At 34.7% G+C, this 72,089-nt stretch overlaps 2 protein-coding genes and 2 long non-coding RNA genes across 4 annotated transcripts in view; 1 reads left to right on the top strand and 3 right to left on the bottom strand.

The window, feature by feature from the left end:
• The window catches only part of LOC140179652 (uncharacterized), a 671-nt gene extending 83 nt beyond the window's left edge, over nucleotides 1-588 (top strand). The window contains exons 1-3 of the long non-coding RNA XR_011873393.1: nucleotides 1-46; nucleotides 392-468; nucleotides 552-588. The exon at nucleotides 1-46 is cut by the window's left edge and continues 83 nt beyond it. This is a non-coding gene — a long non-coding RNA (uncharacterized lncRNA). The remainder of the gene's footprint in view (nucleotides 47-391; nucleotides 469-551) is intronic.
• Nucleotides 589-34,035: 33,447 nt separating this feature from the next.
• On the bottom strand, nucleotides 34,036-36,895 carry LOC140179651 (uncharacterized). The gene is made up of 2 exons (XR_011873391.1): nucleotides 36,228-36,895; nucleotides 34,036-34,272 (listed from the first exon to the last, which is right to left on the bottom strand). It is a non-coding gene; the product is annotated as an uncharacterized lncRNA (long non-coding RNA).
• A 7,634-nt stretch (nucleotides 36,896-44,529) lies between these two features.
• Nucleotides 44,530-45,506, bottom strand: LOC140179197 (uncharacterized). Its single transcript, XM_072217862.1, has 2 exons — nucleotides 45,162-45,506; nucleotides 44,530-44,805 (listed from the first exon to the last, which is right to left on the bottom strand). Exons 1-2 carry the CDS (start codon nucleotides 45,504-45,506, stop codon nucleotides 44,530-44,532), a joined length of 621 nt encoding a protein of 206 aa, XP_072073963.1.
• Nucleotides 45,507-47,927: 2,421 nt separating this feature from the next.
• Nucleotides 47,928-57,280, bottom strand: LOC112750200 (uncharacterized). The gene is made up of 14 exons (XM_025798800.2): nucleotides 56,823-57,280; nucleotides 54,684-54,871; nucleotides 54,490-54,551; nucleotides 53,888-53,965; nucleotides 53,719-53,797; nucleotides 53,520-53,590; nucleotides 53,201-53,302; nucleotides 52,425-52,514; nucleotides 51,479-51,553; nucleotides 51,245-51,277; nucleotides 50,934-51,011; nucleotides 50,587-50,652; nucleotides 50,031-50,143; nucleotides 47,928-48,304 (listed from the first exon to the last, which is right to left on the bottom strand). Exons 2-14 carry the CDS (start codon nucleotides 54,742-54,744, stop codon nucleotides 48,286-48,288), a joined length of 927 nt encoding a protein of 308 aa, XP_025654585.1. The 5' UTR covers nucleotides 54,745-54,871; nucleotides 56,823-57,280; the 3' UTR covers nucleotides 47,928-48,285.
• Between the last annotated feature and the right edge of the window lie 14,809 nt (nucleotides 57,281-72,089).

Here is a 72,089-nt window from a genome sequence, read left to right as displayed (position 1 = left end):
ATTAGAAATTGAACCATTTGATCACACTGCAAGATTTCTCTAAAAGGTAAAAACTATGTACCGAATATTTTTTCAACATGTCTCTCATGTCTGATTGAGTTATTGTGTCTTTTGCTTCTTGTAAATACATTTTTTTTTTTAGTGTATACTCTTCTGGAACTGCTTTCTTTACATCACATGGATGTAGTCAGATTATGAAATCATAATTTACCATAACCCCAAGACTGACCCTTGAGGCTGAAATTTATTTATAAACAAAAAATTTACCATCACATGGATGTAGTTTGATTGAGTTATTGTGCATTTGATCCTTTTTTGAAATAAATAAATAAATTGAAAAATCCTAAACTACAGTTTGGTAAATTTATTAACTTGATATAGGGATATGTAGGTATCACTTTGAAGTGTGTTGGAGTATCCATGGGTGAGAAGCAACCGTTGACAAAGAAGCTGCCAGTAACAACTACAGTTAAAAATCTATTCTTTTATTAATGTAATGTTCACCCTGTTTAGACCTAACACAGTTTTTCTAATTAACTTGTTTTTCTCAGGTTGGTAAGTTGAAATTTATGTGAGGGCTTTTTTAAACTGAAGTCATTGGAGATATAGTTATTTCTTCAAGAAGAGGTTTGTTTTCATTGAAAAAAAAAGAAATAGCACGTGTGTTCAAATCACGAATGCCTGATTCAGTTATCGGCGACTTAATCTTGAAAAATCATTTCATTTTCCCTTGATAGAAAGATCAGATATTGAAGAGGTTCTTTTGTGCTGAAATTTCTACCCCATTCTGATTAGCTGCAACTAATTTTAAAAGTTGGCTTGCAAATGAATGTATTTTGAAGTGGTAGACTGATTGAGTGTGGTTATAGGCCAACATTAGATGTGTCATGTGTGTTTGAGGCCCTGCTGAATTGGATTTTCTTTACCCTTTCATGCCACAAATATTTTCTGATTCCATTGCAAACAGATTTGGATCTTGCACGCCAAAAAAGAATAATGGCATTATTTGGAAAATGAGCTCAAATCTATTATAAATATGTTGTTTATGGAACATTTATTTTTACAATGCAGCTTCGGATTAGTCCCTCAAAAAGTATTGTTGTTTCTGTTTAGTTCTTGGATTAGTTGGCATGGAATATAGGATAAATAGAAGGGTTAAATGGAAAATTTGTGATATCTTAAGGGACTCTGCTTTATGCTTGCAGATCCCACCGAAATTTGGATTTAACCACATATGCTGCTAAAGAGCTTCTAAAGTTAGATAGAGAGCGATGAACAAGAAGAGATGAAGTTTACAAAAATTTGGGGTTTTAGGGTTAGATATAAAGGGAGGGACCAACGTGGGTACAAATTGGAAATTGGCCAGCTCAGATAGCCGTTGGACCCCTCCAACGTGGCAAACAGAGGCCACGTCAGTGCTCCGGTGATGACTCATCACCAGAAATATATCCAGGGACCACTTTGAGTGCTCGGAGCTCTATCTGGACGACTACAATGGGAAATCGGGATCTTGAGGATTACATTGAGTATTTGCGCGACTCTCAGGGACGACTATGGGTATTTACTCGTGAGGAGTTATACCAAGAATGAAATTTTTAATATCCAAGGAAAGAGGAGTGGCCAACGAATCCAAGTGCCAAACAAAATTAAAACAAATATCTTCTAGGTTCTGAAATGTGGACATAAAAGAGAAATTTTCCAATATACCTAAGAAGACTCCAAGTATGATGCCAAACTGATTGATGAAGGGAGTCTATACACCAAGAAAAATCATCCTTCAAAAATTAAGCGCCAAAGCAATACCATGTCAACAGTTAGAAGCGTTTGTGGAAATCTTAAAATCCAAGCTATAACAACGCTCTATGTATTTTTTTGACATGTGTTTAACCCATAATTTATCCTTATAAGAAAGAATTTGCCAGACCAGCTTACCTAACAAAGCCAAATTCACACAGTGAGCATCTCTAAAACCAAGGCCACCATATTTCTTGGGAGCAATAAGAGTTTTCCATTTAACTAAAGGAAGTCTCTTACCATTGCTCTGACCCTTTTACAAGAATTGTCGGAATTAATTTTCTCGCAAGCATAAGAAGGGAAGAGGGATACTTGCATCTGGGAAGTGGGAATAAAAGCACTAACTGATTTAATTAAACAAATCCTACCAGCTTTATTTAAAAGTCGACCCTTCTAACTAGAAAGTCTACTTCGAATTTTTTAATAACATCATGTGCCCCTCTTTTAGAGACACGAGAATGATTAAGATCTACTCCAAGATACTTTTTCAAATTCTGAGTAAATTTGATGCTAGAGATATCAGTAAATATGCTTCTAAACAGATGAGACATTCTTTGAACATAGAACCTTTGATTTGTGAAAATTAACCTTCATATTGAAAGCCTTGCAGAAAGTGTTAAGAACATCCATAATCAATGCAACTTGGGACTTTGTGGCCTTGCAAAAAAAGAGGTCATCAGCAAACATAAGGTGAGAAATAGTCTGGCTCCCTCGAGAAACAATTATCGGAGACCAAATTCTATTTGAAACTTTATGAGCAATCAAGTAAGCTAACCGCTCTATGCAAAGCAGAAAGAGGTAAGGGGACATGGGATCTCATTGCCTTAAACCACGCTTAGGGCAAAAACTAGGAAGTCTACTGCCATTCTAAAGAAGAGAGAGAAATGACAAGCAAACACAGTTCATAATAAGTCTGGCAGTGCTTTGAGGGAAACCAAAACTGCTTAGAGAATGCTCAAGAAACCGCCAATCTATTATGTCATAAGCTTTTTCTAAATCAATCTTAAAAGCCAAAGCACCTTTCTTGGATTTGGTTCTCTTCATAAAATGCAAAATTTTTTGTGCAATGATGATATTGTCTGTAGTTCCTCTCCCAAGTATAAAGTCCCCTTGTAAAAGGCCTATCATCTCCTCAAGATACCGACGAAATCTATTAACAATCACCTTTATGATAATCTTATAGACCAGATTACACAAACTGATAGGCTGAAAGTCCCTCGTGGTTAGCATTCTCAGTCTTGGGAATAAGAAAAATCAGTGTCTTAAACACATATCGATCAATAAATTCTCCGGAGAAGGCTCTCTGGACAATATACCAAATATAGTGAGCAATAAAATCCCAATATTCTTTAAAAAGGAAAGCTTGGAATCCATTAGGTTCAGGAGCTTTATAAGAATTCATTCCCATCACAACATTCTTCACATCGACAAGGGAAACGGGCTCAGTTAGCCGATTGCAAGCATTAGAGCTCAACTGAGGGAGAGGAATGTCCCCCAGAGCATCAATATCAACTTGTTCTTAAGAATAAAAAAGACCTTGAAAGAACTTAATTGCTTTGGCTTTGACTATATCATTCTCAATGATCCAAGTTCCATCATCCAAAAAAATACATTGATCCTATTCTGTTTCTCCTTATAAGTGTTTGCAAATAGAAAAATTTGTGTTTTTATCATCGAATTTTATCCACTGCACCCTAGATTTCTGGTACCAAAGAATCTCTTCTTGAAGAAGAACTCTATTATATTCCTCATTCAAACTTATTTCCTCTTTCTAGAATACTGAAGAGGATGAATTCTTTAACAGAGACTAAACATGCTTAATCTTCTCTTCCAATTTCTTCTTTCTGACGAAAATATTGCCAAAAATCTCCTTATTGAACTTGGTCGCCCCTGCTGAACCTTCCAAAGGCTAGAGGTCACCAACAGAGAGCCTTTCTGTAACAACCAACCATACAGAGTCTTACGCTTAAGTCATAAAACTGAGGTGGCAAGGTATTACAACCTCTAAAAATAAAATTTAGTATACGTAGTAGTGTGAAAAATGTTTATAACTAGGAGCCTTTGAAGAAAAAGGTGTAAAACAAAATCGAAAATTGCCACACTCCAATTGATAACATAACGTAATAGATAAAGGATAAGCTAACGCGAGAATATATACATGAGAATACCAAAAACACGAATATCAAAACTTAAGATCCGGTTGCAAAGATAACCGGTTCGAGCATATAAGTATATACATATATGTAAAGTAAGGAACCCAAAAGAAACCCGTAAGACGAATTACAAAACTTGTTCTCCAAGATATCCTCTAAGAGGAGTCAACACAGTATGTATTATTTAGTGGAGATAATAAGTATCTAAGCAAAAACAGAAAACCAAAAATAAAGTCCCGAGAACCAAGGATCTTCGCTAATCCAGAAGTCTCCAGCATACCTCAGCGAGAAGCCTCACGACTTGCATCTGAAAACCACAAAAATCCGCATGGGTGAGAATCGGAGGTTCTTAGTATGGTAACAGTGCCCATATATATCTAACATGTAATATCCTGGAAAAACCGAAGGTAATCCTAGAACTTCCAACAGATAAATCAAAGCTTATAAACAGACTAAACCATAAATGGCAACTGACTAAAGATCTTCAGTCTAACTAATACTTCCCTTTCCAAGTCCCTCAGACCTCCCAACCGCCAATAGTAATATAATATCGCAAGCACAATTATATCAGACAAAGAAATATACAAATAGGAAACAGATACGACATTTAGACAATTAGCAAGTAATATGCAATCAATTAGGCAATTCCAAACAATTCACATAATATGCACATGTATGCTTGTCCTAATGGTTGATGAATCTCATTTGTCGGTTATAAAGCCAACCCAACAAGTCCTAGTAGCTAACCTTTGGACTGTCCCTCTGTCGTGCATCCCCAACTTGAGTTATACTCAACATAAATCATAATTCATATCCAACACCCTCACTGGTGTATATTCACGGGGGCGAGCTCATCCGGAACTTTCACAGTGTCCAGCCACACTTACGACATAGGGTCAGCAGAGTATCGAGTCTCCACTTGGAGCACGTGGTGGCTAGCCACTGCTTTCTCCCAGAAAAACTCGTATCTCAGATAGTGGAAGTGCAACATTCACATTTCATTCAATAAGCATATATGCAATCATACTTAGCCATAATTCAATAATGGCTCAGCCATAATTCGGCAATAACTCAATCATCCGGCTCATAATTCAATTCATAACCAGCCAATTCATTAACAATTACAGCCCTTCGCCTCATGGCATATAAAGCACTTCCACCACCATCCTCCGTATCTCATGCAATCATCGTTGATCATCATTGATCATTAATTCTCCCCCTTCTTCATTCACAAGTTATCACATTTTCTAGCTCCTTCCAATTGCTAGGCATATCATAAGGGTTTAAGACATAAGGGGTGAGATCGGAGGCTTAGAAGTATGAAATTTGACTTTGAAAACTCAAAAATCAACCTTGGGGTGAAAACAGGGCCACGCGTGCGCGTCACCCATGCGAACGCGTGAAAAGCCAAATGTTATTGTGACGCGTATGTGTCGCCCACGCGCACGCGTGGATGGGTGAAAATCCAAAGGATGCTTGCGCGTCAGCCACGCGTACGCGTGGGTGCGTTTTGTGTCCCACACACAAAACCAGCGTAATTCCCGCACAACTCTCGGGAAATTTGGCTGGGCAATTGAATTAGCACATCGACGCGTATGCGTCGGCCAGGCGCACGCATGGGAATGAATATTTGAAAATGATGCGTGCGCGTCGGCCACGCTTATGCGTGGGAGTGCGTTCTGCAAAAAATTTTACTAAGTTAAAAAGCTATAGGATTCACAGTTTCAAACCCCAATCTCCCGACGGGCATAACTTCTCCGTTTCAAATCATTTTTCACCCGTTCTTTGAACGGCATAAACACCTCGAATCCAATTTTATTTCTAAATAAGTTTGGTATAAATCGGAGATCTGGAGCCCAAGTTATGCTCCGTCAAAGTGTGCCCAAAAACCACATTTTCATACAAAACCACAAAGTTCCATTTTCAAAACAAACCAATTTCAACCATTTTCAAAACCAACCAAAATATACCAAAAATTAACCTCAAGCCTCCTCAACTTATACAATGACATTTTTATCAAAATCACAAACTACCGTCCCACCATTTTAACTCATCTCAATCAAATAACTCAATTTCAAACACATTTTCATGTCATATATCCTTCCTCATCCCAATTCCCAACAACACCATTTCTAATCAACCATCAACACATACAGTTAATATTATCCTCACCATCAACATGGTTTCACCCATAATTTAAACTCAACCAATCATTAAACATATATTAAAACATGCATATCTCCCATGCATCATACCATCAAAACATCAATATTCATAATCACATATACAACCACACAATTTATCTCAACCATTCAACAACACCAACAATTCAAATCCTATCTTAGAGCCTCTAGCCTAAGTTTTCACACCACATTATATTTTTAGATACAGGAAATCGAGACTATACCTTAGCCGATTTCCCCGCTCAACCAGAGCACTTCCAAATCACTTTTTCACAAGTTCTCAAAGCTTCAACACCTCCAAGAACAGATTTTTAGCACACCAAAGCCATTTTCCAAGATTTCCAAAACCTCAATCAAGTTTCAATACTCACATACACACTACCTAAGCCACAATTATCATAACCAAACACAACAACTCAATACCCAACATCATGAACCAACAAATTCCACTAGGGTTGAGAATCCTACCACACCCAAGGATCAAGGAGACAAGGTTAATCCTCTCCTTCAAGCTAGTTAGGTCCTATAACATCAAAGAGCCAAAAATCTCAACACTTTTTTTTCCATAAAATTCAAATTTAAGGCTGAGAAAACTGGACTAAAATCGTGGCTTACCTCAAGAATAAAATAGTGGGTTTTGTAGAGCTTGTCGTGGTGAATGCGTGGCTGCAAACGGTGCGACAATCGGAGCTCCAGATCAAAAGTTATGGTGGTTTGAAGATCAAATGAGAGATAGAACTTTGGAAGAGTGTTCTTCCCCCATTCTTTGTAATTTCCAGAGTGTTTGAGGTTTAAGGGAGGAGAGAGAGTGCTGTTTTAGGATTTTAGGTTTAGCTTAGTTGGGCCAAGGGCCCAATATGGGTCTGATTGGCCCGGTTTGGCCCGTTCGGTCCAATCTTGGGCCAATTTCTATAAAATTAGTATCGAAATTCTCGTTTCAATCTCCTCTATCATATTAAGCCATAAAAATCACATTTTTGGCTTTCTATAATAAATTCTCATTTATGGGTTAATTAGTCATTAATTAATCATATTTTACATTTGTTGAGTTAAGAAATTAACTAAATTAATTAGTGATGACAAACATTATTTTTGAGCAAAATAAATAATTAGTATTGATTAATTATATTTACTTATTAACTAATTGTTTATTGTTGCAGGCCAAATGTTAATAGCCCAAATGGAATAAAAGGCATTCAGCAAAGAATATTGGGCTGAAAGCAAAATAAAGAGCCCAAGCAAAAGCAAAGAAAGAAACCAAAGAAATTAAATCGGGCCAAGCATACCAATACCCAATCCAAGCCCGATCTGGTTTCAGAAATGCAAATCCCTCTCTTTTGCTTAACCAAAAGCAACGTCCTTTTCCTCTCTAATCAAGTCACATCAAAACTTCAGTAAAGTAAGAAAGAGAAAGAGAAGAAAAGCTTTCTCCATAAGCCAGTAACCAAAGAAGCAAGAAAGAGAAAATTGAAGCTTGAGGCACAGAAGCAAAGAACAGAAAATCCAAACTAAATCAAGCTTAAGAAAGGTAATCCATCTCATCTTGCATGAATCAGATCTTCATCCCTTCTTCCCAACTCTCTGCTATATCCGAAAATGGTATTCAAGGGAAAGTGGTTCTCTGCCCTATTCTACTCCACATTTACGGTCACAAGTGATTCTTGGGGACCAAGTTGCATCTCTATGGTTCAGATTTGGTTGACCATTGGAAGACAATATCGGTTACTCCTACATGGCTTTCGGTCAAGTTGGAGAAGTCAGAAGCAAAGATCCTACTTTGATGTTTGAGAAGAAAAAGTGAGCTTGTGGGTTGGTGAAGCTCAAGGCTCAAGGTGTTGACCTTGGAGGAAGAACCAAGCCACATGCAAGGAGATAAAAGAAGCTTGCTGTTTATTCAGAAGAAAAAGGAGAGAAAACCAGTGAATAGAGGTTATTGTTCTGAGAGAGCTCTTTGAAGAAGTTCAACTAACTGGACAGTGTAACCTAATAAAAGGTGCATTCCGCCAGTATGAAGAACTGAATCAGAGGCTTGCTAATCTGGTTTTTCGCATAGCACAGAGGCTGTTGATGAAGTCAATCTCCTTCATGTTTTACTGATTGTAATGTTCTTTTCAATGTTTATCATTCTGTAATTTCTAGTGAGAAAATGCATTGTGAGAAAACTCAAGTAAAAGCCATGAGTGGAAAAAGGCTGAGTGAAACACTTGAGAGAAAAGCCTAGAGTTATTTTCAGATTTCTTTAGGTGTGTTTATGTCTTGTATCTTGTACCTGTGAGGTATCCCTTTCTTAGTTAGGTTAGCACTAAGAGTGAATAGTTAGGTATTAGCATAGCCAATGTCAAGTTAGGTTAGAACTTGAGTGTGAAAGGATTGGGTCAATCCTGAGTTATTGGTGTATGTAATACTGTTAACTATAGTGAAATTCTTCCATAGTTGTGGAGGAGACTGGATGTAGGTTGCATAGCACAAGGCAATCGAACCAGGATATATGCTGGTGTTAGCTTTTCTCTTCTCTGCTGTGTTCTGTTTTCTGATATTCATGAGACAAAAATAAATTGTCTCATAATTTTCCGCTGCTAAGTTAAAATAGAATCAGAATTGCAAATCTGTTTTAAAAGGGTAACAACAGCAACTAAAAGGAAGGCATAGATTCAACCCCCCTTCTCTAAGCCTACCACAACCTTCAATTGGTATCTGGAGCTAAGGTCTCAAGAATCAAACTTAACCGCTTGGAGCAAATATCCAATGGCGAACAATCTGGGCACAACCACAATTGCCTACACCCTCACTGAAGGCCAGTCAAACAACCGGCCACCTTTCTTTAACGGAAAGAACTATTCCTACTGGAAAGAAAGAATAAGGATCTTTATCCAATCCATTGACTACAACTTATGGAAGATCGTTGTGAGTGGCCCCAAGATCCCAACAAAAACAAGTGTTGATGGAGTGGTGACTCCGAAAGAAGAAGCTGAATGGAATGAAGATGACAAGAAGAAGATAGAGCTGAACGCTAAAGCAATCAACCTTCTTCACTGTGCTATCAGCTTTGAAGAGTACCGGAAGGTGTCTAGATGCAAGACAGCCAAAGAAATCTGGGAAAAACTTCAGGTTACACACGAAGGCACTAAACAAGTCAAAGAAACGAGGATTGATATGCTGCGAAAAGAGTATGAGATGTTTAGCATGAAGGATGGAGAAAGCATTGATGAAGCATTTGAGAGATTCTCAATCATAATCAACAACCTTGATGCTATGGGTACAAACTATGCAGAACAAACCTTGGTGAGAAAACTCCTTAGAAGCCTCACAAAAGAGTGGGAAAACACTGCCACTGTCCTAACCGAGAGTAACAACATAAGTCCCATAACCTATGATGAGCTGAGAGGAAAACTCCTTGCCTATGAAGCCACACACACAAACACAGACACAAAGAAAAAGGGAATAGCCCTCAAGTCACAAATAGAACCAAAAGAGAGTGAGTCTAGTGATGGTATTTCAGATGACGAACTTTTATTTTTTGCTAGGAGATTTAGAAGGATGATGAAAAGCAAGGGCAAATACAAGGGTTCAAGTTCAAAGGAGCAAAAGATGGACTTGAGCAAGGTGACATGCCATCATTACAAGGAGGTTGGACACTTCAAATCAAACTGTCCAAAGCTCAAAAAGGAGGACAAAGGCAAGAGGAAAAGGAAGAGAGTACTCATGGCAGCTTGGGAGGATCTTGAGAATGACTCAAATGAAGAAGAAGAACCTGAAGGAGATGACAAAGACTGCTTCATGGCTAGAAACAACAATCTTGATGAGGTAAACTATTATGATTTGACCATTGAGGATTTGCATGTTATTATTGATGATCTCACTTTAAACACATCAAAACTGCTTGATAAATACAATAAATGCAGATCTGAAAGAGACGTGTTAAGAGCTGAAAATGAATTTTTAAAAGAAAAAGTGAAGGAAACTGAATGTGCTTTAGACATCATTGAAGAAAACAGATTTCTAAAATCTGAACTTGAAAAATTAAAAGGAAAGCACATTGTGGATCCTTCACATGAGTTAATTGCTGAAAATAAAAGATTAAATGATATGATTAAAAGGCTGAATGGTGACTTAGCAAAATTTGCTCAAGGTTCTAGTAACTTGGACAAATTACTTGCAAGTCAAAGACCATTGTTTGAAAAATCTGGTTTAGGCTACATAGCCAAGGAAGATATATTTTCTAACATTTCCTCTATAAAGTTTGTGGCTTCTTCATCAAATACCAAAACTATACCAAACAAATCTGGTATTGAAAATGCTCCAACACTTGAAGAAAAATTTGATGAAGTATACACAAGTGAAACTGACCCTTCACCAAAAATTGAACCGAGTTCAAACCGGCCAGGTTTGGGTTATGTTTCAAAAAATGAGGCTGTTTTCAAGAAACCACCATTTTACAACAAAACCTCATATTCGAAAGGTAAAAATGTTCAAAAAAATTCTAGTGAAAATGCTTTTGCAAAGAGGAATAACTTTAATAAAAATCAGTTTGTTAAAAGAAATGCATCTCCTCCAAGAACCAGAAAATTTCAAAGCTTTAATCATTTCAAGCAATATAACTCACATCAGTTTCAGAAACACACACCAGAAAATCATTGTGTTAATTGCAAGAAATTTGGTCACTCATATGCACAATGCTTCATTGAAAAGAGAGTTGTAGGAAACAAAGTCTACAATGTTGTTTGTGATTTCAATGCACTTGGGCAACCAAGATGGATTAACTTCAAAGGATCCAAATTAATTTGGATACCTAAGGCTACTTGAAACTCATCATGCAGATTTGCCTAGCATCCAAGAACAAAAAGGACATGTGGTACATGGATAGTGGATGTTCAAGGCACATGACTGGAAGGTCAACCTACTTCATCAAACTAAATAAGTATGATGGAGGTTTTGTGACCTTTGGAGATGATGGTAAAGGTAAAATCATTGCTGTTGGAAAAGTAGGTAATGAGCAATCTACTTTCATTGATGATGTGCTTTTGGTTTGTGGTTTAAAGCACAATCTTTTGAGTATAAGTCAGCTGTGCGATTTAGGATATTTAGTTGTTTTCAAAAAGCTTGAATGCTGTGTTGTTAATGAAAAAACAAATGAAGTGATGTTTGTTGCCAAGCGTTTCAATAATATGTATGGACTTACTCTTGATGAACTAAAGAATCAAAATGTAGCTTGTCTTCACTCTAAAGAATCTGAAAAGTGGTTATGGCACAAGAGATTGGGCCATGCAAGTATGTTTCAAATAAACAAACTTGTAAAGAAAGAATTAGTAAGAGGTCTTCCTTTGATAAAATTTGACAAAGACATCACTTGTGATGCTTGCCAAATGGGAAAGCAAACAAAAAGTTCTTTTAAACCAAAGGAAGACATCTCTACTAAAAGACCACTTGAGTTGCTACACATTGATTTATTTGGTCCAACAAGAACTCAAAGCCTAGGTGGTAAACATTATGGTTTAGTAATTGTGGATGACTACACTAGGTTTGGTTGGGTTTTATTTCTCGCACACAAAAATGAAGCCTTTTCGGCCTTTGAACCTTTTTGCAAGAAAATTCAAAATGAAAAGGATTTGAAAATCTCTTCTATAAGAAGCGATCATGGAACTGAATTTGAAAATAATTTGTTTGAATCCTTTTGTGAGGAATTTGGAATATCTCACAACTTCTCTTGTCCAAGAACACCACAACAAAATGGTGTTGTGGAAAGAAGAAATAGAAGCATACAAGAGATGACAAGAGCCATGCTTTGTGAGAATAATGTTCCAAAATTCCTTTGGGCTGAAGCGGTTAACACAGCTTGCCACATTTTAAATAGAACAATCATAAGGAAATTTTTGAAGAAAACCCCTTATGAACTTTGGAAAGGCTACCCACCAAACTTAGATTACTTGCACATCTTTGGATGCAAATGTTTTGTTTTAAATAACAAAGAAAATTTGGGAAAATTTGATCCAAAGGCTTATGAGTGTTTGTTTATAGGATATTCCACAACTAGTAAAGCATATAGGGTTTATCATCAAGATGCTAGAATTATTGAGGAGTCCATACATGTTACATTTTGTGATACTAACTTGGTACAAAGCATTTTGGAAGATTGTGATGCAGGAAATCAAGCTCAAAAGGAAGATGAAGCTGCTCAAAATCATGAAAAAGGAAATTCTGGACAAGCTGAACCAGAAACTGCTAATGCTGAAAATTCAAGAGACAATTCCATTTTGTCTCATGAATCTGAAGGAAATTCTGCAGCCAGCAGCGCCCAGAATCCCTTGGTGAATGAATCTGCCTCCAAGTCCACCAGACCTCGTGAATGGAGATTCTTGAAGAATTATCCTGAGGAATTTGTCATTGGGGACGTCTCTCATGGAGTGCAAACAAGATCTTCCACTAGAAAGGCAAATGAAGGATCAAACATTGCCCTTCTCTCACAAATAGAGCCTCAAAACGTCAAGGAAGCACTCAGTGACCCTTCTTGGGTTAAAGCTATGGAATATGAGCTTCTTGAGTTTGAAAAGAACCAAGTATGGACCTTGGTTCCATGGCCTAGTGGAAAGAAAGTGACCGGCACCAAGTGGATTTTTCGGAACAAGTTAGGAGAAGATGGTAGCATTGCAAGAAACAAGGCAAGGCTAGTGGCACAAAGATATGACCAAGAAGAAGGAATAGACTTTGATGAATCCTTTGCCCCTGTTGCCCGAATGGAAGCCATAAGACTTCTCTTAGCTTATGCTGCATTTTGTGGTTTTAAATTATATCAAATGGATGTGAAATGTGCATTTTTGAATGGAGTAATAGATAGAGAAGTGTATGTGGAGCAGCCTCCTGGTTTTGAAAATAAAGAGTATTTTGACCATGTTTTCAAATTATCTAAAGCTCTTTATGGTTTAAGCAAAGCTCCTAGAGCTTGGTATGAGAGACTTAGCTCTTTTCTTTTGAAAAATGGTTTTCAAAGAGGCACCACTGACACAACTCTATTTATTAAGAACTCTAATGATTCTTTTATTCTAGTCCAAATATATGTTGATGACATTATTTTTGGATCAGCAAATGAATCCCTTTGTTCTGAATTTGGAAAACTCATGACAAGTAAATTTGACATGAGTATGATGGGTGAACTTAATTTCTTCCTTGGGCTGCAAATTAAACAAACTGAAAAAGGTATTTTCATTCATCAAGAGAAGTATGCTAAGGAATTAGTTAAGAAATTTGGTATGGAAAATGCCAAACCCATGGAAACTCCCATGCATCCTAATTCTAAATTAGATAAGGGAGAAACTGAGAAAGATGTTGATGAGACTAGGTATAGAGGAATGATTGGCTCTCTTATGTACTTAACTTCCTCTAGACTCGATATTGTGCAAAGTGTTGGATTGTGTTCTAGGTTCCAATCCAAACCAAAAGAGTCACATCTTTCTGCAGTTAAAAGGATCATTAGATATGTTCATGGCACATCCAATTTTGGTCTTTGGTATCCAAAGATTGATGATTTTTCTGCAGTTGGTTATTGTGATGCAGATTTTGCTGGTGATAGAGTTGATAGAAGGAGCACTTCTGGTTTATGTTGCTTCCTTGGGAAGTCCTTAAATGTATGGTCAAGTAAGAAGCAACCAACGGTGGCCCTTTTCACTGCAGAGGCTGAGTATATAGCTGCTTCTTCTTGTTGTTCTCAGCTTTTATGGTTAAAAACGCAGCTTGCTGATTACAAATTAAATGCTGAAAATATTCCCCTGCTGTGTGATAATATGAGTGCCATTAATATTTCTAAAAATCCAGTTTTGCACTCTAGGACTAAACATATTGAAGTGAAATTTCACTCAATAAGAGAACATGTCCAAAAAGGGGATATTAGTATTCAATTTGTCAAATCAGAGGAGCAATTAGCAGATATTTTTACAAAACCATTAGCTGAGGATAGATTCTGCATGCTTAGGACTTGTCTAGGAATTTTGAGTAATGATTCCTTGTTTGAAAAATGCTGATGTATTTGCTGGAACTTTTTGTCTCATAAACAGGCATGAGACAATTCTGGGCAGGTGATGAACGTTTCCATCAAGTCAACGTGTTCTGGGCTTGTTTCAAATGAATCTCAATCTGGGCCAACCTCAATATTCAGATCAAGAGTGGTCCAAATGTGTTTCATTAATTTCATATCTCCTCAAGGCCCAAATATGAATGTTACAATATTGTTTGTTAGTTTTTGATGACTTGTGTGTTTCATGAAAGGTTTTCAATAAATGTTTTGTGGCCCAAAAGGTTTTCAAGAGGATTTAATTTTGGCCCAAAAAGGTGTTTCAGGTTAATTTTGTTGTTTTTCTCAAATTTTAAAATTAACTTCCCTTTTATTTTTTAAAATCAAATAAAATCTTTCTTGAATGAGGTCATGTCTTTTCAAGTCTTTTCAAATGGTGATGCAGTTGCATGGTTTTGGAAATCCACTTTTTAGGTACGGTTACCAACACTCCCTCTCTTCCCTCCATAACTTCTCCACACACTCTTCGGTTTCTTCCCACTCACTTTACTGCATCTCTTCCCTCAAAAGATTGAAACTAACCAAATGAGGAAGAAAATCATTGCAAAAAGGGCTCCTCGTGAAAAGGTTTTAAAGCTACCCACAAAGCCTTCCACTCGCTCTCAAGACCGCACCTTTACCCCTTCTCCTTCTCCTCCTACCTCTCCTCATCGCTGTGACCCCATGGCTCGGACCAAAAACACTCCAAGGTTTCCTGCCTCTGTCAAGCCGACGCCACCACCAAAGGCCACACCTTCCAAGCCTGGCTCCTCAAAACCAAGTTCAGCAAAGCCTGGCTCCTCCAAAGGCAAACGTCAGGCGACTGAGGAACCCATACCCGAACCAACACAACCAAAATCCAGGTCGGTTCCAATGCGCTCTCAACGAGGTAACACTCGAGTCCCTCTCCAGAATGTTAAAGAACCAGACATTGGACCTTTTGATCACAAAGCTCACTTTTTGACTTCTCATTCGAACTATAACCCTTATAGATTCAAATCTGCCATGAACAATGATTTTTATGAGAAGGTTGTCCAGTATCGTACCCTATGTCCCTCTTTTCTCGCTGATTTTCCATCTTTGAAAAGAAAAGGTTTTCTTTTTGTTGATAACTTGATTTTTCTGGACTGGAATCACCTTTTTGACATCAAAAAACCTGTTTATCCCTTGTTGGTCAAAGAGGAAGGAGTTGGTGTTTCTTACAATGATGCCCTGGCTAGTATTTGTGAACATATCTCCTTAATAGATGGCATTACACCCACTCACAAAGCCCTAGGATATGAGCGTGCTCAACTGCACCGAATAGTCAATCATATTATTCTGCCTCAAAGCGGCTCATATCAAAGGGTTTCCTACACTGATACTCTTGTTTTATATGCCCTTCTCACCAAAACTAAAATTTCATTTGCATATTTGATGGTTAGATACATGTTTGACTCTGTTAGAAGTGAAAAGGACAAAGCTCTTCCTTATGGCATGTTTCTAACTTGCATTTTGAGTATTTTGGTGTTGACTTGACCAATGAGAAATATGAAAATAGACATTCATATCTAAAGGGAGGTGGTTCAGTGAAACAGCAAAAATGACCAACTCGATCTGAGAGAGTGGTTCTAGATGATGATGATGAAGAGTTCATTCCAGATGATTCTACTGCTCCTTCCACTGAGGGCACTTCCATCTCCACTGGGAAGAAATCCACTCTGCTGAATGTGGTCAGGGATGTTGCTCAAGAGTTTGTATCCCAGTCGAATCACTTAATTGAATTGAGCAAAGAGAAAAGGAAGCTGGCTAGCAAGCATGAGAACTTCCTGAAGAAATCGAGGGATAGGGTGGCTGTGCTCATGACCTTCATCGATAACCTTCAAAATGATGAAGACGTTGCCATTGATGTTGAAGAGGAAGCTGCTTCGGAGGGGAATGGTTCTGATGCCTAGGATTTGTCTCATAAAAACTGTTGTTGCTGCTCTCTATTTTGTCTCATGAATTCTGCTTCTTTAGTACTTTTAAACTGTTTCATTTTGGATGACTGTAATAACTCTGGATATTACTGCACCTTTGGTAGTTTAGTTAGCACTTTGAACTGTGCTCTAACTCTTTTCTGCAAGATACAAGACTTTGTTTTTGTTGATCTTGTTTATTATCCGCCCTTGATGACAAAAGGGGGAGTAATAGCAATAGGACCCTAGTATTTTTTTGGGATTTTTGCTGCATCCATACTTGAGTTTGCATGTTGAATAATCTTTGCTGCATTAATACTTGTTTTCACATGCTGAATCTGTTTGCTGATGGTAATAGCTTGATGTTGGGCTGATTATGATATGTTGCTATCTGATTCTGACCCTGATGTATTAAAGCTCTATTTTGGCCATTTAAACTATCACTGTTTGCTATACTTTTGGTTGGTACATAGCATCTGTTTAGTTCCATATAAGTATATGTAAACAGGAAAGAAGAGAAGAGCATAAATTCAGGGGGAGCTAACCTTGAAAAGGAAAGGGGGAGCAACATAAAAGAAAATGACAAAAATCAAAGGGAGTTTTCTAAACCTGACTCAAACTCATTTCCTTTTGATGATAGCTTAAATCATGTTTGTCATCAAGGGGGAGATTGTTGAGTTAAGAAATTAACTAAATTAATTAGTGATGACAAACATTATTTTTGAGCAAAATAAATAATTAGTGTTGATTAATTATATTTACTTATTAACTAATTGTTTATTGTTGCAGGCCAAATGTTAATAGCCCAAATGGAATAAAAGGCATTCAGCAAAGAATATTGGGCTGAAAGCAAAATAAAGAGCCCAAGCAAAAGCAAAGAAAGAAACCAAAGAAATTAAATCGGGCCAAGCATACCAATACCCGATCCAAGCCCGATCTGGTTTCAGAAATGCAAATCCCTCTCTTTTGCTTAACCAAAAGCAACGTCCTTTTCCTCTCTAATCAAGTCACATCAAAACTTTAGTAAAGTAAGAAAGAGAAAGAGAAGAAAAGCTTCCTCCATAAGCCAGTAACCAAAGAAGCAAGAAAGAGAAAATTGAAGCTTGAGGCACAGAAGCAAAGAACAGAAAATCCAAACCAAATCAAGCTTAAGAAAGGTAATCCATCTCATCTTGCATGAATCAGATCTTCATCCCTTCTTCCCAACTCTCTGCTATATCCGAAAATGGTATTCAAGGGAAAGTGGTTCTCTGCCTTATTCTGCTCCACATCTACGGTCACAAGTGATTCTTGGGGACCAAGTTGCATCTCTATGGTTCAGATTTGGTTGACCATTGGAAGACAATATTGGTTACTCCTACATGGCTTTCGGTCAAGTTGGAGAAGTCAGAAGCAAAGATCCTACTTTGATGTTTGAGAAGAAAAAGTGAGCTTGTGGGTTGGTGAAGCTCAAGGCTCAAGGTGTTGACCTTGGAGGAAGAACCAAGCCACATGCAAGGAGATGAAAGAAGCTTGCTGTTCATTCAGAAGAAAAAGGAGAGAAAACCAGTGAATAGAGGTTATTGTTCTGAGAGAGCTCTTTGAAGAAGTTCAACTAACTGGACAGTGTAACCTAATAAAAGGTGCATTCCGCCAGTATGAAGAACTGAATCAGAGGCTTGCTAATCTGGTTTTTCGCATAGCACAGAGGCTGTTGATGAAGTCAATCTCCTTCATGTTTTACTGATTGTAATGTTCTTTTCAATGTTTATCATTCTGTAATTTCTAGTGAGAAAATGCATTGTGAGAAAACTCAAGTAAAAGCCATGAGTGGAAAAAGGCTGAGTGAAACACTTGAGAGAAAAGCCTAGAGTTATTTTCAGATTTCTTTAGGTGTGTTTATGTCTTGTATCTTGTACCTGTGAGGTATCCCTTTCTTAGTTGGGTTAGCACTAAGAGTGAATAGTTAGGTATTAGCATAGCCAATGTCAAGTTAGGTTAGAACTTGAGTGTGAAAGGATTGGGTCAATCCTGAGTTATTGGTGTATGTAATACTGTTAACTATAGTGAAATTCTTCCATAGTTGTGGAGGAGACTGGATGTAGGTTGCATAGCACAAGGCAACCGAACCAGGATATATGCTGGTGTTAGCTTTTCTCTTCTCTGCTGTGTTCTGTTTTCTGATATTCATGAGACAAAAATAAATTGTCTCATAATTTTCCGCTTCTAAGTTAAAACAGAATCAGAATTGCAAATCTGTTTTAAAAGGGTAACAACAGCAACTAAAAGGAAGGCATAGATTCAACCCCCCCTTCTCTAAGCCTACCACAACCTTCAACATTCTACCCACCTAATTGGAAATTTTGCCCACAAAATTCGAATTCAATTACCTGAAAATAAGTGTGGGTAGTCTGTTCGCATCTTCGACTCAAGTTCCCAAGTGTGCTCCTCAACACTGGCTCGACTCCATGCTACTTTAACTAACGAAACCTCTTTTCCACGCAACCGTTTCATACTAGTATCGTCAATTCTGACCGGAGCCACTGGAAGCGTCAAATCTTCTATTAACTGAACAGATTCAGGTTTTAACACATGGCTAGCATCAGGAGTATACTTCCGAAGTTGCGACACGTGAAATACGTCATGCAGGTTTGAAAGGTGGGGTGGTAGAGCCATCCGATACGCCACCGGTCCAATCCTCTTTAGGATCATAAATGGACCGATGTACCGAGGATTCAGCTTCTTCGCTTTAATTTCCCTACCTATTCCTGTCATTGGAGTAACCTTAAGGAACACATGGTCTCCTTCCTCAAATTCCAAGGGCTTCCTCCTCTGATCGGCGTAACTCTTCTGACGACTCTGTACAGTAAGTATCCTATCTCAGATTTTCTTGACTTGTTCAGTGGTCTCAGCTATCATCTCCGGCCCCAACAAGCCTTTCTCTCCAGCTTCATACCAGCATAGCAAAGATTGGCATTTTCTCCCATACAGAGCCTCATACGGAGCCATTCTGATGCTCGTATGGTAGCTATTATTATACGCAAACTCCACTAGCGGCATATATTGATCACAGCTCACCGGCTGATCTAAAACACAAGCCCTCAACATATCTTCTAAGGTTTGGATCGTCCTCTCGGATTGACCATCTGTTTGAGGATGGTAAGCTGTGCTCAAGCTTAATCGGGCTCCGAAAGCTTTCTAAAATGCACCCCAAAACCTCAAAGTGAAACGAGAATCTCTATCGAAGATTATAGTAGCAGGTACACAATGAAGTTTCACAATCTCCTTTATGTATAATTGTGCTAGCTTCTCAAGGGTGTAAGTCATCCGAATGGGTAAAAAGTGAGCTGACTTCATCAGTCGGTCCACATACACCCAGACAACATCAAAACCGGTCCTAGTCCTTGGCAATCCCGACACAAAGTCCATTGCAATGCTTTCCCACTTCAATTGCGGAACCTCTAATGGTTGTAACATCCCGGAAGGTCTCTGATGTTCGATCTTTACTTCTGATAGGTTAAACACTTGGAAACATATTTTGTCACATCATTCTTCATACCCGGCCACCAAAACATCGTCTTTAAATCATGGTACATCTTAATACTCCCCAGGTGAATAGAGAATCCGCTTTTGTGTGCTTCCTTTAAGATATCTTGCCGCAAAGTGCCAACATCTGGCACAATGATCCTACCCTTGAATCTCCATAATCCATTTTGATCCTCCGACACTCTCTACTGCTTCTCTTGCTCAATAGCTGGTAACACCTTCGATAACACGTCATCGTCTCGATGAGCCTTTAGGAGTTCGGATTTAAAATCACTTGAGATCTGTAATCGACTCAAACACAGAGTTCCAGACACTTCTTGAACACCAATCTTCAGACTCTCGAATTCCTTGAGCAACTCCTCATCTCGAAGCATCATCCAAGCAACATACAACGACTTTCGACTTAATGCATCTGCCACTACGTTTTCTTTCCCCGGATGGTAATTCAACTCAAAGTCGTAGTCCTTCAGTAATTCCATCCACCTCCTCTGTCTCATATTAAGCTCTTTCTGATCAAAGAGATATTTCAAGCTCTTGTGATTAGAGAAAACTTGGAACTTAACCCCATAGAGGTAATGCCTCCACACCTTTAGTGCAAACACAACTGCAGCAAGCTCCAAATCGTGCGTAGGGTAATTAACTTCATAAGGTCTCAATTGACGTGAGGCATACGCCACCACATTACGATGCTGCATTAGCACGCACCCTAGACCCTTCAGTGAGGCATCACAGTACACCTCGAATGACTCATTTGGTTCAGGTAACACCAACACAGGCGCGGTGGTCAGCTTTTGCTTCAACACTTGAAAGCTCTCTTCACACTCAGGAGTCCAAATAAATGGCACGTCATTACGGTTTAATCCTCTCCTTCAAGCTAGTTGGGTCCTATAACATCAAAGAGCCCAAAATATCAACACTTTTTCTCCATAAAATTCGAATTTAAGGCTGAGAAAATTGGACTAAAATCGTGGCTTACCTCAAGAACAAAGTAATGGGTTTTGTAGAGCTTGTCACGATGAACGTGTGGCTGCAAATGGTGCGACAATCAGAGCTCCGGATCAAAAGTTATGGTGGTTTGAAGATCAAATGAGAGATAGAACTTTGGAAGAGTGTTCTTCCCCCATTCTTTGTAACCCATACTTTTGGTATCGAAATTCTCGTTTCAATCTCCTCTATTATATTAAGCCATAAAGATCACATTTTTTGGCTTTCTAGAATAAATTCTCATTTATGAGTTATTTAGTCATTAATTAACCGGGTTTTACACTTTTTTCCAAGCATTATTTGCTATACCAGCAAACTCAGGATGGGTTGTCCAAGCAGCTTGGAATCCAAAAAGTCTTGGTTCAGACAACTTTTTAAAAACTCTCTGGTTTTGAATAAAAATGGGACAATGATCCGAAAGCAATCTATTAAACATACACCTCCACATGAGTTTCTGGAAAAAGGTTACACCATTCTACGTTGGTTAAAATACGATCTAATTTTTTAGCAATATCCATGCCCTACGCACCCTTTTGTACCAGGTAAACGATCTCTCAATAGCACCTAGGTCCATTAAGTCACAATAATCCACTGTTTCGGAAAAGAGAGCAGCTTTTTGGGTATGAAATTCCCCCCTTTGACCTCATTTGGAAGTAGAATATCATTAAAATCCCTCGCAACAAGCTATGGACAAAAAATGTTATCAGCTAAAGATTTGAGAAAGCTCCATAGCTCTGTCCTCTGACCAACAATAGAACTGTCATAAACAGCGCTGAAGCACCAACTACTACAACCCCAACGAACTTCAATGGTAACACATTGATTATGAATACTTCGAACACAACATTGATTAACTGGCAATTTGGTTAGGACCCAAATTCCGCCATTATGACCTGAAGCTTCAGAGCAACCAATAACACAATAGCCAAGCCCAGACCAAAAGGATCTAATTCTATCAAAGATGACATGAGTTTTTAACAAAATTAAAAAAGCCAGACTATATTTTCTAATAAGCTCTTTGTAATGAACCTGAGCTATTTTATTGGAAGCTCCTCTAACATTCCACTTTAAAAAATTCTAAAAATATCCATAAAATAAATAATGAAGATAAAGAAGAACCAACCACAGATCATTCTATGAGCATGTGAAGCTGCTCCTTGCTACGGTTGCTAGAAGGTGCTTCAGGCAATCTGGCAGCATGCATATTATTTGTCATAATTGTTTTTGTTGTCGGAAAAGCTTGCAAAGACACGGGCCTTGCTCTTTTCCTAAGATAAAAAACTGATGGAGTTGAGGATCCTGTCCCTTTATAAAGTACAACGTCATTTTCTTTTCGGTCTGGCGTTGTTTAATATCACCAAGCTTGTTTTTTGATTTGTTGCTATATGGGCCAAGCTCAGTATATCTTTTGGATACTTGAAAACCTTTGTGCACCCTTTTTAGACCATTACCTTCCTTAGAAGATGGACCTGTAGCAGATGGGTCCACTTTCTTTTTGCCTTTTCTATCTGAAATTCGAATCCACTCTCCCTTCTCAACCAATTCCTTTGATTTAGGAGGATTTTCATGCAACATAATCTCTTCCAATGCCTCCAATCCCTGATTATTTGCCTCACCATTATTATTCTTAACAAATTTAAACAAGCCTCAATTTCGGTTCTAATCTAGTTCACTTTTTTAACCCTCTGCCAATGACACATGTTGGAGCGGTGCCGTCACAGTCAGCTCCACATCCTCTTTTACACCACGATCCTTGGTGCAATCCCCCTTAACATGCCCAAAGCAATTGCATTTTTCACAAATAAGATCTAAATTTTCATACTCAACAGTGAATTTTGGCTCCATCAACAATGATTTCAGAGACCACTGGAAGACCCAAATCGATCTAAAAACACGCTCGCACAAAATTTTCTCTTTCCACTTCCTTTGTAGCTAGATCAATTTTGATAGATGTCCCTATGCCCGAAGCTATTCTCCTTATAACTCTTTGTTGGTAATACAATATGTTCAAGTCTGCAATGCGTATCCAAACTGGAGTGGAACCGAAAGATTTTTCATTTGGTTAAAAGGTAGCGGACCATGGTTTCACCGCCATAAAATAGCCACAATTATCCAAGGTCCACCTATCAGGATCTTGTCCCTATCTTATACCAAGTCATACTTCACAAGGAAGTATTTAGACCCCACATCCATAATGTCATAACCTCCTTTTTAGTCTCCATATGCTTTTCAACCGATGAACAAGAGCAATGTAATTGAAGTGTTTGCCGAAAACTTTGATAACAATGAAATCTAATATGGCTCTGCCAAGACCTTCCGTCCTTCTTCAGAGAACGTAATGACCGGAGGAGAAAGATCCCCTTGTTTTCCAGACACCACTGCAAGTGAGTCTCCATCCAAAGAATCATCAACAACCAAAGGCTTCGATTGTAAACTTTCTACTACTTTATCTTTGAAGGAGACTTTGGATCCCTTAACCCCTCCATATCTATACACTGGAAGCACCCACCCCATCACTCTCCCCCTTATTATTTTCGCCGGCATGACCGGAAGTCTCACTATGTTTCCCTCTCTCATTGCTCTGCTCTCTTCCGCTTGCACATTTTCTTTTTTCACCGCTCATATCTAATCTTCACAGTCTAAAGTTGATCACGTTGATTATAGCATTTTAGAAAGTATGCTTAAAATTAAAGTAATATCTTTGTATTATTAAACAATATTTTTAAATAGTGTTTCTTGAGAAAAGTGTTACCAAAATATTAAAAAAAAAATCTAATTTTAACCGTGGATAAAGTTCTATTTTGATTACCAATGTTTAGACTAAATCGTAATTTAGTTTCTAATGTTTCAAATGTCATATTTTAGTCTTAAAAAGTTTTAAACGAATTCAATGTTGTCCTTATATTAAATTTGACACGAATAATTAACATATTGAATATACAATAACATTCAATTTTAGTACGTATAAAATTGGCACTCCAATTATCACCAATATAAATAATTTTTCTTAAATTTTGGAGCATTGTTGATTGATTGTTAGGGTTTGAGATTTTATAAAAAAAGAGAATCAAAAGAAAAAGTGTTACAAAAAAAATTGTTTGGTTACGTAAAAAAAGAAGATTTAATTAAATAAAAATGTTGTTAACGTTCTTACTCTATTAATTATTCATACCAAATTTAAAGGTGGAACAACATTACATCCGTTTGAAATTTTTTAGGATTAAAATAAGATGTTTGAAACTTTTTGGGATTAAAATCATATGTTTAATACGTTAGGGTCTAAATTAGGATTTAGTTCAAACGTTGAAGACTAAAATAATATTTTATCTTTTTAACAATACTTATATAAGAAATTCTTGGAGCCAACAATTTTTAGTGATTTTGGTCATCATTTAGCTAGTATAAAGACTAAATCGTCTTTAACAAATAAATTTTATTAATTTATGAATATAAATTTTAAAAAATATAGATACAATTATATTGATTCATATAAAATTTTAATAAATATAAATATAAATTGTATATTTTTTGTGTACAAAATATCTATAAATATAAATACAAATTATTACTAACTAAATACAGATAAAAAATTAATAATATTTATTGGTAATATAGCATTGCTATTTACATAGTTACTATAGCGAATTCATCTGGTGTAAATATATCCATTTTGACGCATAGAGATGATAATGTATAACAATATTCAAAATATATTATTTTTAAATTGATGATTAAATTTTATTCTATTTATGTTATTTCTTGAATGCTAGTGTTGGACTGAGGTAATCTTTCCTGCCTTCCTGGCACTTTCTCTGTCCCGCAAGTAAGAATATGTCCCGCAGACCAAAAGTTTTCGCATACGTTAATAGTTAAGGAAAATATAGGAAATACTGATGTTTTAATTATTTTAATCGTTGATTTGAATTATAAAAAATATATATAATATATATTAATTAAAATTAATGATTAAAATAATTGGAATACTGATATTTTTTAGTACATTTGAAATTTTTTTAATAGTTAATATCTATTCTATTATATAAAAATCGGATTTTTGTACACAATAATGGAGTTAACGTGGTATATTTTTTAGAGTATTTTTTGATTTATTTTTTTAACTTATTAAATATAAGTTATTATGGTAAATTAATTATAGCAACTAATTAATTTGATTATATATTTAAATATCACAGTTTATTATAATTTATATCAAATAATTAATTATTAAAAGTATTTTTTAATTTATTTCTTTTAACTCATTAAATATAATTTATTACAGTAAATTAATTATATCAATTAATTGATTTAATTAGATATTTAAATATCACACAATTTATTATAATTTATATCAATTAATTAATTATAATTTATTATATCGATTATTTTAATTTATTAATTTATAAGGTGCATATTAAAATAGATAATTTGTTATTTATTCTAATTGAATATATAATAAACATAGATTAATTTAGTTAAAAAAATCATTGTCTTCTAAGAGAGTATTTCTCTATTTGTCTTTTTAATTCATTAAATTTAATAAACTATTTCTTGATTTATTTTTTGAATTCAATAAATTAAATCAAATCAAATCAAATATACTAATTATTTGTATTAACTAATTGATTTGATTAATTCTTAAAAATATTTTTATTTGATTTGTTTTATTTATTTAAATATATTAATTATAACTAATCCATTATTTAATTTTATTAGGATAAATTTTAAATTCTATTTCTAATATAAAAATACAAAATTTTATTCTTTCTATTTTTTATTTTATCCTTATAAAAAGTCATATATATTAGAAGAGGATCTTATTTTTTTATCAATTACTCTTTTATTTGGTAGTTTTTACAATAATTTTTTTTCTTCCTATGAGATGTCGTGGCAAGAAGGCAACTATCGACTTATCGTAGATACAAGCCACCAGACCCTACAACTTCCACTCAGAACTATATATAATATGTTAACGATGAAGTATTCATGGACCATGGTTGACAAATTCTCAAATTGGAGTTTATGAAAAGCCTGTTCCTGACAATTTTAACGTGGACTATGAACACTAAAAATGTGTTGAGATAGAAATTTAATGGCCAAATATTCAAAATGTTATGGATATAAGATCAATCTACAGAGTGTAAGAAAAATCATCTTTAAAATGTTAATCCAAATTATATAAATCTATCATTGTCACTATCTTTGTTTTATAATTATTTTTTGGTCTCCAGGTTTGTTGCAGTTATAAAAGATTTGAATATTTAGGTCATGAATGTGGTTTCAGACTTTCAGTAGATACTCCAGATACACTTCCTATTATATATGAACACGGTCGTTTTGGCATGTATCACGATTGGTATAAATCATTTAGCACTTATCCTAGGTCCTACGATTTTCTCCATGCAGATTATCTGTTTTCAAGACTCAAGAAAATGTGTGTATAATTATTTCATTTTTCATTCATCAAAACCAATAGTTTGTCAGATCATATCAACAGACAATAATTATCTGTGTCATTTTGCTAATATATTATTGGTCTCTTAGGTGCAATTTTTAAATTGTTGTGGCTGAGCTTGATCAAATTCTGAGACTCGAAAGTATGCTTATTGTTCGAGACACTGCTGAGGTAATTAATGAGCTTGAGAGCATGGTGAAGTCTATGAATTGGGAGATTTGCATGACTTACACTAAAGAAAATGAGGGCTTTAATTTAGGTGTTTGAAAGTCTACGTGACGGCCTACAAAGATTGTAACGCTCGAATATGTTGTTAATTGATAAAATGGATAGGTGAATTTGAATTATGGCTTAGAAAAATTCTTATGTAATTGTACTTCAACATTTATCTATGTATCATAGTAGTTAGACTTTCATGTATTTGTCTTTTTTCTTTTTTTTTTTCATTTGATTATTGATTTCGATCTCCATTTAGAGGTTGGTATATTTTGTTATGAGATGGTGATATAGATAAAGAAATTTCATCAAATTCTTAAAAATGTAGAGGTCTCGCCTTAAAAGCCAAATAATTAAGATTTTGAACTGTTGTATAATAAAGTAGATAGTATTTATGTAATTGAATATTTCTAAAGGAACAATATATTGAGGAACATAGACTAAAAAAAGTTAGAAGAATTAACATTATTAGTATAGAAATTAAAAAAAATTATTAAATTATACAGTTTAAAAATAAAGCCATTTAAATTTATAGTTAAATTTTTTCAATTTATATTTATAATCCAAACTTATCAATAGTTTATAATATGATTTCACAAGTTATAAAATGTGATATTAGCCATTGTTATATATATAAAAAATGTGACTCATTTAGTATTTAAATATTTTATTTTTTATTAATATTATTATAATAAGATACATGTAATTTTATGAGAATGATATAACCTGAACTTTGGTTATCTAAGAATTGACTAAGTGGCTGGTATAATTCCACGTTATGAACCTACGAATACTAGCAATTGGAATGATATAAAAAAAAAAAAAAAAACAAGAAAATAGATATTTGTAGAGATTAATCGCGATTTGGGACTTAATAGAAATATGTCAAATGTTCATGGGTGGGATTGTGGGAACCTATCAACATGAAATGGACGGGACGGGGACATAGTTACCCTCTCCATAAGACCTCTTAAAACAACGCGAATATAAAATTACCGATTTTTTCTAAGATATATATATTCTTGAATTTAGTAACCTTAATTCTTGCCTCCAATTCGAACACTTTTTTTAGACACATCTTTAGTCTTGATTTTGCATTTCTCTCTAACTCACTTTTTCTGCCTCTTAAATTTGTCGCTACACCGCTCAGTTTCGTTGCAAAAAATTATGTTATGTAATTTGTTGGAAGATATTTTTATATTTTTTTTTGAAATGTTATTTATTATAATGAATATATTATGAATTGTGTTGAATTATATTGAATTAATTATTTTATTATTATTATATTATAATTTTTTTATTTAAAAGAAAATTTAAAAAATATCTATAGATAACTGTGGGTATCTGCATTTCTTAAGGGGATAATTAAAGAGGAACTTGCGACGAAAATGGAGAGGGGATGGAGGATATTTTTTTAAAATAGGAGCAAAGAACGGGAATGAAAGTCTGCCGCGTCCACACGAGCATCCATTACCATCTCTAACTAACAACGAAAATTCAATTTGAGCCGATTTGAGATGGGACATGTGGACTTCATCTGCATTGAGTCCCAAGATAATGAACCTAATTCGGATTTAGAATCCAGACAATGGACCTAGGTTGATCTTGCTCACTTGAGTTAATGTTTTGAGTTATTGTTGCAAAACATACTATACTATTAAATATTATTATATTTAATATATATAAAGGTTAGATATGCTCACAAAAAATTTTTTAATCAAACTAAAACATTTTAATTATATTTTTTCTCTTTTAGTCTAAATATTATTTACTAATGCAATAAAATAAACAAATAATAATAATAATAATAAGAGTAAAACCCCTCCCCAATCCCTAACCATTTACGAAATTGACATGACGCTCCCTCACCATTAGAAATTAACAACGCGGTCCTTAACCATTCTCTCCGTGTGACCAAAAGGACCCTCTTACCGGTACTTTCGGTTAAGAGGATCTTTTCGGTCACACGGAGAGAATGGATAAGGACCGTGTTGTTATTTTCTAATGGTGAGAGGACCGGGGGAGATTTTACTTAAAATTAGAAAATAAATATAAAAAAAAGCATTGTTTTAAGTTTTGCATATAATGCATTCTGCCATATTTTACATGTGGACGGAGAGCAAACAACGTTAAACTTAATAGATAGCACGAAATCATTAACAACGAGACTTAACATAAAAGTGATAATTATTTGGGTTGATTAAACATTATTATGTCTTGGATTCAAGGTTTTAAGAATGACATTTATGTTCTATATTGTTGAACCTAAATAAAAAAAAGTTAGTCCAAGATTATTATTCCATACACCTTTTTCTAGAAAAATTAAACTACTTTTCTTATTAGTGGAATTAAATTCATCAACCATAATTTAATAGTAGGGTTACACGTAGAGACTAAATATTCTTTTTAAATTTTTAGAAGTGATATTTGTTTCATTCAAATATTCGTGATATGACGAATTAATTTTAATTTAATTTTACGTATTTTAATTTTGTTTATTTAGTTAGTAATTTGAATTTTATGTCAGAAGATTTAGAGTTTTCTTTATTTAACCTAAAGTTGAGTGAGTTTCTTCGATTTAATTTTCAAACCAGTGAACAAATTAGATTGAGGTATTTCTTTCTTGTTGCATCAAGAAATTGAATATAAAGAGAATCAGTTGATTTTTTATTCAATTTCTTGATGCAACGAGAAAGAAATACCTCAATCTAATTTGTTCACTGGTTTAGAATTAAATCGAAGAAACTCACTCAATTTTAGGTTAAATAAAGAAAACTCTAAATCTTCTGACATAAAATTCAAATTAGTAACTAAATAGACAAAATTAAAATACGTAAAATTAAATTAAAATTAATTCGTCATATCACGAACATTTGAATGAAACAAATATCACTTCTAAAAATCTAAAAAGAATATTTAGTCTCTACGTGTAATCCTATTATTAAAATATTTAGTCCCTAATCATCTAGAAAAGGACTTGGCGCCCCCTGACTATTAGAAAATAATAACACCATTCTCTCGTGTGACTGAAAGGACCCTCTTGTCGGTTTTCAGGTAAAAAGTAACCGGAAGTACCGGTAAGAGGGTCTTTTTAGTCACATGGAGAGAATGGTTAAGGACCGCGTTGTTAATTTCTAATGATAAGGAGGCGCCAGGTCAATTTCGTAAATGGTTAGAGACCGGGGAGGGGTTTTACTGTAATAATAATAATAATAATAATAATAATAATAATAATAATAATAATAATAATAATAATAATAATAATAATAATAATAATAATAATCACTCACATAATAATTAAAATGACATCGTAATATATACATGATACTATATATATTAAATATTATTATATATAAAAAAACAATTTTAATAAAGTTAATTTATGTGTAAATTAACTAATGTTTATAATAACATATGATTTATTACATAATTTTTTCTCTATTTATATTATTAATATACGAAATAAACAACTTAAGCTAGAACAATAAATATAATATAAATATCCACTTATTTATTAGTATTAAAAAATATATATAAATAGTAGAAATATGATTTTTTTTTGTAGAAAAATAATAATAAAAGTTATTAATTAAGTTAATTACGTAATAAAAAATTATAAATAATCTTTTAAATAATAATAGAAGAATAAGACCACTATTTTCACATACTACAATATTTATAAAAAAAATTTGGATAATAAATCAATCCTCAATAAATTATACATTAATCTTATCAAAAAATAAATAAATTATACATTAGATATTATTATTTGTGTACTAATATATATATATATATATATATATATATATATATATATATATATATATATATATTATCAATTATTAAGTTATAATTAATTTCTAACCCAATTTTTGTTAATTAAAATTTAAATGATTGAAATTATTAAATACCGAATATTTTGTACTTAACTAATTTTATTTTTGTTATTAAAATTTAAAAAAGGTGAGTTGTTAATTAATTTTAAAGTAAAATTTAAATTTGTGTAAAAAAAATTTTTTATTTTATTTGATTGACCAAAATTAATTTTAAAATAAAAAATTATTTTATACATCATATTATAAGATAGTGTAGTCATTCATTTTTTTTAACGATAATTATTGCGAAATAAACTGGTATAAAAATGGGAGAAAAAATGGGAAAATTATTTTATTCATCATATTATGATTTTTTCACACAAATTAATACTCAACGATAGTGTTTTAGTAATATTACTAAGGAATATTAATCAATCTAATAGCTTTTGTAAAGAAATAAGTTTATATATAAGTTTAAAAACTTGAAAATCATATCATAAAATATGAAATATTAACCGATAACAACGTTGATCATATTGTTTTGACTTCATGAATGAATATGATACCAATAAATAAAGTTGTCATATTTAAATTTCGACAAAGACAAATCTCCACAAGTATTGCTATCAATGATAATTGTTCTACTTTCAAGACAAATACTATTTTTTTCCCCGTATTTTTCAACTCGGCAAGTCGAGAATTAATCCACCACGGATTGAAACTCTATTTATCAAGGGTCTGTTGCTAGCCAATGAGTTGTTATATACATAAGCGAGATTCAAAAATACTTCCATAAATAGATGAGTGAGATAACTACTCAACCAACTCAAATTGATTAAAATAAATACTAATTATTTTTAATATTTTTAACATTAAAAACTGTTAACCTTTGATTTTAATTATAACTTTATAAAATATTTATAGTAATAATTGTTATATGTTTTTTGTTTAATTTTTTAATAAAAGCTTCATATATTTTTATTAATTATTTCGTGCACTGCATGAGAACACTGTCAAATAAAATGGTGTAAGAAATTAAAAGAAAATGTATTTAGTAATTTAGTAAAATAATAATTCATTTTACAATAGAATAAATTATATATCCAATAACAAAAATTTTTATTAGTTTCTCTTCCCACAAACTGATACTCAACAGTGGTGTTCCAGTAATGTTATTAAGGAATATTAACTAACTTAATTGCTTTTGTAATGGCATAAGTCTGAGTTTGAAAACTTAAAAATCATATCATAAAATGTGAAATTTTAACAGGTAACAATATTGATGATATTGTTTTGACTTCAAGAATGAATATGATGCTAACAAATAAAATTATTGCAGATAAATTTTAACAAAAATAAATCTCCATAAATATTGTTATCAATGAGAAATTATTCTACTTAAAAAATCTATTTATTTTCTATGGTGTTTTTTTAACTGGACAGATCGAGAACTAATCCACTACGTGCGTATAGTGGCAGTGATGCGGATTTTTGCCTTACCCGACCCTGCCCGCCGTCCTTAAACTTCTCAACTACTCGCTCCACCTATACCTGCGGATAGTAAAATATTGTACCCTAACCCTTTCCTGTGAGTAGTAAAATGTTGTACCCTAATCCTTTCCCTGCAAGTATCCTCCCCACTCTTACCCATCCTATAACAATTAAACAATACTTTAAAATTTACATATTCATACCTAAATTAAGATTAAAAAAAATTAAAATTTATACATAAATTAAACTACAAACATAAAATTCATATAATGTCAAATAACATGAAATAAACAAAATTAATGTCCGATCATTACAAATTTAACATGAAGTGTATTAGCATTACTATTAATGTCAATCTCAATATCATTAGGAGCAACACTGTTGTTTTGTGCGTCCTCTCTAACATTACTAGCCATGAAATAATCTTAAAGCACCTATATTAAAAAAAATTAAAAAATCTAAACAAACCATATATAAAGTACTTATTGAAAAAATTGAGCAAACAATTACAACATCAGTAGTTAGATCTATTGCACATATATAAATCAACCAAAATCACAAAAGTTCTAATTCTCAATCAACGTATATAAACTATTGCAACATACTAACATCAGTAATTAGAACCCAAAGTTAATAACGATTTAAAATAAAAAATACAAAATGAACTTTATGTAATGAGAACATTCATACTTCAATAAAGAATCAATCATGAAACATATTTATTTTTATATAAAATAATCTTAGAATCAATCATGAAAAATATTAGTATATAATATGGACAGAAATCATTGAAATATAGATTAGACCCACTGCACATATATAAACAAAATTGCAACACAAATTCACAACTTCATCAATAAAATTACAACACAAACTCACAACTTCACCAAGTAGAGATTCAATGAAATACAGATTCAGTCATTCATAACGTGTGAGAGAGAGAGGGGAACTTATCTGCGGACAGATAAATAGAGGAGGAAGACAGCGACACGCTCGGGAGGAAGGGCCTCTGGTAACAGACTCACACAAAGCTGCGACCAAGTGATGAGACTGTGGAAAAAGAAAAGAATAACTTAACAGACTCACAATGTGATGGGAGAGGGGGAGAGAAATTTACCTAAAAAAAAGGGTCTCAATAGGAGGAAGGCGGCAACAGGCTTAAGGAATTTACCTAGAGAAAAAGGGGCTCATCAGGAAGCAGTGACGGATCCAGAAAATTTTGATAGTGGGGGCAAAATTTATATAACATGATAATAATTTTTATAATAAAAATAATATGTATATATAAAAAATTAAATACTAAATTATCTATTAAACACTATATATCTATGTATAAATACATGTATTGTTTAACTTATTTTCAATGTGTATTTTATATTTTAATATATATTTTATATAGATAATTATTTTTTATGTACATATAGCATAATTATTGTTATGATTATATTTTGTTATTGTAAAATATGATTAGCCTTCAAAATATCTAATATATAAATTAAAACACTAAAATAGTAATTTAAATAATAATAATATATAATTTAAAATTCTATTCTTTTAGGTTTTATATTTTTAAAAAATTAAGTATTTTTTTTCTCAACACTACCATCAAAATTTCTCTCTTTCCATATATATTACTAAACAATTATTTAAAAATTCACTTCCCAACACAATTAGAAGCTGACCCTTATTGATATTCATAGTTAAAAAAAGTTCTTTCAATTAATATAGTTGCTACGCAAAAATTAAAGCTAATTCGAAAAGAAGATAAATAATATTATTTTGACTTGATTTTTAAAAAAGAACACTAATTTTGTTTAAATTTGAGAAGTGATCATTCTAACGAATATCTAATATAAAATTTTTAAATTGATGATTAAGTATCAAAAGTTGAGTAAAAAATTATTGTGGGGTCAAATTTAATAATCTAATGGGGGCAAATAAATATTATCATATACTACTCAAAAAAATTTCAAATTGTAGTGGGGGCGCTTGTCCCCATACCACTGCACTTGCATCCGTCCCTGTCAGGAAGGTAGTGATGGGCTCAACAACGACGATGACAGGCTCAGCAGCGGCAACGACGAGAGCTATGAAGGTAGGCAGTGACAGGGTCAGTAGTGAGACGACAGAAGTCGTGACGACAATGAGAGCTGTGAGGTTTTCTGTAGAGAAGCCGAGAAGAAGAAGATTCTGGGTGAGGATGACTGAGTCTCTCTGGCGTGGCTATGGAGTATGGACTCAGACTAATCATTGAATCTGTTATGTGAGGCAAATTCTAATCCATAAAAGGTGTTTATATGTATATACCCTGGGGTGGGTATGTAATACCCTCACTATCAGAAGTCACGCTTCCGGCTGCGCCACTCTAATAGGAAGAAGTATTACGACTACTTTACATACTAAATACTAAAATAGGAGCCTGTGACTCGACACTGTATCGCTGATTTCTTTGAAAACCGGAAATAAATACTTTATCTTAAGAAAAATACAAGCAGGCATAGATTCATATACAAAACTCCTTACATAATAACTCATAATATAATATACATATAAAACATACAACTCCTATCCCTCTTACAAATTTGTAATAACAAAGACGAGGGAAGAAAATAATCTAATTAATACAATAACATATAAACCAAACACAGTATAACTCTCCTTAATGCCTCTTCATTTGGTTCCTGAAAAGGGTAAAGCTGTAGGGGGTGAGAACCTAACCACACGGTCTCACCACCGGAGTTTCAAAGTTGTCATAGAAAGATATTTAATAAGAAATACTATTTTCAAGCTCAATGATTATCATTGCCTTATGAATCTTTTAAAAACCAGTAGGTAATCGTTCAAAACTTTTTCAAAACAACAAGATTTAATCTTTCCGAAATTCGAAACTTTTCCTTTCTTATAAGAAAATCTCAATCAGAAACCAACCACGCAATCAAACAACACAATCATTAATTCAACACCAAGGTTCATTCTCAAATGTAGCACGCAAGGACAAACACAGGCAAGACAGACAAGGAAAGCACAAGTAGGTAGCAGTTACAGCAAATAGTTCAAGTAGCAGTTAAGAACAGTTTAGCAATTAGGCAAACCAAAACAAGTTCAAACCCAAGCAAAGCATACAAATTCATATGATGCATGCCTGTCCTATGGCTGATGAGGCTCATCTGTCGGTTATCCAGCCAACCCGACAAGTCTGAATTGTCCTTAGACTGTCCCCCGACGTGCATCCCCAAGAGTCTATGCATAGCTTTTTTCTCAAATAATCAATATTGCTCAATGGGGGTAACATTCCTGGGAATTTATATAGTGCCCGGTCACACTTACGTCGTAGGGTCATCAGAGTATCGAGTTTTCAACCTGGTACACGTGGTGGCAAGCCATGGTACTTTATCCAGGGAACCTCGTATCTCAGATAATTCAAATTCATAAGCCACATGAGTAATTCAAAGATCATATTTCAACATTCTCAACATCATCATCATTCATCAACTCAAATCTCATTTCCAATTTCATTCAAAACCCATGTTTCAAAGAAAATCCTCATCATCCTTCTTTCCATTCCGTTCATTAACAATTCCAATTCAAGACATAATTCCTTCTTTTAAATAAATCAATCTTAAAATATATAACGTTTAAAACCAAATCTTTTTAGATAATTACTTCAAACGAAACTTTCAATTTTATAAAATTTCGGCAGCATCTCCTCTAAAACTCGGACTTTGCCACCCTTTTCGGGTTCCAACCAAACCAAAACAAACACCTGTTAATCATTCAAATCACTTCCAATAATAATTTTCACAACAACCACACTCAACACAAGGAAATTGCAAAATCCAGAATTCAATCAACCAATCCTATAAATCGCAATCCAAATCAACCTCATTCAACAGCATTAGTCAATAATTAAGAATTCTCGGTTTTCTCAAACAGTTTCAAACCAAACCGTTCCTCAAACCCTGTTCGAACCATTTCTAAAATAGTAAATTATTCTTAATAAACAAACCGTTTTCAAATATCAAGTCCTTTCTAAATTTGTTTTTAAAATCAAATTCCGATATCAAATCGGGTTCAATATCAAATCAAATTTCAATACTAAACATTTCCTAAAATCGAATCGTTTCCAAAATTAAACTAAATGCCATTATTAAATCTCTTCCAATAACTCTAGAAAAACTACTTTAACAACATCAGTCAACTAATCAGAATATTCAACGTTCTCAATCGATCAATCAATCAATATAACTAATAACCTCATTCATCCAAAACAACTCAATTCAATTCATAAGACTTACGAAATCACCAAAAATGTATTCTACGCATTAATATCGATTTATAACAACTCTGGAAAGTAAACAAGTTTAAGAAAAGCGCCCCTATCTCAATGTCTCAATCGTAGAATTTAACTCAATAATCCCCTTTATCCCCAATTCATGGCCGTAGCAACGATCTTAGCAGTTCCATTATCAATTATGACTTTGCAATAGATAAATCGACAGTGGCTAGAATGAAAACATAGTTCTGTAATTAGAGTAAAGGTAGCACAAGGAAACCAAATAGCAGTAGAACAAAGGCAGAAACATTATAAATTTCAGAATTAAAGGAGTTGAAATCAAAATAGGAAGAATAGTGCTACCCGAGACAACAACAGCGGCGACTCCTTCTAGGCTTGACGGTGAGGTTTACAACAAAATCTTCAAATGCTTACCTCGGTTCATTTTCACAGTGGTGGCGAGCTCCCACAGCGACGATGGCTAGGGCTCTCGTGGCGATAGTTCCTTCAACGGCGGCGGTGGAGCATCCTTCGACGGCGATGGCTAAGAGAACACCCACCACCACGCGTTCTTCTCCTCCTCTGTTCGTTCACGACTCTGGTGGCGGCTCGTGGATGGACCGGCAGTGACGGCTTGGTGACGACGAAAGCTACTTCTTCCTTGCGCTCAGCCATCTCAACGGCGACTAGGCAAGGCGCGGCGACAGCGGCGGCCTTCACGCCTGCGACCGTGACAACGATGGTGACGCTCCTCTCTCTCCTGAGCTCTCTCTCTTCGCGGCTCTGATCCCTTTGGCGACGCGACGGCAGCGACTGTGGGCTCCTCGCCGGAGCCGTTCCTCCTCTCTTCTCCCTCGATACCTCTTTCTCCCTTCCCTATCTTTCTTTCTTCAAGCTTCCCCTGTTTTCCCCCTTTCTATTCTTTCCCTTTCTTTCTTTTTTTCTTCCCTGATTTCCCTGTCCCCACTTCGTTCTTCCCTTTCTTTTGTTTCTTTTTTTTTCTTTTTTCTACCGTGTGTCTGTGATAAGGAAAATGTTAGTGGCGGCTAGGGTTGGGTACAAGAGAATTAGGATTTTGTGTTTAATTTAATCAAATTAGGATATAGAATATTAATTTGAAATCTAATTTGATCTTTAAAATTATTTTAAAAATATTATTTGTGATATAAAAATACTAATTGATTTTTAATAAATTACTCTAATTAAAAATTCATGATAATATAATTAATTTTTCTTTAACTTAAAGTATTAAATGATATAAATTAAATTATCTAAAATCAAATCATATAAAATTCTTATTATTTCATAACTACCAATTTTATAATTTAAATATAGAAAATAATTCAATAATTATAAAATTAGACAAAATTCTAATTTAATTAGTCAAACCTTATTATTTTCGAATTTCCAGAACTTTAAATCATAAATAGAAAAATAATCTATAGGTATAGAGTTTGGATAAAAACCTTAATTTATTTTAAGTCCAATTAATTACCTTTAATTATTTTCAATAAAAATAATTTCTGAAATTAAAACCATAAATAAATATATAATTTGAGATTGATTCAAAATAGAACTTTTCAAAAGTCTTGGGTCTTACAGGGTACACCTTAAACCTGACCCATTTTGTCCCGCTCGAACACTCGCCCTGAACGAAACCTGCCTCGCCTCGGCTCGAGTTATTATTTGTCTTGACCGGATAGGGACGGGTCGGGTACTCACGGGTTTTAGTACTCTTGCAAAATCTAACCACATATTGATATTCCATTTATTAAGGGTCAATCACTTACCAATTGATGGCACGCAAAGCGAGATTCGAACATCCTAATACTTTCTTAAGCGGATGAGTGAGATGGTCACTCAACAAACTAAATCAATTAAGACAAATATTAATTATTTTTAATATTAAAAATCCTTATATTTTGATTTTAATTATAATAACTTTATAAAATATTTATAATAATTATTATTATATATATTTTTATTTAATTTTCTTTAATAAAAGTCTTTATATAGTTTTATATATTATCTCGTATAAGGTACAAGAACATACACTAGCTTAATTTAAAAATATAAAAATTAATAAATTTTAAATATTTAAAATTTATTAGAAAAAAATTCAACAAAAATTCGGGATAAAGTGATAATTACCGAAAAAAAATAGCCTTTTGGTGGGGATGATGAAATGACACTGTGATCAAATTTCAAGAGAAACATATCGTCAATTGAAAAGAAAAGAGAAGATAACGTGAATCATGGAGCTTTGGCAGAAGAATAATTTATCAATAATCATTGTATATGTCACAAGAGGTAATTTACCCTTTATTTTAGAAAGGGTAGAATAGAATTCACCTATTTATTATATTAATATTTTTATAATAAATTCTTAAATATACGGTATAAATTATACAAAATATACATATAATTTGGTTTGAACTTTTTTATTTAATATTAATTTTTTTAAAATAATCTAGTTTGGATTGGATTTAAAATTTGAAATTTGAATTTTTTTTTTTTTTTGCACAACCCTCGCTATAATAAGTATAACCTAATTAATAAATTATTCAATTTTAAAAATATTATTTATTATGAAAATAAGTGAATGGTTCTTGGCATAATTTTTCAAAAAGATAACTACTAATTTAGAACTCGAAAAATTTAAAAGATGACAAAAAATTCCTGAAAAATATTATTGACAAAAAAAATCCTAAAAGATGAATAATTTTAAAGAAAGTGATCTACCATCAATTAAATTAATTGAAGTTAACATTAAACGCTGATGTGATAGTTAATAATAATTATAATCATTATAAAAATTACCAATATTTTTTATTTTTATAATTTAAAAAATATTTAATTTCAATTTTTTTTAAAACTCTCATATCTTCTTTTTCATCATCATCATCCAATCTTTTTTTCTTCTTCTTCAATCTTCTCACACTCCTAACTCCCTCAGCAATCCATCTCATCCTTCTTCACTTACAAAAACAAATTCAAATTCAAATTTTAAATCACAACAACAAATTTAAATCTCAAATCACAGCAAAAAATTCAAATTCAAATTCCAGCATCAAAATTATAATATCCATTAAAAAAATCAGAGAAAAAGAACAAAAAATAGAGAAAAAAAAAAAAGAAGAGAAAATAAGGAGGAAGAAGGAGGACGGCATCACTGCTACTACTAAAACGGTTACAGAGCTCGAAGCTTCTAGTTTAATCGGTTGAGAAATAGAGAATTCAACAACAGCTAGCATGGGCATAGAAAAAGACAATGTTGCTGAAACCACGGATGAAAAGGTAACGGTTAAGGAGTTGGACAATATTGTTAAAGCGAAGTGGAGAAGGAAGTTGATTAAAAGAAAAGGAGAAAAGCGGGGGCAACAGCAACAAAAGGAATAAAGAGGGTGAACATATTTGATTTGATAGTTGCAAATGAAGGAGGAGTAAGCAGATGACTCAAGGGATGGACGGAACTGAGGATAAAAAGGTGACAGTTAAGGAGTTGGACGACGTTGTTAATGCGAGGTGGAGATGAAAGTTTATCAGAAAAAAAGGGAAAAAGCGGGGGCAATAGCAACAAAGGAAATGAAGAGGGTAGACATATTTGATTTGACGGTTGTAAGTGAAGGAAGAGGAGACAGATGACTGATGATTGGACTTTTGACGGTTTAGAATTTCACAAATGAAAGCTCGTTGCAATATAGTTTCTAAACCAACAATAGTCCTTTCATACAAAAATTTGTTTGTCACAAGTACAAACCCCTAAATTTATAAACCGAAGTATTGAATCTCGGGTCGTTCTCCCTAGGAATTGCAACAAAGTGTCTTGTTATTGGTTATGAAATATCTTTGGGAGTTTTTGAGATAGGAGACAAGAAATGTAAAATGCAATGAAAATAAACTAACAACTATGAAAAGCTCTTGGCAAGGTTATGAGAATTGGAAGTCATATCCTCATTATCCTCCTTAATTGTGATGAGAATTGTCCATTGCTACCACTTAGTTAACCTCTAACCATGGAGAAAAGTCAAGTGGATGAATCAACTTGATTCCACAAGTCCTAGCCAACTCCCTAGGAAAAGACTAGCGTTAGTGGTATCCAAATCAATTAGCAACTTCTAATTGTCAATCAACAAAGGAATTAGATAATTCAAGAGTCACTAATTACTCTACCAAAGCCAAGAGGAACAAAATCTACACTAAAATCCAACCAAGCATTTCATCAAATACTTGGAAGGCATAAAAGGAAGCATAGTAAATTGATAACAAAAATAGAATCTAACAACAATAGAATGTAAGAAATCAACAACAACAATCAAAGAAAAAAAACAATTATTATGAATTACCTCAAATTGCATTAAAAGAAAATAGAATGAACAAAAGTAGATCTACAAACAAAATAGGAGAAAGTAATAACAACAATGGAAGAATGATGAATGTAATAACAAGAAATTAAGAAGAAGAGGTAGAAGAGAGCATGAATTGAAACCTAGATCTAAGAACTAATCCTAATTCTAATCCTAGAGAGAAGTGAGAGCTTCTCTCTCTAGAAACTAACTCTAACTACTTCTAAAACTTAAACTATAACTAATGATTAAAAAGTATGTTAATTTTTCTTCAATCCTTGACTTAAATAGCATCATAAATGAGTTGGATTGGACCCACAAGGCTTCTAAAATCGCTGGCCACGTATTGCTTTAAGTGGATCATATGGCAGCAACGACGCGTGCGCGTACAGTGCGCGTACGCGTCACCATACGTGTAGCAACTATGAAAAATCTTATATCGTTTTGAAGCCCCGGATGTTAGCTTTCCAATGCAACTGAAACCGCATCATTTGAATTTCTGTAGCTCAAATTATGGTCGTTTAAGTGCGAAGAGGTCGGCTTGACAGATTTTGCGATTCCTTCATTTCTTCATGAGTTCTCCATTTTTACATGCTTTTCCTTCATTCCCTTGATCCAATCTTTGCCTCCTAAATCTGAAATCACTTGACAAACACATCAAGGCACCTAATGGAATCAAGGTAAATTAAGTTTAGCTATTTTAAGTCCTAAAAAGTATGTTTTCACTCTTAAGCACAATTAAAGGAGAAGTTATAAAACCATGATATTTCATTGGATAAATGTGAGAAAAGGTTATCAAAATGCTCTAAATTCATCACAAGATAATCCCTACAAATGAGGTTTATCAATGACTCAAGGGATTGGGGATGTGAGGAGATTGGGAAAGAAGAAGAAGGGGGTGTGAGGAGATTGGAAAAGAAGAAAGTTTTAAAAAAAGGATCAAGATTTTAGAAAATTGAAAAATGGAGAATTTTTAAAATTATAAAAGTTAAAAGTACGAGTAACTTTTATAATTATAATAATGTTAATTGTGATGTACTCACATTAGAGTTTAACATTAATTTCTATTAACTCAATTGACAGTGAGTTACTTTTGTCAAAATTAATTGTCTTTTAGGGATTTTTTTTTGTCATAACATCTTTTAAATTTCGTTTTGTCAGCATTTGAATTTTGGGAGTACCAAATTGGTAGTTATTTCCTTTTTAAATATATAAATAAAAAATTATACAATTAAAATCATGTAATAATAATAAATATAATATTAATTAAAATGGTAATAAATATTTTACATTTTTAAAGAATTTTAGGTTTAACTTTTAAAAAGTAATGTTGTATATATATTTTTAATATATTATACATGCTAAAAATATTATTTTAAAAAAGAAAAATTGTATAATAAATAGATCCCGGACGAATATAATTTACCTAGAGTTTAAGGTTTAAGGTTCATAGTTTTAAAGCTTATATTTTTAGAGTTTTAGATTTAAGGTTCAAAATTTAATGTTTAGAATTTTAAATTTATACCTTACTCATTAGCATTCACCATTTTATCTCAACTTTAATAAATACTATAATTTTAGACATTTTTAATCAAAATTCTATGTTACAAAAGCTTTTGAAAACAGAACTTCAAAATAACTAAGTGATACATGCTATGCTATGATGTCTATATTATGATAGTTATAGTAACTATAATTAGGGGTGGTAATGGGGCAAATAGGAAAAGATTTTTGTGTTATCCGATTCCGTTTCGTTCTACAATAACCCTAAACCGCTATACTCCTATTTGTAGGTAGTTGAACCATAACCTGCTCCTGTAGGTACCCCGTCATGTCCCTATCCGTTCCTATAATTGTTAAAATCCAATAAATAAAATTAAATTTCAAATTTTATAAACCATTATCATATACATAATATAAAGTAAAAATTTAAATATAATATAATATCTTTAATTATTTTATATATATATATATATATATATATATAGGGAACACATTAGCATTCATCATTTTCTATCAACTTCAATAAATACTATAATTTTAGATATTTTTAATCAAAGTTCCATGTTACAAAAGCTTTTGAAATCACAACTTCAAAATAACTAAGTGATGTATGCTATGCTATGATGTTTATGTTATGGTGGTTATAGTAACTATAATTAGGGGTAGCAATAGGACGGGTAGGGAGAGATTTTTGTGTTACCTGATTCTGTTTCGCTCTACAATTACCCACACAAAACCCGTCTCACTCCTATTTGCATGTAGTTAAATGTTGAACTCTAACCTGCTCCTACAGGTACCCTACCCTGTCCCTACCCGCTCATATAATTATTAAAATTCAACAAATAAAAATTAAGAGAAAAAGACCAATAAATTCATGAGCTTTTAATTCGTGGACAATTTACTCCCTCAAGACTGGAAAATACAAAATGATCCCTGACCACTCAAAACAGTATACAAATGGGCCCTTCCGTTCAATCTACTCTCTAATGTCAAACGGATAAGGCTGATGTGGCGTCCGTGTGGCGATAACAGAGTGATGTGTCTGTTACGGTTTAGAATGAGATGTTGACATTCATTTAGAGGACAAGAAGGTCCTTCTTCTCCGAAAACGATGATGTTTTAGGAGGTTCCCTAACTCTCCAAATTGATTCCAGACACCATCGCAGTTGTATAGTCAGGGAATTGTTGTGTCTAGGGCTCCATTCTATGGCCAGTGAAGGAGGTTCCTCGAGCACCCAACGAGTCCAATTACCGTCTCTCATTCATTGCATGGAGGCTGGAGAAAAGAAGGACGACGACATTGCTCCGATGTGCAAGTGTGACGTGTATACTATATTGTACAAGTCTAGGATGCCAACTAACTCCAATTGGTTGTTTCTTGGGTGCTCCTTCTTTAAGGTAACATGGTTCTATGAAGCTTGAAGCAGGTTCATGTGTTTGATTGAATTTTGATTTTATTTTTGACGTTGTAGTTGAAAAATCTATCCCACTACAATTTCTTTGTCTGGCTTGATGATCTTGTTGCAAAAATTGAGGGTACAGAAAAGTCAATTTGTGACAACGAGATTGACGACCTAGAGTAGTACTTGTGCAAGAATAAAGTAGAATAGAGACTAGTTAACTTGGAGAAGAAGCTTGCTTATCTAGAGAGGAAGAAAAAAATCTAATCTGTTGGTTATTGTTGTATGTTTGGTAGTAATTTGTGCTGCTGTTGTTGTTATTAGGTGTTATTAGATGTTGTGCATTGCTGTTGTGAGGAACAATGGTTGGAGTTGATAGAATGTATTGTGTTTATCCTTTGATGAATGATAATATTTTGTTTCTATAATATCATGTGTTTAAATGGCTATATATAATATCCTGTTGATGGTCTAAGTATGTAAAATTCATTAAATAATTTGGTTTATTAAACATTGAACTATAAGATAAGTTTGAAGGATTATAATCCTAACAAAATATCATAAGCAGTCTCACAACAGGTTACCACCTGAGCAACATAAGTTTGCCAAAAATATACTAGAATGCATAACACACCAAAAAAAGGCTTAATGTCAAGTTTCACATCAACTACAACTGACTTCCTAAAATAACATCATTTTTTGGAATTGTTGACTCTTGGGATGGAGATGAACCTAAAAATCCTTTTAGTTCCAGTGCTTGCTACAGCCAAAGTCTCATCAGATAGTCCTTTACTTACTTCTGTAGTTGGTTGCTGTGGTGGTTGAACATGTTGTTTGCCAACAGCCTTTCTTTTAATTGGTTGTTTTGGTCTCAAAGTTCTATTGGATGGCCTTGCTGAAACTTTGGTTGGAGGTTTGAATGGTACTTGGCCTTGCCTTGCAGGGACTACAGAAACAGGCACTGATGGAGCTTCTGGAGCAGCTTATTGTTGGATCACATTTGGAGTTGTGCTAGGCTGTAACTTCAAGATAAGTTCTAGATAAGTTCAAGACAATTTCTTCAAATCGATAGGCAGTTTTCACGTCTTATCCCAATAGAAGACTGGACAGTGGGGTTCAGATCAGAACAGTTTTGGTTGGTTGCCTCAACTGAATTTTTCTTTTCACTTTGAAACACCATGTTATGTTCATGTCATAAATGAAGAGAGACACTAAAGTCATCAAGCAAATTTAGAAGATATAAGTAAGTGCCTTAGAACTTTTAAAATGGACAACTAAATCCTTTAGTTTTTTATCAGGGGGACATAAAGATCCTTCACCTTGTTAAGTACCTCTGCCTGGGGCTGATTGTGACAGTGGTAAAACCACAAGTGAAAGATTATTAGTGGTCTTCTTTGATTTGTTAGTCTTAGGTTTTCAATTTGGGTTCGATGGCACACCCTTGCAAGTCTTATAGTTGTGCCCTGTCTGACCACACTTGTTGCATGTCACATAAAAACTCCTCTTCAATTTTTCACCTTCAATTACAGTTTCTGTTGGGTCTTTCTGCCTATTATGGACCTTTGGACGATCAATTATCCTCTTAATGACAGGTGCATCAAGCCTAGTTTGATCAGTCCGTATCCAAAACTCTTCACTAGTTACAGGCTGGATGAAGTGTTCGTAAGTCTTCTTCAGAGATTCCATGCATAACTATGGATGCACATAATCTTCCATGTTATCATGTCTTTTTCTAATTGCAGCTACGGTATGAGTGCACGGCATTCCTTTTCCAGAAAACCCAACAACAAGGTAACCACAATGCAAGTAACAATAACAGCAAAATACAAACTCAAACAATGATAATACGAGCAGCAAGGCAAAGATAGCAAAAACGTATCCAAGTAATAATAATACCAGCAGTAAGGCAAAGACAGCAAAAACAAGGGTAGAAATACAATTTCCACTAAAGAAAATAGAAATCCACACTGACCGGTTAGTTGCCACCTATTACATGTGCATGTATGCTTGATCAGATCCACGTCCAATTTAGATCCCTTGTAGATGACCTCAAAATGCTTGTTCTCGTTATCACCAATCCACTCCGCAATCCATTTGTTACTTGGCTTGACAAGCCGCTTCAACCTTTTCTCTTGAATTGGTACAAGCTTTCCGTGATGGCACTCTATTAGTCTCTTATGTTGAACCATACGCCTCATGAGATAGCATCGCAATTCCTCGCACATTGTGAGTATAGGGTTGCACATGTACTTGACAATCTTAGAATTGAAAGACTCGCATATGTTGTTAGTCAGGTTGTCAACTTTCAGACCATGGATGAAGTAGGCTCTTACCCATGTTACAGGATCAAATTTCATTAGGTATGACCAGGCATCCTGATTAACTTTCTTCATCTTGTGCCAAGCTCAAATCTGCCTTCTCCGAAGCCATACTGTTCATCAAACTTAGGCCAATGTGGTTCGTTCCTTTCATCCTACGATGAGACAGAGGTATGCAGCTCCTCAGATTCATACTCATACACAATGTCCTCATCCTCTAGTCTATATCATTGATATACTCTGCAATGGCTGGCCTCATATTGGGCTCCCTAGAAGGCCTAACTCTATTGGGTTGTTTTGTTGGCCCACTTGTGTTGGGATGTTTAGCAAGCCCAATGAACTTTGAAGAACCTTCTCCAACTGAGCACACCCTTCTTGCTTTAAATCTCTGCCTTTTAAACACATTTGTAGCTTATTTCTTTTTTTCTTTTCCTTGGGTTCAATGTGTTTTCTCGACGATGGAGTTCCTCTTCCCTTTGGCAGCTCTAACCCTTCTGCCCTCATCATCATCTTCACCACTCTCACTCCCACTTTCATAACCAGGAGGTGGTGGTTTATACAGCTCATCTTCCTCACTATCATCGCTATCATCATCAGTAGATAAGTCATCCAACTTCTCCAACTCATTTGGATTGACTTCTTCCTCAACCTCATCATTTTTCTCACAAGCACCATCTACCATCTGAGGCTGATCAACAGGATGATTAAAAAAATGTAAAACTCATCCGTGTCTTTGTTCCTCAACTTAGCCTGTCGCATTTGGTTGATCCATGCATCCCCCCTCAGTACATGCAACCTTGACTCTATATCTTTGCTTTTTGGATCATACCAGTAAGTCTCCTTATACGATCGATACCCCAGTCCTTTGAACAGCGTGACCAGATCTCCGAAATTGACAAAAGTCAAGTCCATCGATGGAAACCTCTCAACTTGACCATGCAGATAGACTAACTCACCGGTAGATGCCTTTGAAAAGTAGCCCCATGATGGAACAAGGAACACATAATACATCATCCATCTGTAACATCTTTCAATACAAAACACAACACAAAGCCAAACATTATTAACAAAATCTCCAAAACCTCACTAAACAATACCCGAAAAATGATTAACCCCACAACTAATTAGCTACTACCCTCACTTACAGTCCCCATAAATCTCATCTTACAACATGTATAACAAATAAAGGGCATAAGCAAAACAAGTTTCAACAACAATGTACTTACTACTCTCCATGGTGGACGCAGGTAGAACAACGAATTTTCAATGGAACTGCTTCATGGAACAGCAACGACGACAACACAGAGACGAAGCATTGCATTTTTTGGAGGGAAAACGTAAATGCTAGGGCTTCCTATAATTGTATGTGACTGATATAGGCATCATTGGCATATCTCATAAGAACCGTTGCACAACGTTTTCCGAAACGACGTCGTCTTAGTGCACAATGACCAATATGTCCCATAACTTTCTACAATGGACCACGTCAGCCCTGTTCACAGCATCTTGGAGACACGTACCCACTCCTACGCCACATAAGTGCCACGTAATTTGAATCCGTAACATGTGGCGAAGCAGATTGAACGGAGGGACCCATTTGTACGGCATTTTGAGTGGCTAGGGATCGTTTTGTATTTTCCAGTCCCATGGGAGTAAAATGTCCACGAATTAAAAGTTCAAGAACCTGGGAGTAAAATGTCCACGAATTAAAAGTTCAGGAACCTATTTGTCCATTTTCCTAAAATTAATTTTCAAATTTTATATAATCATCATCACATACATAACATAAATTAAAGTAAAAACTCATATAATATAATATTAATTATTTTACTAATTATTTTACATATATCACATATATTATATATTAAAATTATATATATACCAGGACAAGTATTACCTAAAGTCCTAAACCCGACCTTGTCCCACCCCGCCCAGGATCCCGTCCCACTAAAAACCCGCCCTGAGTAGGTAGAAGCGAGTCCCACTAAAAACCCGCCCTGAGTAGGTAGAAGCGAGATAGATACCCGCAAGTTCGAATGGTGTTACTATATGTTCATCTCTAACGATAATGTCTTAAAAAGTATTGTTAAAATTAAAGTAATGTCTCTTACTATTTAGCAATATTTTTTAATTTAAAAAATAAAAAAATATTACCAAAAATATAAAAAAAATAATTTTAATTTTATCCATACTTTATAAGATTTCACCTAACTAATTTTATTTTGATATTTTTATTTCCAGAATTTAGTTAAAATATATAGAAAGATAGATAACAATTTTTTTTTCTATTTACTCTCGTTTAGTCACAATCTTAAAAACATAAAATACCGAATATAAGAATGAAAATAGAAAGACAGTCAAATCTTCTTTTCTTTTTTCTTTTTTTTTTTCACCCCCTTTTTGCATGACAAAACAACGATGTTTACAAAAATTAATTTTGTAAAATGTTTTATGTTACGTTTTCTTTTAAAGCGTTTGCAAAAATTGCCTATTGAATTGCAAGAATTCATTTTCAGATATATCATAATAAGATGGTGATCATCCAGCTCATACATTAGAAGAAAGCGACCCATAATGACAACCTAGGAAAAACATACTATGTTAAGACACGAATTACATACATCTGGAATACCATAGGCTCTTGGCTGCACCAATACATGAGCTTCAAGAGAAAACTTTATTTACAATATATTACTTCATCCGCTAGTTTGAATATAAAACTTAATCTAGTATCAATATTATGTAGATTCAGAGGGAGTATATATCAGCGAGTGAGCTTAAGTTGCTGCTCGATTACGCCCAAGCAGTGAAAGAAAGCCCGCTTAGAAGTTAGGTGACCAAGACTTTGTCATCATCACCTGGTTGAAGCAGCCCTGTAAAATCAAATAAGCACGTTCAGGGGGGAAAACATTAATGTATATGAGCTACACACAGATATGAACTATGATAAGCCACCATGGTTGTTTGATCCATAGCCTATATATGGCTGCTAAATATGGGCAAGATCTCAACCATTTTGTTTCTCCCCCAATGTCTCAGGCTAGATAGTCTTTGGGTTTTACACTGCAATTTGTTGTGTCACATGCAGAGGTGCACTAAAACAAGCAACAATTAAGCACATAGCAAAGGGAAGATATCTATTTCTATTATCTATTACTAATTTTACAACCAAAATGTGCCACGTCACCTCAAAATTGCAATTGAAATCAAATCTTTACCTTCAAAATTTAAAAATTCTCCTCTCTTCTCTCTCCCTTTCTCTATTTATCTCATTCCTTCATCCACTCTATCTCTCTTATATATATATATATATCAATGACCAATTACAAATTTGACAATCAAAATGTGCAACATGACATTTTCTAATTGCATTCAAATTAAATTAAAATTAAAATATTGAAATTGAAATATAACTATATTATACATTATATATTACTAACTAATTTAATAACAAAAATGTGTCACATACTTTTTTATTAAAATTGAGAGAAAATATTTCTCTTCAAAATTAATAAACTCCCTTCCTACATTCTCTTATCTACCTCTCTTTTTCTATTTCTCTCTATCCTTTTTACTCTATATATAATTTATATTAATAATTTGATAAATCAAAATGTCACCAGATATCTTTTCGTTACAATTAAAATAAAATTTTTCCTTTTAAAATTAACAAACTTCCTCTCTCATTCTTCTTTATCTTTTTCTCTCTTCTTTCATTTTCTATTTTTCTCTACCTTTCTGTTCTACAAAAAATAAAATTAATAAAATAATATAATTCAAATAAAAAATATTATTATTATATGCATATTTTTTTATTTTTTTTTAGTTTTAAACTTTTACTGCTTATCTTTTTAATTTATATTTTCACTTCTCTTCCCTCAAATATATTTATTATATATAATTTAAAGATAATACTAATGTTGTTATTAAAATCTAGAATCAACATTAAGTTATTAAAAAAAAATTAATTGAGTTAATCTTCTAACTATTAATATAATTTTTTTTATGCTAATATCTAATTATATTTTTATATACATAGAGAGAAAAAATATTATTTTTAAATAGCAAGTAGAAAAATTCATTATTTTATTTGTACAATAGACTTAACACCTAATCAAATGTAAAAGTATACACGTGAAATTCTTTCAAATTTTAGATAAGGTATGTTAAAATTAATTATTAGTAAAAAAATTAAACTCTTTCACATGAAAATAATAACTAAATCTTATTATTTGACTTTTTTTTATCTACGGAGATCTTGGTCTTCTTAGTTGACGGGGACTTTTGTCCCCTACGATATTTTTGTAAAAGTAGTTTAATTCTATAAATATTTGTGCCATAATCTATGATGTCAGAACAAAACCGACATAGTTTTAAAATATTTATATTCCCGTAATATTATTATTACGAGTAAAAATACTAGTTCTTTAACATATCAACGCCAACTTAAATTGGTGGTGCTCTTCATACCTACCTAGGGTAAACCGGGGAGAATGGTGCCATAAAAAACTTAAATACCATTGTGATTTAGAATCTCAAAACATTCAATACACGGTTCCCAGAAAGGGCAAGAAGATTCAAAGAACAATATTAACAAACCTCAGCAATGGCCTTCGCAGATGCTCTAGCTTATCCATGCCATCTGATAAGATACCGTCAGAGGCTGACCTGTCTAAATCACTACGCATTGTTTCCGCAATGTCTTTGAGTCCCTGCAAGTAAATCAGGATCATTGAGCATACTTTAAGCAGCAGCTTTCAAATTTAGTTTTTATCAAGTAGACAAATACCATAACCTTCTGTAAAAACTAGTGTCTTAATCATAGAAGATTAATAGGAGACAAGTATGGATAATGGCGCATCAACTAAAGTGAAAACTGAAGAGAACTGTCCACAATAGAAATAACTCCAGACCACTTATTTGTTTCATTGGACAAATGTAACAGTTAAAAGTAAAAAATTTTCTGTGAAGATCTAATTCATACGGGAAGAGACTTCAGCAAATAAATATGTGAAGGATTTTCACCATTAACAATGAGAATAGGAATTAATAAATAAATTGAATTTCAGATTCACAACCATATTAACAGAGTAATACAAAGTCAATGTTCCACTGGGAAGAAAATAAGAGTAGAAAAAACTGAGTTAAAAAATACCATCAGACTTGGAGCTCCCTGATATGTGAGAACACTACGGGATTTTGCAGAAATCCTCAGCCGCTCCTGCAGATTATTCATTAATTTACATCATCAGATTATCCAAACAGGACAATGGAGAGATTAATCAATGATTAAGCCACCAACAGAACATAAATTGTCAGAAATAGTAATTTTAAATGTCAACTATGAGTACTTCAAGTTGTCCATGTCTCTCACTGTCACTTTAATACTCAGATGATCAATGATAGTCCACATTCTATACAATTTGCATATTCAGAAATCCAAACATAATTAGAGAGGAAGAAACAGCAAAGGTGAACATGATTATCAAAAATGAATCCAACCTGCAAGAATTCAGGTGGTTTGCGGGTTTTCCCATGTACGAAGTCGATGAGGTACGCCAAACCTTGATTTGCATCATCCTGAAGCAACCAGAATTCTGGATCAGTATTTGTTTAGGTGAAAATCTCATACTAAGCCCGCATGGCAGTGTTTCTAGTAGAGAAAACCTAAAATTTCTTTCCATGTCATGGTGACATGGTGAACTTAGAATAAAAATTATGTACAGATCATTTAAATACAAATAAGCGTAGGAAAAGCTTATGACAAAAAGTCAGAGATGGCTTTCTTAACAAGGACATAAAAAATGTTTTACCTGCATGCCACTTAGTGTAGCCAATCTTTCATCCTGAAATACAGACAATGAATAAAATAAGAAACAGCACATATAAAATAAAGACGCATAAAATGTGATATATAACGCTAAATACATCATTTTAATTTGAATGAAAATTAAAATGCACTCAACTCCAAAATCTACTTCAAAATTCTACATTAGCAAGGCGACAATGACAACTACTAACAAGCCAATGCACGAAATCAAACATACCAATGATCCCACTGTGTAATGCAAGATTCCCAAGTCATCATGGAAATTAGTAATTGTACTTCGAACCCCAGCAACCTGCATATCACGATGTTAACCATTGTTATTAACTTACTATTATCTTCCTTTCTCTAGTAAAATCTACAAACTATAGCATACACAACACAAATGAGTATGGCATTGGCAAACTACATTGTCTGGGACAGGAACACAGCTCACTTAAATGAGCTCATTAGAATCGTAGGGTAGGTTATAAAAGAAATGATATGCATCTACAAATATATTCTGTTTTAAGTATTTTAAACCATATCTAGATGCTCCGAGTAATGCAGGAAAATATTTCAGTGATTTGATTAAAGTAACCAAGTCAAATGCTGTCAGGTTTGAAAGTTCAGAATTTAGAATTAAAAAAGAATGTTTACTTGGTTTGAACTTTTATGATTCAAAGGTCAAATAGTACGTAAAAATAATAATTGCACGGTTAAATATTGTGAAACTGAATTTGTTGCAGGGATTCGATATATAAATGGAGCTTAAGGAATAAGGTTGAAAGAGCAAATGGTGACTTGGTTAGGAAATGTTAAGATAAAGACAATAGTTTGATCTTAACAATTACACTTGAAATCCTTGGGCCATCAAGAGAAACCAAAACCGATGCTCCTAAAGAGCTTGTGAATCATTTGGAGAAAATATTTCATAATCAACGACAAAATGTATCACACATAGACTAGTAACATCTCAAAATCAGATAGACTGAATTCTCAAAATGACTTCCACAGGAAACCTGATCCTGCTGTTTTGCAGTGTTATGAGTACCTGCGCCTATTTAAATATGTAACTAAAGATGTATGCATGTATTGTAATTAGCATGTTTATGACTTATGATCTAAAACTGATTGCATTGTGAACATGTGAAAATATAAGAATATGCATGTAACGAAAGACATACTTCATCCTTAATTGACCGTGCCAATTCATTCTGCTTGAGCATTTTGTCATCCAAATGTTGGATCCTCTGTGTCAAATGCTTCTTAGCATCCTGCCAGCAAAAGAATTGAGAGGATGAGTTCTAAAACATTTACACAGATTAGTTTCCATGTTAAAACAAAGGTGCTTTGATACATATGTCAACATGTCTGGGTCATGGCGCCACATGTGACAAAAATATTTCTAGCCATTTGGAAAAACACTTTATGCTGGAAACACAGTTTCTTCCTAATGGTCTATTGTTCCTTAAGGTCAATTAGCTATTCTGCTCCCTTTTTATCTTTCCAGTATTTCATGAATCAAACAGATCTTGGACTAAACATGGTTTAGACCATTGTTTGAAAATAGCTACCTCCTGGTAGCTCCTTGCCCAGAAATCAGGCCATAAAAGATTTAAAAGCTTTCATGGAGTTGGGAATCCTACATAACATAAACTTCAAATCATCCAAGTTTTTAAGGAACTTTCACCCTAACACTCATGCAAACTTATTAAATTCTTGATGACATTTTATCTTGATTTTATACTAAGTTTGAAGCTTGCATAGACTAAATATTCTATCCAACTCTACACTGTGCCTATATACATATACTACACCTTATCTGTGACCATAATAATCATTAATGATATTTTTCAATAGAAATCAAGTCAAACATAAGTGAAGGCACATAGTATTCAATTCAGCTGTGCTAAATGGTATGAAAATACAATAAAATCACATGCAGCTAACAGAAACCTACAGCAATGACATCTGAGGCATGCTGCAGCTTTTTTGTCAAATCTGAAACAGCTTTTTCCATACTACGTTTAGTGACATACATAAGATCTGAGAATGAGATTCCCTGAAATTGGAAAGGGAAAGAAAAAGAATCAGTATCACAAATAATCATTGAGGCCACAATGATAAAATGGAAAAATCTATTCAAAAGAATTCTGGGTGATTAAAATAGCTACAATTTGCAACCTTAAATGAAAAAAGATTTTGAAACAATAAATGCTCATAAGTCAGCAACATACCAATGGAACTAAGACAAAAACAAACCAAAACCAATTCCATACCTTCCACCACATGTAACCATAACCCACAACACCCAATGCAGCTGCTGGAACCACAAGTGAAGATAAGTTACCTGCAGAAAAGGATAAACCCTTAAAAAACAAGGAATGGGGCAGACAAAATAAGAGACTCTGAAAAAATACCACATGGCAAAATAAAAATAAAAAGAAAAAAGAAAAAAGATGCCACTATATATATTACTTTCTCCAGAACCCCCATTCAGTACTGTAATTGGCCTGCTTGATGTTAACTGCCGAACTTCATTTGCCAATCGACGCACCTAGTGTAGAAATCCAGCAATAAGTTAAATAATTTTTCAAGTGTATTCAGGAAACAAAGGCATTTATACCATGATCAACCAGCCTGTTACCTGCGCAGCAATGGCATCAGCATATTCACCTTCACCTTCACTGTGATCGCCAGATTTTTCCCATCCCTTCACCAACAACTAAAAAAACAATAAACAAAGGAAAAAAAAACTTAGAAGTGGAGAGAAAAAGAAAGGAAAAAAATTAGTATAGAATCAGAAACAAATACCAATATGCACGACAAAGTGCAAGTCCTATAACTAATTTATCAAAAAACAGAGACTAATAAAACAACTATATATACTAGCTTTTTTTCCCTTTTCTGGTACATAACTATATAGCTCTAGTATGACACGAACTCTCCAAAGTTCAAATTTGCGGAAACCGAAGCCATACTCTGTTACAACTACCACTAACCTAGAAAAAAAAGAGCGATCATTCGAAACCCTAATTTCCCTATTCAAACACAACCTCCTCAATTTCAATACCAGTGCACTAAATACATCACCAGAAAAAAATAGATTGCAATCAAAGCATATTTGCAATTGAATTTCAAAATCAAAGAAGAAAAAAAGAAAAAAAAAATAAAAATAAAAATAATAATAAAAATAGAAAACTTGATACAGACAATGAAGTGAAGGATGTGAGATTATGTAAGCAATACCTGGAGCTCGCCAATTAAATCGGAAAGTTTACCGTTCTTGATGAGGACGGTACTGGTGTAGCCTGAAAGTGAGAACACAGTGGAATCAGATAACGTGAGGTAGGGGTATATAGAGAACAAACTGATTGCGTTGGGTGCATATCCGATTCAGGAGAGAGAGAGAGAGAGAGAGAGAGAGAGAGAGAGAGAGAGACCAGCTCCAGCTATGATGAGAATCTTGGAAAAGCCGATCCCGCTTTGCATAGCCATAGCCATGGTTACGACTTACGGAGAGAGAGAGAGAGAGAGAGAGAGAGGTTCCGGCGCCCTGTCCGCTTCTATAGTTGATTTTCTTCTTTCTTTTTTTATCTTCTGGGTCGAAGCTACAAAAGTTGCTGAATGCCTGAATCAATCAAGGTTGCAAAAACCAAACCGGTTAAGTGAATTGTCCAATCAAAATTAAACCATAATTAAATCCGTTAAATTAAATATAAAAATAAAATTATTAAAATTTTAATATTTAATTTGATAATTGTTAGATTAATAAAATTTAAAATTTCACATAATAATTTATCTATAATTTATTATTAAAAATTTATAAATAAATTTAAATATTAAAATTTATAATTAAAAATAATCAAAATACACATAAATAATCAACACATAATATTTGAATCAATTCAACCAAAGAAACATTAGCTTGTCTTTATAGATAATTATCTACCACAACTATTCAAAAAATAAAGATATAAAAAAGAAAAATATATAAAAAATTTTACAAATCAATTAAAATTTTAGTCTAAAACATGCGTCCAACATAAGAATCTTAAGCATAAGCCAAACAAAAACAATTGGGCAAACAATTTATTTTGCACTTGTCTAAAAGCAAAATCCAGCACTTTTATATTATTAAACACCAAGGTTCTGAGAACCGGACCAGTCATTAAACCGTTCTAGTCACTGATTTACTGGTTTATTGGTCCAACCGATCTAACCAGTGTTTTAACCAAAAAAACCGTTTTAGAATAGAATAATAAATTATAAATATGCAAGTATTAAGTTGAGGTTTTCTAATGAAGTACAATTCCTCATCAGTACACAAAAAAGAAATATCTGACAAGAATAGAAAGAATATCAAATGAATTATCATAAATCCAACTAAAAAATAAGCATAGTACTTGGATAAATAAATTTGATAACATTATTAATAACAAAGTTGGTAGTGGACTAGTGCTAGAAAGGCTTTCACCAAATGAAGGTGCATACAGGCTTTAAGAGACAACAGACTTGGGTTTGTGCAGCAGCATTTTGGATGAGTTGCTTTGAAGACCATTTGGTGAAACTAAACTTTGAATAGGTACAATACAAGCTTCACCAAATGCTCATAACACACAAAGACAGTTTCTCAAGATACAGAAATAAGTGCTCATCCTCTGAAAATAATCATCTGAATTGGTATAAGACAGGAAAAAATGACCATAAGTCTCTTTACCCAAGTCAAAATAAACAACCATATCTGAACTCAACAATCAGCATTCAGCACCAAACATTACAAAATATTAACCAATAATCACACTAAACCTGCAACCAGCAATTACAAAACAGCAACAAACATTAGTACATTATAAAACATTCCAAAACAGTGATGACACTAAACCTGCATAATAAATAATCTCAAAGACAATGATTACCAATATCCAGCAAATAAACAATAAATACACAACAACAATTTAGCAAATAAACAAGAACATGACCTAAATAGAAAATCCAACAAATTATGTTGCAGCAACCTAACAATTTGGCAAATTAAAACAACAGCAGCCCAAAAATTTAGCAAATTATCAACTTAACAAGTTCAAGAACAGAAAATCACAGCAAAAACAAAAAAAATTAAAAGTAACAGAAGAACACAAGAACTTAGCAAATTAACAAGTTCACAATAACAATTAAAATCTACCAGAAGAACATTAATGCAAGTGGAATCATCATGCTAATATGGTTAAAGCATTTCATCAAACATGTTGATCCAATTATTCTAATTTCACATGCAATCAATTTACTAAGTTTCTAAGAGCTAGAAATTATAAAACCAACCAGAAATATGGTTAAAGCATTTCATCAAACATGTTGAGTGCGGTGAAATTAAAACGAAATAAGAGAATTCAAAGCTTAATTTCAATGTGACAGAGAAGAGAACATAACTACTGTAACTTTAATTCAGTCTATGAAAAAATCCAAACCACTTCCAAGTCAAATAATTACTTATTGTAATAGAAATCAGAAGATGCAGAGTTTGAAGAAGAGTATTTGTGTTGTGTGAGTGTATTGTCTGGTGGCGGGTTTAGGGAACTCACGGTGACAAAAGAGAGTAGTTCGACGGCTGGGTGGAGCGCGCGGGTTGGTCGCAGAGTTTGAAGCGGAGCAACGTGGCTTCCAGACGAACACGAACTCGAACGGTGAACAGCGAGTGAACGCGAACGGTGAACGCCGAGCGAACGTGAACGGCGAAGAACGCGAACGAAGACGACAGCTGAACGAATACGTGAACGTGAACGGCAAACAAACGACGACGGAAGGACGGCTGAGCAGACAAAGACGACGGACGCCGAGCTCGAGGAAGCAGCCGCGATCGGTGACAGCGAACAGGGGTTGAAGACTTGGAGCACGAGGGGAGCTAGATGACGGATGGCGAACTTTGAGTGCGACGGACGGCGGCAATATTCCACTCCTTGCGGCGGCGGTGGTGTAGGCTTACAGTGCTAGGGTTTGTGTGATTTCTTTCTAAATGAAAGAAAGAAAGGGAGAACGGGAGAAAGAAACGAAGCAGCTTCCCTTTTTTTGTGTAAACCGGCCGGGTTCCGGTTCGGTCCGACCGACCGGTTCTCGTCCGGTTCAACAGTTTTTTTACCGATTTTCTGATTATCGGTTTTACATGCCTAACCGGACCGTTAATATTACTGGTTCACAGTTAAATCGGTTCGACCGGTCGGTCCGGTCCGATTTTCAGAACATTGTTAAACACCATAAACCTATCTTGTTTCACTTCAACTCTATTACTATTACTATTATCAATTATCAACAACCAACAATAAATATCACAAAATCTTATTATTAATTTTATTTTATCAGCAATCAAATAAATAATATTAAAAATCATATTACAAATTTATTTGAGTTTAGTTTAACCTATAATTTTAAAAGATAAAATAAATAAAATCATAAAAAAAACAAAAGAAAAAAACACAGGTAAAGAACAGAGTGAAAAGACCCACAGCAACGATGCAGGGAGTCAAGGACGAATGTCAAGGTCAGAGGCGAGAAGCTTATCGTCGACGATGCCAAAGAGACCAACAGTGATGTCAGTCGCGGCGGAGAATAGAGAGACGAGCAAAAAGGCTATTTGGGCAACGAACCGGCAACAATGATAGAGTAAACAAACTATAGTAGTAGCAGAAGAGTAACATGAGAGAGAGAGAGAGAGAGAGAGAGTTTTTTGAAGGGTAATTCAACGGCAATGGCACCCTTTGGCCAACAGAGAGAAGTTCGGCGATGGAGAAGGACAAAAGGTGGGGGTGAGTGGTTGCTGGGTTAGTCTCTCTTTTCTATGCTACGTTTGATATGGGGTACTACATTGAGACCAAGACTAAACCTAGTATTATGTTTGCTAGCTAGAGACTAAATAAAATTTCAATTTCGAGATACAAAATTTTTAATTCCTACTTTAGAAAGTGGGGATACAAGAAACTAAAATTTTGGGGGACAAAAATTGAAACTTTAATAATCTTTCTTTCAAAAAACATCCCTATTCAACTTTTTAAATTCCCATTCTACCTCCATCTCATCTTCACCTCTCTAACCTTCCCTCACCTCATCTTGCACTACCTCCATCTCCTCTGTCGTAGCATTGATGAGTCTATATTTCATGATATATTTTGACTGAATTTGGATAGATTTCATCACATAAACTCACACTTAAGCACCAAAATAGCATACTTTTGTGATGTCTCCCTAATTTGATCCTAAATGTGAAAACATATATTTTTGTGCTTAAATTGAGCAATTTAATTCCACTTTATTTCCATTCGATACCGTGATATGTTTTGCGAGTGATTTTTAGGTCATTTAGGCAAGATTGGCAAAGCAAAAGTGGAAGAAAGCATATAGAAGGGAGAACACATGAAGAAAACAAGGAAAAGTACACACAGCGAAGTGTGCGTGCACACAAGCACCCGTGCGTACGCACAGAAGAACGTTCAGCCAAGTGTGCATACGCACACATCTGTGCGTACGCACAAAACCCTGCACATGATTTCATTAATGAAACACGTGTTGCACGATTTTTGAAGGCTTTTGGCCCATTTTGGAAGGCTTGAAGGCTGAAATTGGATGCTATATCAAGGGGAATTCAACACATATGAAGAGAGCTCAATTTTAGACTAAGTTTCATTAGGTAGCATTAGTTAGGAAGCTTCCATAGGAGTAGGAGTAGAGTAGAATGCTTTCTTAGGGTTTTTCAATTCTCTATTGTAGCATTTTATAGAAGTTTTGATCTTTGATTTTGCTCATCTTAATTGTAAGTACTCTCAATTTCTTCTTTAATTATAGCACTTTTAATTTCATTTCCTTTTGGTTCAAGTTACCTTGTTCATAATTGCAATTTTGAGTTTCTTTAAGTTTTGATTGATGAATTTTATGTTTCATGCTTTCTTTATGCTTGATTGCTTGTTTATATTTGGTTTTGTTGATAATTGGTTATACTTTTCTATTTTTCTTTGCAAATTTCTCATGTTTTAGTTTTATGCCCACCAAGTGTTTGTGAAAATGTCACTTGGTAATTTTGAATAGATTTTCATACCTTGGCTTAGGGGTTTGAGTTCCTAGGATACTAGAGTCATAATGTCTGACATTTAGTGGTAATTCTTGGGGAGTTAGTTGACTCTTGTTTCCATTAAAGCTAGCATTTTATCAACTAGTTTGGTAAGTTGGTTAGGACTTATGGATTAAGGTCAATTATGCTTGCTTGACTTACTCCTCGATGTTTGGGGTTAACTAAGCGAGATTAACCCATGATAATTACCATAGTTGTGGTTATGGCAATGATAGGATTCCTTGGATCCTCATTCCCAAGTCAAGGCTCTTTTATGCATTTTAGCATTTTCACTAGTTTTGACCTTGCTTCCTTTTTACTTGCATTAACATCAATTTTGATCATCCCTTAGTTCTTTTATTTCTTAAGTTCTTTTAATCTTTCGTTCTTTGATTTGGAAACCACTCTTTTGCCCTAACAACCGAAAGCATAACACTTCAATTGCATCCCTAGAGAGAACGACCTGAGGTTGAATTACTCTTGATCTCGGTTTATATTTGATTTGAACTTTACATTTGATCACGAGGATTCGTTATTAGTTTAGACTATGCTACTAACGAATTAATTCTTGTCTTAATCGATTCTAGACCAAACAACAAACCCTCGCTCATCAAATTTGGCGCCGTTGCTGGGGATGCAATCGGTGTTATATCTTAGGTTGTCGTAAATATGTTGATGGTGTAAATATCTCACTTTTTAATTATTTGGTTGTTTTTATTAATATTTGGGTGTTTATTTTTCTTGGTTGTTGATGTCTTTTGTTTATATTTCTTACTTTTTCTATGAGATGTCACCCTTGTTGCTTGGAGCTTGGTTGTGATTGTTTTGTAGGGTATAATGAATTCAAGTTGGGATTGTATCAAGGAGTGGGAGAAGCGATGGAGGGAGGAGCAATCTTCCCCACCATACAACAAGTCAAATCCTTCTCTAAGATCTCCCTTATATGAATATCAACCCCAAGGATATGAGAAATACCTCATACACAACCCCCAATCACCAAACCTTCAAGCACCACACCATACACCTCCATGGAACCAAAATGTCTATACACCTTGTTACCAACCATATGAACCATCACCCCCTTATACACCACCTCAATATCCCCACCCACATGACCTACCTCCCACATATACAACCTTCCTTCCAACCTTTAAATCTTCTTTTCCGCCTAAATGTGAAGTTTTTCAACCCTTGCCCCAAGAAGAACAAGACCTTCAAGCATTCTTTCAAGAGCAAGAAGGGTTCCGAAGGAAGTAAGGGGAATTCATGGCCACCATAGCCGAAACGGTGAACCGCTTAACCTCAATATGCTCAAGCAATCAAGACATTCCCCTTGAGGAATGTGGAGGAGCAATGAAGGAATGTAGTAAAGAGGAGAGCATGGAGCCACAATGAAAAGAAGAAGGGTTAGAGCTTGAATTAGAACAAGAGGGAGAAAGTGGAGTGTTGGAATTGGAGGAGAGAAAGGGAGAATTGAGGGAGATTGATCAAGATGAGGATTCCATCATTAATGATCTTTTGTCCTCCTTGGTCAATCTCCTCTTCCCTTTAAGATTGATGGAGACAAGGAGGTAAAATTCTCACAACTTCCTTCTTATGACTTAAGTTATGGGGAAGAGGAGGAATAAGTTGGTGAGGAAGCAATTCCGTTTCAAGGACAAATGGAGTGGGTAACAATATCTTCAATGAGCTTCATAGGCCCACATCAATTTGCTCTCTTGGAAACGGATTACCAACTCAAGGTTCTTCTTGGGTTGGTGCATGGTGAAAGAGTGGATGTTGGTTGCAAAAGAAATTCAAGGTGTAAATAGTGCAAAGTCCAATCGGAAGGATCGCAAGGTTTATTTAAGTGCTACAAGGAAAATTTAGAAGGTTGTTTATCCAAGTGCAAAAGCAAGAATCAACAAGAAGATGATAAAGAAGCTAAAGTATGGGATCCGGGCATTAGTTTCAAAAGTCAACACTCATGGATCCTAGTTGCTAGCTTTGAATCTCTTAAGAGTTCGACGCAATTCATTTGGGACCCCGGAGGTCAAATCATGAGCAAACTTGGTTGAAGATTCAAGGAGGAGTGAAAACATAAACCGCCCTAACAAGGATCTCCTCAAAAGTCCAACTTAAGGACTTTAAACCAAAGTGTTAGGTGGGAGACACCCCACCATGGTAATATCCTTCTAACTTTCTCTCTTTTAGTTTTGTTTCATGAATAATTAGTTGCTTTGCTTGGTTGGTTAGTTTTATTTTAATGTTTGTTAGGTAATTTTAGTGGAATAATGTGTTTTTGGAGTTTTATGGTGTTTTTGGACTTGAAAACCTGTTTTGGATATCATGATTGATGCCTTAGAGGCATAATTTTTGTTGCAGGAACAGAGTCCTGTGCGTACGCACAGCCTTGTGCGCGCGCACAGTTCCCCTATTTTTCCGTCCCTGTGCGTACGCACAGCAATGTGCGCACGCATACTCCTAAACACCCACTCTGTTCACAGCACGCGCACGGCTTGTGCGTGTGTACACTGCCTTCTTTTCTCCCTGTGCGTCCGCACACCTTGCGTGTGTACGCACACTTCACCCTTTCATTTAAAAAAAAAAAGGAGAGACAACCATCTGTGCATGCGCATAGCACTGAGCGCACGCACAGCCTTGGGCAACCCTTCTGGTAGCAGCACACGCACCCTTTGTGCGTGGGGACAACCCCCTTTTCCCCTTTGTGTGTGCACACACATGCTTTGTACGTGCGCACAGACGTTGTTACCCTTTCTGCTCGCAGTGGCCGCACGCTGTTGTGCGCGCGCTCACCCCTCATTTTTCCCTTGTGTGCGTCCGCACACTACATTGTGCGTACACACATGTCACTTTTCGAACGTTAATTCGAAAAGGGGGCTATCGCGCTTCAGATGCAAAACACCCGCCCAAACCTTTCTTCTCCCTTCTTCTCTGAAGAACACTATCACCCCAACCCTACACCACTCAACCCTGCGACCGCCGCACCACCTCCGTCCGACCACGCCACCACCGGCGACCACCGTCGCCAACCCTCTCTCTCTTCCTTCTTCTTTTCTCTCTTCTTTCTTCTCCCACATTCCTCTTCTCTCTGCGCTGCACCCTGCCCGCGCCAGCCAACCTAGTCTACGTCTTTCAGTGCAGAAACACCACCAGCGGTGGCGAGCTTCTGTGCCGCCGCGACATCCGCCACCACCCTCCTTCTCCGTCTATTTCTCTTTCCCACCAACACAGGTTCCATTCCCTTCCCTGTAACCTGCTGCCCCCTGTTTCTGTTTCATTTCCTTTATTTTCACTGCTTTTCAATTCTGTTTTAGTGATTAGAAGGTCTTAGGTTAGTTTATTTCTGGTTTTCTGGATTGAATGTTGATTGTTGGCTGATTATTGTTGAATTTTCTGGGTTGCTTTACTGCTATATTGTACTAAGAATGCTGTCTGAATCTTCTGCACATAACATGCTTAATGCCTGAATGGATTTTTTATTCAATTTCTGTGTCTGATCAGTATAGGTTTTGGCTTTTCCTTCCATTATGCATTGTCACTCATGCTTGTGCAGTTTTCTGTTAATTTTGATGATGATTGAATTTAAATCTTGATTATGCACCTTGTATTATTTTTGCTTGAACACCAACTGAACTTGAATCTATAGCTGTATGATTATTCTGTTTGGTGTTACCTTAGCTGTGCATATTTTCCTTTAGCTTGGTAATTTGCTGAGTTATGTACTTATTACCAATTTTTGCTTAAACACCAACATGGTTTGAAATTCCAATCTTGATTACTTGTTGGTGCATTATAAGTGCGTAAAATGGTTTGTTTAGTGAATTGATGTTGTTGCTTACTCATGAAATTTAAAAAAAAAAAAATAGATAACCACACACATAGCCACTTGTTCCTTAAAGTTTTTGAGCAATACAATCTGTTTTCAATCGAGTATTGTTTTAAACAAGAAGTCATGTGCATGTGATTATTTATCACCTTCTTAACATGAGTAAGTGCATGCTTTTATTGTCAAATTGATTATTGCCTTTTTGTGCCAATTTTTGCTAATCTTTTCAATTCAAATGCAAAATTGCAATTAATCAATTCCTTTGAATTCAATTCACTTGTATTGTTACACCTAAGTCACATATGTTTTAATTGTTATTCATTCTCTTTTGTTGATTTCTTAGGTTGCTTGATTGTGAAAAAATAGATTTCCTTTTGAGCTTGTCACTTGTTTTGAACATGTTTTTCCCAATTGAGTGTTTGTTTACCTTATTGGCTCTAATATCCTTCATTTGACTATTTTCTCTTAGTCTCTGTGATTTTTATCTGCTTCTCCTGAGTTGTATTCTGTTTTTATCTTTTTCAGGATGCGTCGTAAAGGTAAGGAGAAAGCCAACCCTTTGGCTCCTCCTCCTGCACGTCCGAGCACCCAACCGAACACGTTCATTAATGAAATAGCCCAGGAGCAGTACAAAAAGTTAGAAAATAAAGCCTTTCACTATGAAAGGAAGCTTGATGCGTGAGCATCTTTCCTATCTTTTCCTAGTGAATTTGCATCTAATTTGTTGAGTTTAATAAAGAATTAATTATCTTTTAGCCAATATGGATGCTACTTTGAGTCTTTTGCAATTTTGTTTATTTTAGGTAGCATTCGGCAGAATTTGATGGAGTTTTTGCAGCATAAGAATCAAAGGAGATGGCAGCAAGGAGCGACGCGTGCGCGTGACTGACGCGTACGCGTGATTTGAAGATTTGCAGAACGACGTATGCGTGTACCTGACGCGTCTGCGTGACTCGCAGAAAATACCATCGACGCGTACGCGTGACATATGCCATGTGCAGAAAACGCAGAAAAATGCTGGGGGCGATTTCTGGGCTGTTTTGACCCAGTTTTCAGCCCAGAAAAACACAGATTAGAAGCTGCAGAATGGGCTAAACAAGTGGTCCCCACCCATCAACTAAAGACTTGTTAATTAGTTCAAATTTAAATTCAAATATTAATTTTAGGAAAAGATATTATTTCAATTTTAAAAATTAGATTTTAAATTTATTAGGATTAGATATAAAAGGGAGAAGAAACCTCTCTTTTGAGAGGTTCCGGGCAACATTATTCCATTCCAATTTACAATCCTAGTTTCCTACTCTGAACCATGAGCAACTAAACCTCCATTGTTAAGGTTAGGAGCTCTGTCTATTTGTATGGATTGACTTTATTGCTTTTTCTATTTTAATTCATGTATGGATTTATAATTTAAGAATTGTTTTCGCTCTTTATCTTATGAATTTGGGTGGAACGGAAGTATGACCCTCTTTCTATTTGAGTTCTTGTATAACTTGGAAAAGCTCTTGAACAACAGCTTGAAAATATATTCTCCTAAATTTTAATTATCTGGATTTAACGGGATACGTGACATATAATCCTTTTATTTTTGGGTAATTAGAGTTTTTGTGGCATATAAACGGGAATTTGATCATGTAGCTTCTAATTGGAATTAATTGACCAAGGAATTGGCAGTTAATGAATTTTAGAGGAGACTAGAAAGGTCTAAGGAATTAGGGTCTAGTCACATATAGTTTGCTATAAATTAAATCCTACATAATTAAAATAGTTAGTAAGGAAAGTAAATCCGGAAAAATAGATAACTCTGAAGACTTAACTGCTTTCTCCATATTTTATTCCTCACCTATTCACCTACCTGTCTTCAACTTTGAATTTACTTTTTAATGCTTTTGAACTTCCAAACACTATTTTCTGTTTGTCTAACTAAGCCTATCACTCAATTATTATTGCTTAATCCATCAATCCTCGTGGGATCGACCCTTACTCACGTAAGGTATTATTTGGTACGACCCGGTGCACTTGGCGGTTAGTTTATGGTTGTAAATTTCACACCAAGTTTTTGGAGCCGTTGCCGGGGATTGATTGTGATTGACAACTACTCATTGTTTGATTGCTTAGATTAGATACTTTTTCTTTTAATTAGTTTTATTTTAATATTATTAATTTCTATTTTCAAATTTTTTTTCTTTGTTTTTTTTTTCTCTTACTTTTCGTTTTGTTTCCCCTCTCCCTGGGTTTGGTTTCACTTCCTTTTAATATTTTTTTCTTTTCAAAACTTTACGTCGTTTTTTTATTTTATTTTCCTTTCTATTTTTATTTTTTTAATTTCGTTTTGTTTCCGTTCATTATTACATTTTTTTATTTTTCTATATTTTATTAGTTTTATTTTATTTCTGTCTTTAATTTTTAAAAAAAATTTAAATAAATAAATAGTACTAATATTTTTCTTAATTTCTGAAATTAAGTTTGGTGTTTCCTAGTTAGTTTTATTTTAGTTTTTCTTATTTTAATTTTAGAATTCTGTTATTTCTTCTTTACTTTCCTGTTTATCACATGGTGCGTTTAATACTTTTTGGTGTTTTGTGCTAAGGAAAAATAATGGAGAAAGATCATATGGATTACTACTCACACCCAAGTAGTGATTCATATTATTGTGGATGTGGAACTACCCAAATTTTAGTTTGCAAAGTCAAAACTAAAGAAACTTCGGTGCTCCATGTTCTAACTATCAAGAACCACCATCTCCATATTCATATCAAGAATCATCATCTCCATACTCATACCAAGAACCACCACCTCTCTATCCATATCAAGAACCATCATCTTTCTACCCATATCAAGAGACACTATCTCCCTATCCATACCAAGAACCATCATCTTTTTACTCTTATCAACACCCATCACCTCCTTCTTATTCATATCAAGAGCCACCATCTCCTTATTCATTTCAAATACCATCAGATCTTGAGCTTCTCATGAAAGAATGCATACATGATATAAAGACAAGTGTCAAAAATGTAGAGAAACATGTGCAGTCGATTATCAAGTCACAGGAAGAGGAGCAAGCAAATTTCTTCCCAAGAGATATAATGCAAGATCCTATGGAAGAAAGTGAGGAAATCAATCAAAGGAGTTTATACTCCAGTGAATTAGAGAACTTTCCACCCTCACACATGGAAGAAGAGGAAGATGCAAAAACAAAAGAGGTTGATGCACCAACAAAGAAGGAAGATGCACAAACAAAGGAGGTTGCAAGGGATGAAGACAATTATGGGAATCTACACTCCAATGAAGTAGAGAGTGGCATGGAGGGTGAGTTTATTGAACCACCAATTCAAGAAATTTTTGAAGAAGGGTACACTCTAACCATCACATAACACCCACATGTTGAAATCAAAGAAGTGAAGATAACCAAGGAAAGCACTGAAAGGGGGATTGTGACCAAGAAACAGAAGAAAATAAACATGAAGAAAAAAAGGTCAGCAAAAAGCAATCCAACCTCTACCCCAACAAGCAAGGTGAATCAAGCTAATCACAATAAAAGAAAGCTTGTTAGGAGAAATTTATATCAGGGGGCACTAATCTCCACCTTTCCCCCCTTGGAGACATTTCTTTTAACCAACTGGAAGAAGAGGAAGAAACTTCAATAATCAAGTGTCAAGCTAGTCACAGTAAAGAAGCGCTTGTCGGGAGGCAACCCGATAATTTCGTATCCTTAGTTATTTTTTGTAGTAATGATTTTCATATTTATTTTATTTTTATTGAGTTTTTATTGTTTTTCCTTGTTTTACGTGTGTTTTGATTAAAATAGTTAGTAAGGAAAGTAAATCCGGAAAAATAGATAACTCTGAAGCCTTAACTGCTTTCTCCATATTTTATTCCTCACCTATTCACCTGCCTGTCTTCAACTTTGAATTTACTTTTTAATGCTTTCGAACTTCAAAACACTATTTTCTGTTTGTCTAACTAAGCCCATCACTCAATTATTGTTGCTTAATCCATCAATCCTCATGGGATCGATCCTTACTCACGTAAGGTATTATTTGGTACGACCCGGTGTACTTGTCGGTTAGTTTGTGGTTGTAAATTCCGCACCAAAGCTGAACATACCTGAGAAACATGCGAACCTAATTTATAACAGACTTAATTTCTACCATTGGAAATTCGTAGAATTTGACCCGGTGGAAGTTAATGAACACCAGGTCAAAGAATTCTATGAAAATCTGCTAAAGAGGGAGGCCACAAATGTTTTTCTGAGAGGTGTCACACTGGACACCTCTGACCATGCTTTAGAGGCCCTCTTGCAGATTTTGCATATTCCTCCGGCCCGTGATGCTTACCCTCAGATAGTGAAGGACTTGACATCGGGCAAGCTTTCATTGGATGTCGTTCTGAAGAAGACTGGTCTGCCTGAGGCCAAATGGGAGTACAGCAGGAGGGAGAATGCAGTCCCACAGAGCATCGCGTGCACTGACCTAAATCCAGAGGCAAAGATCTGGCAGCAGATCATTGCCGACTACATCTTGCCGAGCACGCATGCCACTCATATCTGCTTCCGCGTGGCCGTTCTACTATGGGCTATTCTGGAGGGGAAGAGGGTCTCTGTTCTTCCCCTTATCAGAGACTCGATGTGGAAGGTGACCCAACAGCAGAAGTACAATATTCTCTTCCCTTCCATGATCACCAGATTGGCTACCTTATCTGGGGTGGAGAAACGTCCTATAGATCGAAATTCTGTTTACATCAGCACCCAGCCATTCCTGCCATACGGTGAGTATGAGGGACTGTCGCAGAAGAAGAGGAAGACCACAGAGCCACCATCATCATCAGCAGAGCCCTCAGCACTTCTTGCACCTCCTGCACCCACACTCCGACTTCAGACACCATATGAGCTGGGTCAGGAGATTCTTCAGACCCTCCACCATTACGAGCGGCGCAATGCTCACTGCTTTCAGTGAATAGTGGCAAAGTTTGAGGGTAGAGACCCTGCGCCGCCTCCTCCGGACACACCAGAGCCCGAGCCTGAGACTGAACCTGCTGAGGAGGAGCCGACAGTCGAGCCCTCTGAGCAGAGAGCCGAGGAGAGGGCGGAGCAGGCATTAGTTCAGAGAGTTGAGGAGCCGACAGCTGAAGCCAAGCAGATCGTTGAGATGGCAGCAGAGCCAGCTGACCAGGTAGTTCAGGAGCCGGTAGCTGAGACCACCACAGAGACTTTTTGCGTCATCATTGTGTATCATCGTCATCACCACCCACCACCGCCCGCCGATGGAGCTTCTCAGAGTTGATCCCCCCGGTCCGATTCCTTGGCACGGAGGACCGTGCTTCAATTAAGTATGGGGGAGGATCTACTATTTTTTGGGTGTAAACATTCTCTCTCGAACACTCTTATTTAGTTTACTTCTTTTTAAACTTTATTATGCTATTGTGGATATTTTAGTACTTTGACTTATGCACTATTGTTTGGTATTTTGGTATATATATGGTTTAGGGTTTATTATTTGGTATTTTGGTATATATATGGATTGTATATAGTATAGATATGGATTGTGATTGGATGATGTGAATAGCATATGCTTAGTTCACTTTGATCCCAATTGTTCATGTTAATTTTTGTTTGTTGAAAATTGGGAAAAGAACTATGAAATTTTGAAAAATTTGCGTCCATCACAACATACATACATATAGGAAATAACTTTGGTGAAAAACAACAAGGATTTTCCAAAATTTTTTTGTTATAGGGCATTCTATTGAATTGATTTGAAAAATTGTTTTCAAAAACTTGCTTGAGCGATTTTCATGGAATATAGAAGAGGAAAGAACAAATACCTTGTGAGTTTTTGAGCTATATTGAGTGGTTACACATTTTGACCACTAATTTTGTTCATTGTGTGTTATATCTATTCTATGATTGTAATCTTGGTTTTGCTTGATTCTTTATTTCCAAAGATTGATGTTTTGAATTGCATTGAGCATGATTGAGGCCATCTTTGTTAAAAGCTCACTTTACCCATATAGCCTACCATTTGTATTTATCATTGTTAACCCATTTGAGCTTTATTTACCCCATTGTTCTTGATATTAGCACATTACAACCTTAAGCAAAAAACCATGATTTACCATGATTTGTATCCTTGATTAGCTTAGGTTGAGGAGTGTGTTTCATTTAAGTGTGGGAGAATTTTGGGAAATATTGGTAGTAAAGGAAAGTGTTTAATTTGGGTATTTCATTGAAAATTTGGAAAATGGGTGCACATTTATGTATCAATTCGCTTTAACCATATACATTTGTCATGGAAAAAGAAAAAAGAAATAGAAAAAAAAATGAAATGAAGAAAAAAATAGGATGGGACAAAATTTATCCCAAAGAAAATGAAAAGAAAAAAGAATGAATAAGAAATGCATATGCGTTTGGAATGGAAACTAAGGCGTGTATGAAAAGAAGTAATGGATGATTAGAATGTTTTTGTTATTGGTTGATGAAGGTTGAGTTGGATACTTAAACTAATCAAGGATTCAATTCAATTTAGTCCACTTAGCCATATCTATCCCACCTTAACCCTAGCCCCATTACAACCATATGAAGTCCTCATGATAATTGCATTTATGCATCACTTGTTTGTTGATTGTTAGATGAAAAACAAATCCTTGAAAGCATGATTAGGAAGAGATTTGAGTGATTAAACCCTAGACACCAAGTGATTAGAGTATATACACACCTAGTGAGGGTTCAATTACTCAATTCTATGTTTCCACACTTCTTGTCATACATTCTTGAAAGTTGCTTCATTTTGATGCCTTGAATCAATTCTTTGGATTTTGGCTGCGTTGGACTGTTTCCTTGCTTAGCCCTATTTGTCTATACTCTTGCTTGGAATTTGATTGTTTGTTTCACCAATTCAATAGGATACTATAGATAGATACATGGCTATAGATAGTATATATATACTTGCATGCATATAGATAGTTGCATTTAATAAGTTGATTGCCCCTTTTTGATCATTCTCCTTGTTGGTTTAGCATGAGGACATGCTATTGTTTAAGTGTGGGGGAATTGATGAGTCTATATTTGATGATATATGTTGACTCAATTTGGATAGATTTTATCACATAAACTCACACTTAAGCACCAAAATAGCATACTTTTGTGATTTCTCTCTAATTTGATCCTAACTGTGAAAACATGTGTTTTTGTGCTCAAATTGAGCAATTTAATTTCACTTTATTGCCATTCAATGCCGTGATATTTTTTTGAGTGATTTTTAGGTCATTTAGGCAAGATTGGCTAAGCAAAAGTGGAAGAAAGCATATAGAAGGGAGAACACATGAAGAAAACAAGGAAAAGCACACATAGCGAAGTGTGCGTGCGCACAAGCACCCGTGCGTACGCATAGAAGAACGTTCAGCCAAGTGTGCGTACGCACAGGACCCTGCACGTATTTTCATTAATAAAACACGTGCTGCGCAATTTCTGAAGGCTTTTGGCTCATTTTGGAAGGCTTGAAGGCTGAAATTGGATGCTATATCAAGGGGAATTCAACACATATGAAGAGAGCTCAATTTTAGACTAAGTTTCATTAGGTAGTATTAGTTAGGAAGCTTCCATAGGAGTAGGAGTAGAGTAGAATGCTCTCTTAGGGTTTTTCAATTCTCCATTGTAGCATTTTATAGAAGCTTTGATCTTTGATTTTGCTCATTTTAATTGTAAGTACTCTCAATTTCTTCTTTAATTATAGCACTTTTACTTTTATGTTCTTTTGGTTCAAGTTACCTTGTTCATAATTGCAATTTTGAGTTTCTTGAAGTTTTGATTGATGAATTTTATGTTTCATGCTTTCTTTATGCTTGATTGGTTGTTTATATTTGGTTTTGTTGATAGTTGGTTATAGTTTTCTATTTTCCTTTGCAAATTTCTCATATTTTGGTTTTATGCCCACCAAGTGTTTGTGAAAATGCCACTTGATCATTTTGAGTAGATTTTCATACCTTGGCTTAGGGGTTTGAGTTCCTAAGATACTAGAGTCATAATATCCGACATTTAGTGGTAATTCTTGGGGAGTTAGTTGACTCTTATTTTCATTAAAGCTAGCCTTTTATCAACTAGTTTGGTAAGTTGGTTAGGACTTATGGATTAAGGTCAATTATGCTTACTTGACTTACTCCTCGATGTTTGGGGTTAACTAAGCGAGATTAACTCATGATAATTGCCATAGTTGTGATTATGGCGATAATAGGATTCTTTGGATCCTCATTCCTAAGTCAAGGCTCTTTTATGCATTTTAGCATTTTCACTAGTTTTGACCTTGCTTCCTTTTTACTTGCATTAACATCAATTTCAATCATCCCTTAGTTCTTTTATTTCTTAAGTTCTTTTAATCTTTCGTTCTTTGATTTGGAAACCACTCTTTTGCCCTAACAACCGAAAGCGTAACACTTCAATTGCATCCCTAGGGAGAACGACCCGAGGTTGAATTACTCTTGATCTCGGTTTATATTTGATTTGAACTTAACATTTGATCACGAGGATTCGTTGTTGGTTTAGACTATGCTACTAACGAATTAATTCTTGTCTTAATCGATTCTAGACTAAACAACAAACCCTCGCTCATCAAGCATTCTCTGTCATTCTTTCTGGTGATGGCGGCAAACACAGCTCCTCCTTTTCTCACCGGCGATGTCGTCGCCTCCCTCTTCCCCTCCTTCCAACCGCAACGCTCTCTTCTCTCTCTCTCTCTCTCTCTCTCTCTCTCTCTTCTCTCTCTCTCTCTCTCTCTCTCTCTCTCTCTCTCTCTCTTCGAGCTCTTGTACAGCAACAACGTCTCCTCCCATTCCGTCGTGTGAGGACTTCTTATTTTGCATATTAATGATTTGTTCATCCACCTCTTTTGTACTCATCTTTTCCCTGAACATGGCTGATGGGTTAAGGGA

The sequence above is a fragment of the Arachis hypogaea genome, chromosome 15 (genome assembly GCF_003086295.3).
Source record: "Arachis hypogaea cultivar Tifrunner chromosome 15, arahy.Tifrunner.gnm2.J5K5, whole genome shotgun sequence".
NCBI classification, from domain to species: domain Eukaryota; kingdom Viridiplantae; phylum Streptophyta; class Magnoliopsida; order Fabales; family Fabaceae; genus Arachis; species Arachis hypogaea.
The sequence above is the reverse complement of the archived record's forward strand: the minus strand, read 5'-3'. Positions and strand labels throughout refer to the sequence as shown.

What these genes read in the sequence shown, in the direction of transcription:
- LOC140179197 (XM_072217862.1), bottom strand. Translation starts at nt 45,506, where the DNA reads ATGAAGAAAGTTAATCAGGATGCCTGGTCATACCTAATGAAATTTGAT. An exon ending in ACGAGAACAAGCATTTTGAG is followed by an intron (nt 44,806 to 45,161) that starts GTCATCTACAAG and finishes GTGCATCCATAG; the next exon opens with TTATGCATGGAATCTCTGAA.
- LOC112750200 (XM_025798800.2), bottom strand. Translation starts at nt 54,744, where the DNA reads ATGGCTATGGCTATGCAAAGCGGGATCGGCTTTTCCAAGATTCTCATC. An exon ending in GAATGGGGGTTCTGGAGAAA is followed by an intron (nt 53,591 to 53,718) that starts GTAATATATATA and finishes CCTTTTCTGCAG; the next exon opens with GTAACTTATCTTCACTTGTG. An exon ending in CACGGTCAATTAAGGATGAA is followed by an intron (nt 51,554 to 52,424) that starts GTATGTCTTTCG and finishes CGTGATATGCAG; the next exon opens with GTTGCTGGGGTTCGAAGTAC.